Consider the following 72,089-nt stretch of genomic DNA (forward strand, 5'->3'; position numbering starts at 1 on the left):
ATACTAGGGTGTAAGTATTTGATATTTGTGGATTATGAGGTCGACACACCCAGCTTACATTCTAAGGCTACTCTATACCATTCTCCTGATATATCGGTAAAGCAAGAAATTCCAACATTTTACGACTTGTATCAGCACACAGAGCACAAACTTCCCGAGCTTTATTTACTACCTTCACTTTTTCCATCTCCATAGCGTCCAATCTTCTAGTGATTACAATTAGATGTGCCTGAACATCAATGTCATCCTTCAGTTCATATTGTCGTCCACCAGTATTGCTCTCAATAATTGAGTTGCAATTGATTTTCTATCAATCCTGGTAGTCCACTGCTGAGCATTTTCAGCTAAATAGTCAAGAAAACCAAGTGCCTCATTAGGCTCCTTATTAAGAAATCCTCTATACACATTGTATAGACAAATTGCTTCGATTCAGGGGTCAATGCAGTGTAGAAATAATTCACCAATCACCATGACTCAAACCCATGACGAGGACACATGTTGACCAGTTCTTTAAATCTTTCCCAGCTTGCATGAAAGGTCTCATCAGCTCTCTGCATTAATTGACTTATTTGTTCCTGCAAAGATTAAGTTCTATGTAAGGGAAAAAACTTATCTAGAAATTATTTTTGCATGTCAGACCAGCTAGCAATAGTGTGAGGTATGGTGTATTCTTAAGAGGGGGGTGAATTGGGTATTTAAAATTTCCTAGGTTAATTATATCCTATTTTAATTCCACAATCATTATATCGTAACCTAGGGTCTTTCTAAGCAATCTTAGTTCCCACTTATATTAATGTATACTGATATTAATTTATGCAGAAACATAAAACAAATAAAACATTCACAACAATTTAAGCATAAGCATACAAGTGCAGAAATTAAAGAGTATGGGAAAGAGAATAACATAGTATTTTTATCAATGTTTGGCCAATCTTGCCTACATCCCTGCCTTGGGCCAATAACCCAAGGATTCCAATATGTGTTCACTTAACCGGGCAGAGTGATGCCATTTACACTTCTCCTTTTGGAGCAGAGTTTTCCCAGCTCAATTATGGGGTTAAGTCGAATATATTCTCCTTACGAGGTGGAGTCTCCTCAGTTCACTTACCGGGCTGAACCAAACCAGTTTTCCTTATAGGGCAGAGTCTCCCCAACTCAATTTAGTAGGCTGAGTCAAACTAGTTTGAAAGTTGAGGTGTAGTCCCAAGACCGAGGGGTGAATTAGATTATTAAAATTCCTTTTAAATTCCTTTTATGAATTCTCAACCTTTTGTTTATTTATCAAATACACAGCAAGTACTTAATTAATTATTCAAACCACAAACAAAAACTTAACAAAAGTAATCAACTCAAGTAAACCAAAATTTAAACAATCATGCAACCAATCATCAACTTAAAGTAATCATCCACTCAATAAAATCCGCAGCTCTTTAGCAATTTTAGCTTTTGCGGGAATATAAAATATTTGTTTGTTTAGCCCTATGAATATATGTAAGCCCTGCGGTTAATTGATTTAGTTTCTCAATTTGATGCACAATCAACACTCTTTCCAAAAGCTTAGACTTTAAATAAACTTTTAGTTAAAGAGTCTTTGGGTGTTAACCAATCAACGTACTCCCTTATGGTTTCCGCAAATTATTAATCAACCAATGTACTCCCTTTTGGTTTCCGCAAGCCCAAAAACAAATTAATCTTTGTCTTATTTAATTCCCAAACTACGTAGTATATATGATCAAGAATTTAAATCATCCATGTAGTTTATAGGTATGCTAAAGAGTAAAGAGAATGGGGAAAGAGAAGGAGACCAAGGTTTTTACGAGGTTCGGCTTATCCCTAGCCTACGTCCTCACATTAGGAAAACCACCTAATGATTCCACTTCAGAGCAGAACAAAACCTTACACACTCCTTTAATAGGCTAGAGTAATCACCTCTCCACGAGATACCCCACGCTTGGGCAACGATTGAACAACCTGGAAATATCCAAGAACACTGCAAAAAAAATACAAGATAATCGCTGTGTACAAGAACACTCTCTCAAAGAGCAAATTAGTACAAATTCAGTACTATGTACTTCAGATTGAAGATGATCAGTACCTCAGTTTCTCAGCAAAAGAGTATTGCAATGACTGAGCAAGAGAGAGCTTTTCAAGAGCAAGTTGCTTTCAGTAGATTTTTCAATTCTTTCTTTCTTGGTATTATTTTGATTTGGAAAACCATATATTTATAGGTTTAGAAAAGTGTTTTCTTGATGCCCAAGTTTACTTGGAATATCTTCCAAGTTTTTAGAAAATTTGGGGCATAAGCAACCTTAATTTGAAATTTAAAAAATTTAAAATTTCTGACTGTTAACAGTGTTCAGATGACTAAAATTTTGGGTTAAGTCTTCTGAAATTCCTTAAAAGCTTTGAAAAATTGACTGAGCATAGGGTTAGATGTCTGAAGCGTAGGGTCACACTTCTAAAGTTCCTGTTCAGATGACTGAACTGACCGATCAGACGTCAGAAGGTGTTTTTCATGTTCTTTATTTCGAAAATAAAATCTTCAGTCTTCTGAATCAAATCTTCAAACTTCTAAAGAAATTCTTCAGACGTATGAGGATTCTCCTTAGTCATCCGGATAGACCACTTCAGAAATTTCATTTTACTTTTCTAAAATCATTTTCACTCTCATGATTTGATTTGTTATAAAACATTTTCCAAGTTTTTGGAATAAGGTGTCTAAGTCAATATTTAACCCTAGAAAAGCTTTAAACATATTTCCATAAGATATTTAAAATATGAAGTACTTACATAAAGACTTCTTAAGACTTTGACATTCTAAGTGCTTGAGTCTTCATGCTTGTCTTTCTTTGGCTCTCTTGTCTTCAAGTTTTAAGCTTTTAGAAAGTTTCTCTTTAACATCCACACTCTCATGATCTTCAAGTTTTAATAGATATCATCTTTGAATTCATGCTTTGATATTCTTTAAGCTTAGCTTGATCATCATTCTTTGGCATATAAGCTGTCAATAATTCCTGTGACCAATCATCCTTATATTCATATTCTTGAATCCTGAAATATCATTACTTAACCAAATATGTTAAGTTTCTTTGTTTGTTATCATCGAAATAAGATTTTAAGCCTTGTAAGGTCAATAATCTCTTCCTTTTTGATGATGACAAATAAGGATTAAAAATTGAGTAAGCCTTGAAAACGTTCCCCTTTACAATAAGCTTCATCTTAACAATATTTGTAATATCAAGATCAATATCAACACCAATTTCAATATTATACAATATAATGCTCATATCACTTCATTCAAGATCTCATGCTCAATTTTTGTCCAAAATTTCTCCCCCTTTTGACATCAAGAAAAAAGAGTAAGATATCAAGAAAAATATATAAATACAAAGGTTATGAGTGATTACGCGCTTGAATTGCTTAATTAGGTATTTTAATTCATGAATTAAGAATTATATTTTTAATTAAATGCCTAATTATTCTCAATATTTTAACATTGTGTTCTATTTATAATATTTTGGTTTTATTGAGTAATTTATGAATTTTTGGTATTTTTTATTGCAGGACAACTGTTGGAAGCAAAAATCGACACTACTTCATATTTTTGGTGTAACTTTCTCGTTTGAGCTCCAATTAAGATGATTCAAAATGTTGTGGGAAGCCAAGAAAGAGCTCTACAACGTTTGTGTTTTAAGGTTTGAGAGATATGGGCTTTAGTATGGTCATAATTGAGCTTGTTCTCTAGGAAACAAAAAAAAAAAGGAAAAGAAGAAGCAAATGAGAAAAGAAAAAAAAAAAAATATATATATATATATATATATATATATATTTTCCTCTCTTCAAAACATGGCAGCACCCTCCCCTCTCTAACTCTCTCCTCTCTTCTCCCACTCTTAGTCTCCCTTCCTCTTCCTTTCTTCTTCTCTTCCCTACAATTCTCTCCCCTCTCTTTGCTGCTGCAAGCCCACAAAGTCGAAGCCCTTATTGCTGCTCCTTTGCTACTAGCAAAGAGCTCCCACTATTGTTGCTATCCTAAGCTTACCGAGAGCCTCTCCCTGCTGCAACTGTTGCTGCTGTTGCTCTCTCTCTCTCTCTCTCTCTCTCTCTCTCTCTCTCTCTCTCTCTCTCTCTCTCTCTATATATATATATATATATATTATTCTTTCTTTTAAAATAGTTGATTGAATAAATATTGAATGTTAGTTAAAGTTTTAAAATTTTAATTCTTGTTTGTGTATTGTTAATAAAGTATATTTATTTTCTTTCTCTTCATATTTAGTATTACTATTAGAGTTAGTTTTTGGTTGAGTTATTTTTTTTTTTTTTATTGTTAAAGTTTGATTTGGTCTCTTAAAAAAAAAAGAAAAAAAATCATCTTAAGAATTAAAATTTGTTGGGTTCTATTTAATTTAAGTTCAGTTTAATTAAAATATGAATTTTTTATCATGTTTCTGTTTATTATTTAGTTGTTAAAGTCTTAATTTTGATTCAAGTTCTTGATTGCATTAAAATTTTGGTTTTTCTTGTTTGAGTTTGTGTTCGATTGAGTTTTTTTTTATTGCATGCTTAAGTTTGTGCTTAAAGTTATCGTTTTAAATCTTTTTCCGAAGTTCAACGCGCGTTTCAATTATTGCCTAGCTATTAAACGTAGGATTTCTGTTTCTTATTGTTAAAATTAGTTCGTGTTAGAATTTAGAATTTAAATTTCACGTTGTTTTAATTCGTCAAAAAAAGAATCTCAACATCCCAGAAAACCTAAATCTGAATTGTGTTTAGTAAATTTTTATTTTCTTAATTTCTTTTGGAATTACACAAGTTTGGAATTAAAATGCATTTCCTGAGGAGACAATCTAACATTTAGGTTAAGTATTACACGACCGAACTCCTATACTTGGAATAGCTTCCGAGATGCTCATTTTTTCGAGTGAGTCAAGTTTTTGGCACCGTTGTCAAGGAACGTCAGTGTTAGTTTCAAATTAGTGCTTTTCCTGTTATTTTAATTTTTCTCATGAAAAAGAAGATTAAAAAAAAGAGTTTTGAAGAAAATATGGCTGCACTTGCATCACGCACGCTTATAAATTTTTTGTAGCCCACATAAACCACACAACCATCTTGCTTCATATTGCCTGAGAATGCACAGAACTTTAACATTAAGTTTGGAATGATATCTGTGATACCTCAATTTTATGGGATGGAGTGAAAATCCATATAAGCATTTAATTGATTTTGGGCTTGCATGTGTTACATTCATAGATGGGACTGCTACTAATCAGGCAATTAGATTGCGTCTATTTCCTTTTTCATTGAAATACAAGGCTAAGACATGGTTTAATTCTCTTAAGCCTAATTCTATCTCTAGTTAGGCTGATATGCAAAATGAATTTCTGCATTGTTGGCCTAATTGGGCTTTTCAATTTTGTTTTGATGATAACAAAATGAAGGATGTTTTAACATGTGTTGTTGAGTGGTTTTATTTCAGGACCAAGTCAAAGGACACTCATGATTAATCAAGGAAGCAAGCTGCAAATCAAAGACAATCAAATGAAACCTTCTCAGAATATTGAAGAAATAAAAGACACATAAAGAGCTTAAAGGCTTGGCAGGACTTGAAGTAAAGACTAAACCTTAAGAGGCTGCAAGACTTAGTGATTAAGGAGATCATGCTTAGAAGAATGTTTGTAAGTACTTCAAATTCATTACTATTTATATATGTGAAGCTCTTTAGGATAAGAAGACTTAGAAATCATTTCTTCTAAAACTCTTGAAAATGATTTTGAAAGAGTGGTACTTGAGCTTTCCAAAATGAACTAGAGTTTAAAAATCAAAAATGAAAAAAAAAGGACTGGTTAGCCGACATACCATTTTTGAATTAGGACCAGTCAGCCGACTGACTCCCTAGTCTGTCCAGTCGACTAACTATTTTGAACATAGTTGAGTCAGCCGATTGACAATTTATTAGAATGAAATTTTTGAGAGATAGAATGTTGTCAGTTGTCTGTCTAGCCGACTGACTAGTACAAAAATGACCTAATTGAGTGAGTCAACCGACTGATACTGCGGAGATTTTGAATTTCGAACTATACAGGAAGTTTTTCAAAATTAATTTTATGATTTAATATCTTTTGAAAAGTTACCTAAATACTTCATGTCAACTTGTTAAATGAGGAAACTTTTCTTTAAGAAGTCTATAAATACCTCTCTTTCTCAATGAAAACATACGCTCAAGCAATACACGATTTCTACTCTAAAACTCTCTTGAAGTACGATTAGTGATTTAACTTGTATAACTTGCTCTGTGTTTGAGAGTGTTTTTGTGCGCAGATATCCATTCCTTTCTATTAGATCTTTGATGGTTCAAGGTATAGTTAGATCGTTGCACCAAGCATAGATTGTTGCTTGGAGAGATTTCTCTTCCTAAAAAATAGGTCGATTATTGTAAAGGTTTTTGTTCCACCCGGAAGGAACAAGGTATAGTGGAATCCTTAAGTGGTTAACTTAAGGCAAGGATATTATAGGCTGGAGTAAGCCAAACCTTGTAAAAACACCATGTCACTTTCTTCTCTTATTCTCTTTAAATTCCAGCAACAATATAAACTGTGTGGCTGTGTTAATCTTACAAACAACCTTGGATATTAAATAAACCTAAGAGAATAGTCAGCCAACTAACCCTAAGGTCAATTGACTGACTAAAGAAAAAACCTTAGGCTTGTTTATAAAAACCTGAGCCATTTGAGTAGTCAGTCAACTGACCTAGGGTTTGTCTCTTCGTGTGTTCTCACTCTCTCCTTTTTCTCGGCTTCCTTTCATCCATAAACACTTTGTTTGGTAGCTTTGCCTGTATGATTTATCTCTTCCCCCTTGTTTCTGAGTGATGTCCAAAGGGGGAGAAATCTGAGAAGAGCGAAGATGTAACAGTCATGTTAAGTTTGTATGCTATAATAGCCATGTTAAGTATGTATGCCATATTGAATAGTCACATGCTCAGTATGAATACTCTTTCTGTATATCTGTATATCCTTAATTTTATGTTGAGTATATTACTTGTATATTGAATATCCTTGATTTTGACTTAGAGCACATTGACATTTTTCACATAATATATGACTCTAATGCCACATGCTTAAAATGTTGAAAAATTAAAATTGATGTCACATGTTTAAAATATTGAAAGAATGCTAACAGTAAGGGGGAACCTTTTCTTTGGAACCTTCATCTTTGCTCCTCGTTTGTCATCATAAAAAAGGGGGAGATTATTGGCCTAACTAGGCTTTTCAATCTTGTTTTGATCATAAAAAAGGGGGATGTTTTAACATGTGTTGTTGAGTGGTTTTATTTCAGGACCAAACCAAAGGACACTCATGGTTAATCAGGGAAGCAAATTGTAAATCAAAGACAATCAAATGAAAGCTTCTCATAATATTGAAGAAATAAAAGACACATAAAGAGCTTAAAGGCTTGGCAGGACTTGAAGTAAAGACTGAACCTCAAGAGGTTGCAAGACTTAGTAATTAAGGAGATCATGCTTAGAAGAATGTTTGTAAGTACTTCAAATTTATTACTATTTAGATATATGAAGTTCTTTAGGATAAGAAGACTTAGAAACCATTTCTTATAAAACTCTTGAAAATGATTTTGAAAGAGTGGTACGTGAGCTTTTCAAAATGAACTAGAGTTTAAAAATCAAAAATGAAAAAGAAAGGACTGGTCAGCCGACTAACAATTGTTGAACTGGGATTAGTTAGCCGACTGAATCCTTGGTCTGTCCAGCCGACTGACTATTTTGAACATAGTTGAGTTAGCCGATAGACAATTTATCAGAATTAATTTTTTGAGAGACAGAATATTGTCAGCCGATTGACTAGTACAAAAATGACTCAATTAAGTGAGTCAGCTGACTGACTCTATGGAGATTTTGAATTTTGAACTATACAGGAAGTTTTTCAAAATTAATTCTATGATTTAATATCTTTTGAAAAGTTACCTAAATACTTCATGTCAACTTGTTAAATGAGGAAACTTTTCTTTAAGAAGTCTGTAAATACCTCTCTTCTCTTATTCTCTTTAAATTCCAACAACAATATAAACTGTGTGGATGTGTTAATCTTACAAACAACCTTGGATATTAAATAAACCTAAGATTAAAATTGATTGGATTGATCATCATTGATTGCATAAATCGAAAGGGAGTACGTTGGTTGATCAAATACTAAATTCTTCTAACTAAGGGTTTATTTAAAATCTGAGTTATTGAAAAGAGTGATTGGATGTTATTTTAATTTTTAGTTCAAAGGCCAACTACAGTACTTGCATATTCATATACAGGGCTGCTAATAATTAAGCTGAATACAGCAAAGCATGCATTAATTGATTACTTGTATTGTGTTTGATTGGTTTGAATAGTTGATTATTTAGTTGTTTATGTTGTGGATGTGGATTGAATAGAATACGTAAGTTTTTCGTGTGGATTGCCTAATTAACAAGAAAATAAGGAGTCTTTAAAAAGAATTATGAAAGGTTAAGATTTTGTTGACCTTATAGGTCATATCCCTGTTTTGATTATGACAAACACTCAGGTATTTAATGTCTACCGAGTTGATGTGCAGGTTTATCTTGGCGGTATCATATGAAGGCACTCGAAGACACCCTTGGAGGAAAATGAAGACCTTAAAGACCCTACTTATAATTTAATTGTTGTATTTCTTTGATGTAAAGGGTCTGTAATAGTAATTAGGACTTATGACTTGTAATAATTGCATGCATCACCTGCTTAATTTATTATGTAAGCTCAAACAAACCGTAAACCAAAATGACCTTTGAATGACCTTAGGGTTTACCCTTTGGTCAATCGACACCGGACTTTTTTAGTGTCTCTATTTTAGACAAAAATGACCCTAGGACACTGACCATTGCACTTATGTATGTTAGGCACTTGAATAGGGTGAATGTGCATTGAAACGAGGTTGAAATGCACACTTGGTGCACTTTCGGTCTACCGGTCCACATAGTTCATTTTGGACTGGTCCACCGAACCGAACCTAGGTCAACTATTGACCAAGGTCCTGGTCGACCGAACCATTTCAGTTCAAAATGCCCTGGTCGACCGAAACCCTCTTTGGTCAACATTTTGACCACCTAGTCGACTGACCCTTTTTGTACTCCAACTACCTGATCGACCGAGGGTCCTCGGGAGAAATCCCAACTGTCTGATCGACCGAACTAACCAGTTCAAAATGGCCCGATCGACCGAACCTCAAAAATTTGAGAAATCGCCCTCTTCTAGTCGACCGAGCCCTCAGTTCAAAAGTCCCCTGGTCGACCAAATCATATGAGACTTGGTCGAACGAACCTATTCTGGTCGACCGGACCTCTCGAGTTGCCCTGATTTTTACTGCAGTTAAATATTTTTTAAACAGGGTTAAAATGTTTTAAATATCCTTAAAGTTTCTTAATAATACCCAATAGGTCCCCAACAGTCATATTTTCTCCTATGCCTATATATATGAGATCACTTGTGAAAATGAGGTAGGGATTAACCACTTTGATTAGGAGAAATTCTCTGAAATTTCCAGATCTTATAATACTAATATTTGAGCCTCCTACACTCATACTTACTTTCTCACACTGATTAAACCCTTTGCAAGTTGATTGAGTGTTAGTCTAAATAGGTTTGCTCTCCCACTCTTGATTGATTGATTCGATTTTTACGAGAGCTAAACCTAAGTGTTCTTATGGAGCTTTTGCTAATAAGCCTATCCTAAGAAGACTTCCTTAAAGCTTCTGAGTTTTGCATTTGTGTTGCAATATCTTAGGAAGCTTGTATTTGTCTTTGGGTTGCAAAATCATTTTCAAAACATACTCAAATATCTTGTGTGATTTATATTGATATATTTGTGAAAAGATATTTGTGTTTGTGATAGTGATCTTTGTTGCAATATTCACTCACTCGTACATTATTTGCTGAATACAAAGATTACACATCTTTTGTAAACTAAGCATATACATCATTTGATACTTACATGCTTGAGATATCCTGCTAATTGAAATACTTGAGACTTGACATCTTTGTGTGAACTTATTTGCTAAAAATCTTGTGATACAAAGATTGCTTATCTGTCACTCTCACATACACATTACACATATAGAAAATACTTTTGACAGTTGAGTCATTTAGACCACATTGAGCTTACATATTGAATCATATTGTGGTGTATGTTATTGCGCGCATTTGGGTACATATCTGTTTTACACGAAAGCACAATCATTGTACCATTTGATTATATACACATTTGTTGTATATCCAGGCACGGGCCTGAAGAGGGAGACTAGCCTTGGAATAGTCCCGGATTGGCTTAGACCCGGTTAGGAAAGCTAGGTGCGTCGTCCTGTTAAGGCCTGTAGGTTGAGGTCAGCCCCACTAATTGACCTGGTTAAGGTTGAGGTCAGCCCTATGTTAATTTGACCTGGTTGTAAACGGTGCCGCTCCACCCTTAAGTGAGCTATTAGTGGAATCCTCGGACTTGCGAGCTAGAGGCGAGAACATAGGCATAGTTGGCCAAACCCCGATAACATATCTTGTGTTTGTGCATATTGTCGCACTTTATATTTACCGCACGTGTATGTTATTATGTGAATGATGCCCTTGATTTAAATTTCCGCATATTAGATTTATCGGCGTATTTGGAACTGGATAGAAAAACTTTAGGTTGTAATACTCAGCTGACATCTAGTTCAACTTAGGAGAAAAGTTTAAAATTCCAATTCACCCCCCCTCCCTCTTGGGAATACACCAATTCTAACAGATTTCAAGAAGGAACTTAAAAGAAAAATTTTTAATAATCCAATTCTCCCCCCCCCTCCCTCTTGGGACGACACCTTAGGTTTCATACATAATTTTTTTCCCTTACAGAGAACTTAATTTTTGTAGGAACATATCAATCGATTCATGCAAGGAGTTGATGAGACATTTCATGAAAGCTGGGAGAGATTTAGAGATCTGGTAAATATGCGTCTCCACTATGGATTTGAATCATGACACTTTGTCAACTATTTCTATACTGCGTTGACTCCTGAATCGAAGCAGTTCGTTCATACTATATGTTTAGGATATTTCTTCGACCAGGAGCATGATAAGGCATTAGATTTTCTAGATCATTTAGTTGACTATGCTCAGCAGTGGAACACTAGGATTGACAAAAGACCGATTGCAGCTCAACCATTGAGAGCAATACATGGTGGAGAGTGGAATGAACTAAAAGATGATTTTTGTGTTGAAGTAGGTCTAGCTGAACTCACCAAAAAAGGGGAGGCTATAGAGGTGGAAAAGGAAAATAGTATAGCGCAACTTTGGAATCAACTTTCCTAGTCCTATGCACCCCCTTATCAGCCGCCATATCGTCAGGCTACCCTTTAGCATTAGTATCAGCCACAACAAATCTCTCACAGCTATGCACCTTCAGGATATTAATCTAATGCAGCACCTGCTCCGCTGGAGAAGTCTTTTAAAGATGCTCTTCAGCAGTTCATGCAGTTTCAAGTCACAACTAACAATCAATACACTCATGTCATACATGAATTGCGGGACACCATTAATGAGATGAGCACACAGTTGAATATCTTAGAAAAAGGTGAATTTCTGGTAGAACCTTAGCCTAATCCTCAAGAATACTAGCACCAACAGAAAAAATATATATAATGTTTCTCTTGAGATAGTAGAGGCCGTTATTACTTCGAGAAGTGGAAAAGAAGTTCCCCAACCTGAGATACTCACTGACAAACCAATTGTTGTCTCGACACCTAAAGTTACAACTAAGATAAATGAAGTCAAAGAAAAATCAAAGAAAGCAAGCCTAGAATTGAAAGAAGTTAGTTAACGTGGAGACCGAGACCAGTAAGGAGTACCAACCTGTGGTACCTTACTCTCATAGATTGACAGCTGTGGAACCATCACTCCCTACTAGAGTAAGTGTTAGGAGTGCAATGTTGAAGCAAATCCTCGTAATGGTAAAGTGATGGGTACACCCGATAAAGAGGGTGAGCAGACCGGTGAGAGTTTAATTTTTAAAGAACCATGTAAAAATTTTAATGTTGATGCTTCTAAAGAACCAAAGGTAACTACTCCGACAACTCTGGCTCAAAAACCAGTTCTTAAAGAAGTGAATTTCCTAGAAAATATGCTGAATCAAGATCCTTTCTTATTAAAACAAGTCTGCACATGTTTTTTCTAGTACCTTAGAAAGTATTAATTTATTTGAGGCTAACTTTTGTGTAGGTAACAAGACTATTCATTATGGTGACTCAAATTTGGAGACTCGTCGGTTTAATTTATAGACTTGCACCCACCAGATGAAATTCCTCTAGTGTCTCCGCCAGACAGACTGTGATGTTTTTCTTTCCCTTCTTTTCATTTTTTTTTTACCTTACTTTATTTTTAGTTTATTTTTAGGTACATTTTTCTATAGTTTCAGTTTTTCTTTTCCCTTACTTCTCTACCCAAGTATGCTCTACTTTCCCCATGCACATCTTTTTTATTTCCCCTATGCTTTCACATTGAGGACCGTGTTTCACTTTAGTTGAGAGAGGGGGGGGGGGGGGATGAGAAAACACATGAAAAAAAAATTTGAATGAATAGGTCATGATTAACACTGACTTATACCCTTTACATACTTGCATATAACCTAGGAGTTACACACTTAAGCTGTATAATGGGTTATTTATGTATAATTTCTCTTTATATGATTAATCTAGGAATTGTAACTCTATGAAGGTTGACTGGTAATCCATTCATGTTAATATGACTATATAAATTCTTGCATTTACATGGTATCTAATGAGGCTAAATAGACACATTCACGTGATTCATTGTACTTAGGGTTCCTTATATGATCGACCTCAACATTTCATACCCTTCACATATATATGCAAAATAACAACAAACAATTTTTGTGTTATCTCTTTTGGTTTAATTAAATTAGTCTTTTTTTTTTTTTTAAGAAAGCTCGTTCCATTAAACTTGAAAGTTGTGGAGAAGTAGTATTTATTTTTAGTGACAAATAAAAATTATCACCCTTTTGTTTGATTAAAAATTATTGATTTGGCGCATTTTTCTTAACTTATAAATATAATATCCATTTTTTTTTCTAACTTAAAAATTATTATCTTAGCACATAATAGAGTTTTTATAAACTTAACAGTGTAAGTTCTCACCTCTCTCTCTCTCTCTCTCTCTCTCTCTCTCTCTTAACTTTCATATAATAATAATAATAATAATAATAATAATAATAATAATAATAAGGTTCCATTTTTCGTAATTATTTAAAAAATTAAAAATTATTTGCACAAGCAAATAGTATTCAAAGTATTTATTATTATTTTTCTATTTCCTATAAATATTTTTAAAATAAAATATTAAATCGTCTTTTGTAATTTCCTTTTAGTCCTTTTTACAAGATTTTACTTTTTTTTTAATTACTTAATAAATCAAAAAAAGATAAAGATATAGGAATTACATTAAAATAAAAAATTTAAGAAAAATTAAAAATATCAAAAAATAAATTAAAATACAATGCACACGCGCATAACCAACTTTTGAAAAGTTAGTTTGAAACTAATATAAATTATTTTTAATCAGATCTTCCATCATCAACTTTCACCTTAATGGCTTCCTAAATTCAATCTAATATTTTATATTTTTTTTAACAAATTAGAATTGACTTTTTAAAAGATGATTATTTGTTGACATGACATTCTAGTCCTCTAAATTTAATGTATTATTTTTACATTTTTTTTATGTAACAATTGACTTTGAAAAGTTGATTATTTATCAACAGGATATTCTGACAAATTAAAATAAAATCAATTTTCAAATAGTTAATTTTGGCTGAAACCTACTATTAAAAAGTTCATTAAATTTATTTATTTAATTATTCGGCCGAAAACCTTACAATCATGTTTATTTTATTTTAATTTAAATATTTCCATTAAAAAAAAAAAAACTCAAAATCGTTATGTCACACAAGCGCGTCATGTTTGCGATGGTGATGATGCTGACTCTTCCTCCCTCCTGCAGCCGTTGGTTCATGCGAATCTCGCACCTGGGTTTTGAACTTGCACCCTAACTTCTCCGTGAAGGAGGAGCCTCTACGGGACCCACTTCCACCTGGGCCCACCTTATCGATCTTCTCGATGGCCTTCTTCAAATTGGAGCACTCACGCTCCAGCTCCTGCACGCGCGTCCTCATGCTGTCCATGTCCAGCCGCAGCACATGATTCTCTCTCACCGCCGCCCGCCAACCTCTGTCATCCCCAACTGGTGCCTCTCCCGCCGCATCGTCGCTGTCATCCTCTTCGTTTCCCCGCCTCGTGACGGAAGTCCTGGCCGAGTACCGCAGCGGTTCCAGGTCCGCGGCGAGTAGAGATCCCCCGATCGCGTGGCGGAGCTGAAGCTGCTCGAAGAAGAGCACCTGAACCACCGCTCGTAACGGAAGGCGCGCGTTCTGTGCGGCGTGAGTGCAGGCCTCCAGTGTGAGCTTCTGGCAATCCATCACTCCATAGATCTTCTCGCGCTCTGCTTCTGATATCCATGGATGCGCCTGTGATAAAAACGGATAGGTGAGAACAAAAATTAATATACGCACGAGTACGAGACTTCGATCGAGTACGCACGTCAGATTTAACGTCGTACCTTTATATACACATCAATGGCTCTGTAGAGGCCGTCGTCGAAGAGCCGAGCGTGTTCGGGAAGAATGACGGCTAGTTCGTAGAACTTTTCCGGCTTCAGATTGGCGTCCGAAGCGATCTCTGACAGGTATCCGTCGATCAATTTTCCGACAAACATCAGCGCGCTCGATCTGGCGCCTTCATCGCCTTCGATTCCAGCAGCAGATCTCTCTTCCAAAACCTCCAGGAAGTAGCTTAAAATCCTTTCCACGCAATTGACGTCGTAAAGCGTTTCGTTCAGATATGAATAACTTGGAATCAAAAGATCGTCCAAGGTTGCATGCTCCAGTTGCGACCCGATCTTCTTCTCCAAAGCAGCTCGACAAGCTTCCGATGCGGTCAAAATGTTTGCCGTTCTTAGTAATCCGAACAGAAACCTCGTCGCCGTTGCAGATCTCGAGCTCTTCTCTGGCCGAAGACTCTTAATAATCGTCTCCAACAGTTCTCTCTGCTCAGTCTCTGAAGCTACGGATGCCGACGATGACGACTTCCTACCGGAACGAGTAATGCCTGGAATGTACCTCCCCGCGTAACAAATCACACAACTCTCTATAATGTCCGCACTCAGGTCTCGAGATCTCATGGCCGAAATCAAATGCCTGAACAGAGGAAGGCTCAGATGCGCGAGATCCTCAATCCACGAGTCCGGACCACTAGCCTTACCGGCGTCCTTTCGACGCATGCCAGTATCTATGCCATTCCATAAGATCTGTTTCGAATAAGCTCTGAACGGATCTCCATCTCCGTCGTTCACCGGCCACCCAAATAGCGACGGGTCGGCGGCAGACGCTCTCACAGCTATAGAATCAACGCATCTCTGCGGGATGTTCAACCTCTCTGCAATGGGCATCAGCGGCTCGCACGATTTTAAGGTATTGATGGATTCTTTAAGACTCTCGAGGATAGAATGGGAGAGAAATCTCTCTGTTCTTGAGATGAGATTGTCTTCGGAGTAGTCGTCGGCCATTTCGAGAAACTCCGCGGCGCATCGGAGAGGGGCGACATTGGAAGAAGAGAGTTCAATCTTAACGCCGTAGCAAAACTTCGCAGCAGTCTCGAAGGCGTCGGAACCACCCGGGAATTCTGGTAGAGAGATGTGGCAGAGCTCCTGCTGAAGCTCCTCATCGTCTGCTTCGCAAACTTCGTCTTCAGAGGTCGTTTGGAGCGTAGTAAAATTTGTCTCTTCTTGCTCCGTTATAAGAAGGTGAAGCTTTCTACTTTTGGACATCAGAGGAAACTGAGCGAACAAATCATAACCATCGCATGCACAAAAAGCATCAAACTGTTTTTAAGATTGTGAGAGAGAATTGACTTGTGAGAATACAGGTAGCCAGGTGTTACCAGAATCTGACCTTGTGGAGATGGAAGGTCGTGTCACCAACTTCTATCACAATGTCGCTCGGTAACCCCGTCGTGCAAAACCTTCAAACATTTTTTTTTGTTTGGAAAAAAAAAAAAAAAAAAAAATCAAACACAGTTCTCAATTCAAATATTTCTTGATCAGAAGGGCGACGAAGTTGATGCATTTCCACACAAATACAAATCTTACCATGCTTGGGCTTTGGAGCTCGCTTTGTCAGCGGAAGCCATTTCTAACTTCGGATCGAGAAGCCAAACCCAGCTCCCCGATAATTCCTTTATCTATGCTTACTGATTTGGATTCAATAACGTAAAGCCTTCTATGTCTAGTTAGTAGAAATTAAAGTTGCTGAAGTGAAGTTCAAGCAATTCTCATGCGAAATCATTATTGCCCCCAATAAAAGAATTTGATGAAAGAATTGAAGTGTGACCTACAGCTCTTCCGAGTCGGCACTAATCATGTTTTTTGCTTTGGAATCTGATTTGATCAGAAACGAGAAATGTGCATTCAATCTATCACTCCGCCTGCGTGAATATTCTTGAGAGAGAAAACCGGCAAACATGAAAAGCTAAAAGAGATTGGGAATCCAAAATGCCCCATACGGGACAAACAGAACGAAATTCAACAATTTCCGACAGAGAAGACTGATGGATCGTGCATGCCCGCTTACCTTTTTCTTTACTTCGCAATCCAAGCAGATCAGACTCTCTCTCTCTCTCTCTCTCTCTTCACTAAAAATGTTCGAAACACAGAGAAAGGAGGAAGAAAGGATGTTTCCCTGAAAGAATTTCATCCCTTGCCGAGTCTTCAAAAAAGCCATTTCGTCCTTTTGCTGTTGCATATAACTTTCGAAAAATTAAAAATAAAAAACAAAATGGTCTTATGAAAACCATTGGGGGGTTAATGGCCCCTTCGTTTTTCTACCACATAAATTTTTCCCATTTTTATTACCCAATAAAAGGGCACATTCTCCCTCTCATTTATATACATGTACGTTTATACATACATATTACAACATATTACATGATTGAAGTGAGAAGCGTATAAAAAGGATTAGAAAAGAGGAGAGATAGAGAGAACATCGATACTTTATACAAGGCCGGCTCTAAATTATTTTATAATTCCGTAGTAAAACTTTTGATCTCATCCGCCCGTACAATAGACATAGTCAAACGACATAAATTTCTGTCTCGTTTTTATTTATTTTATTATTAATTTTTATATTATTTTATAACACGTTATCAGTACAAGACTCTAATCAACCCATATATTCTTTTAATTCTTATTTAATTTATGAGATAAGAAGAAATGGTAAAATAATCCTCCTATATTTAATCTCCATAAGAGACGCTATATATTTAAAATTTTCATCTCCATATTTAAATCTTTCGAATAGATAGTTCTCCTGAAGAGGTTATATATATTTAAATCTTTCATATATATATATATATTAATCTCCCGAAAAGATAGACCTCCGAAAAAGACAATATATTTAAATATCTCGTCTACATATTTAATTTTTCCGAAGAGATAAGTCTCATGAATAGGTCATATCTTCTTAAAGAGGTCAAACATTTATCCTCAAAATGAGGTAATATATTTAATCTCCGTAAGAGGTGGTAAATTATTACACAATTTAATATTATAAATTGGAATCATACTCGTCAAAAGTACAAATTGAGAAAAATAAAATAATGTTCCTGAAGAAACAAATTTAAGTACCCCGAAATAGTGGAATTAATATTATATTATTATTTTAGTTTTATTTCAGCTTTTACATTCTATTTTTATAAATTACCTTATTGTTAATTTATTTACATGTCAAATGTACGTAAAGTTTAATTTGTTCTACTCGACATCAAAGGTAATAATTATATATCATATATTTTTTTATGTCAAAATCCATCTAAATACAATGAAATTGAGAAATATTATTTTAAATGTAAATAATGCATCCCTGCAGAATCGCGCAAAAGCCATGATCTTCCTTACGCATGTATATATGATGATGCGTGGAAGGTGCATGGAGTGGGCAGCTTATTAATAAAATATTTTATATATATAATCATGCATGGGCTCAAACGTATTTGTCTCTTTTATTTTATATTCAACCCCCCATCCAATTAATAATTCTTCCCTCTCATAATTGTTATCTCTCTCTAATTATTTTCTCTCTCATATATTTTTATTATATATCATTGTTATTATCATTATATTTATAAAGGAAGAATTAAAGACTGAATACCTCACTATTAAAGACCTACTTATCTTACGGAAAAATTTAAAGGATATATTTGACCATCAGATTTTACCAAAAGCTCGATATGAATGGTTGCATCTGAAATTGTAAGATTTTAAAACAATCAGTAATTACAATTCAATTCTACATAAAATTAGTTTGAAGCTAAATTTATGTGGTGAAAATATTACTAACAAAAAAATGCTTGAAAAGACTTTTACTACTTTCCATCTCATTAATATGCTATTACAACAGCAATATAGGAATAGGAAGTTTAGTAAATTTTTTATCATATCTTCTTGTTACTGAGTAAAATAACGAGTTTTTGATAAAATATTACTAAACTCGTCCAACTGGTTTGATCCTATTCCCCAAAGTGAATATAAATATATTTCGTGGTCGAGGACGAGGTCGCATGTATGGTCATGGGTATAGTTGTTGCTGTGATTGAAATTATCACTGGCATTAAAATGTGAGGATACGATCCCCTAGAAGAGGGATAACCCCCAAAAGAGGGATGTCCACCAGAAGTGGGATAATCAATGATACGCATAATGAAAATAAATGCTATAGATGCAGAGTAAAATATCATTGGTCGCGTACCTGTCATATGCACAGACACTTGGTAGATCTATACCAAGCATCTATAAATGAAAAAAAAAATAGAAAATGTTGACTTTTTAAATCTGATCCATGTTTTGATGTTGACAAAACACTCGTAAGTTCATATCTCAGCACACACATAAGGTAAAGGAGAGATGGAAGCCTGAAGATCTTAAAAGCTTACATCATTTGGTGTATTCCATGAAAGATAGAAAAGCAAAGAAGAAGACATATTCTATTCATTTGTAATGCATTTTGTTTTAAATTTGGTATGTAATAATGCATGTTCATGCATGATATGGATGCCAAGCTCAAACCGACCTTAGATTGACCGTAGGGGACCAACACCTGCCATAGAAAACCTTTTCTAAAAATGATAAAATCATACAAGGTTTTTAAAATGAATTTAGGGTCAAAAAGAAGGCCAAAGTTAAGTTTTTAACTAGGCCCGATCGACCGACCACTACATGTTCTAAACGCCTCGGTTGACCGACCTCAGGCAACCAAGATCTTCATGTAGTGAGCATCTCAGCCGATCAGCCACTTTGTTTGGCAAGTTCTAAAAGCTCAGCTGACCGGCCCTTTTTGTTCAAAACTACGACAGCCAACCGACCTTCATGAATCGGCAAACCGACCATAAGGCTAGCCAACCGAACCTACGAAGGTTCAAAATCACCCTTGGCTCGGCCGACTGGCACCTTCCACAACCAACCAATCCCTCTTTGAAATTTAAATTTGTTGTGTGAGGTCAACCAATCGGCGCTAGCACCAGTTGACCGAACCTCTCTGATCCAGTATTTTTTAGCGCTAAAAAACATATTTATTTTTAATTAAACAAAATTGAAATGACTTCTGTGTCTCCAAAATGGTCATATTTTTTGAAAAACTATAAATATTCCCTCATAACTCAATTTTTAACTAATGCTTAGATTAGAATTACTCCCAAATATTTTATGCTTTAAATTTTTACTCTCTTATACTCATTCATTTGCAAATTCATTTTAAGAGAGTATTTGATTTCTACTCTTCTCCTTCACTAGCACACTTATTGCTTTTGAAGTTTGGTTGAATTCTATTGTTTTTGACACTTGATACACATTTTTTTAAGCATTCACTCTCACTCTTTTTTTTTTTGAAGATCATATTTGAGAGCTAGTTTAGATTTTTCTCCACTCATTTGTCTTGATAAATCTTTGTTAGAGAAATTTTATACTACTTGTGAATCTTGCACATTCATTGCAAGATTCAATAGCTCACATTGTTTTATTGCAAAAGTCTTGTTGAGCTAAAACTCTTGCTTCTCTTTGAACCATTTTCTTGTATATCATTGTTGAGAATATTTCTTAAGGGTTTGCAATTTGGATGTTCTTGTTGCATACTCCATTCATTTATTTTGTTATACAAAAATCATTTGAAGGTAAAACCCTTGATTCTTCTATTATTCTTTGAAAAATATTTTTGGGAAAAAAGTTTCATTAGAGTTATATCTTTGAAGTGCTTATCATAAATTTTTTACTCAAAGATTGAAAAATTATTTTTGAGAAAAACCACACATACTCACTTGAGCTTTGTATCATATCATATGTGAGTGCATATTTCATTATTGTACATCATTTGCTTAGTGTAGGAGAATTCTAGTTATACACAAAATATTTGATTATTATTGTATTCCCAGCGTGTGTTCGGAAGAGGATTGTACTGTCCTGTAAAGTACAGCGGATTGACTTAGACCAAGTTAAAAAAGTTAGGATTTGCACCATTCTGTAAAGTGTGCACTGGATTGGTTCAAACCCGGTTAGGAGAACTAGGTACACCATTCTGTAAGGTGTAGTTATAGGTTAGGCTCAGCCTTGTAAATGTGAGTTGGGGTATTCCTCGCCCAGTGAAGAGAGGAGGTTGTAATAGGTGTCGCTCCACCCGTTAAGTGAGCAGCTAGTGGAATCCTCTTGCTTGTTAGCTTGAGGCGGGGACATAGGCAAGTTTGGCTGAACCTCGATAACATATTTTGTCACTCTCTTCGTTATGCTCTTTAATTTCTGCACTTGAATGCTTTATTTAATCTATTGTATATGATTTATATATTTGCATATTTCAGTTATTGTGAATGATTGGGAAAATACTGAGATTGTTTTAATTGCCATAATATCTACTCTGTTATTTTGTAGTGATATTTATAATTACAGAGAAAAACCCTAGGTTGTAAAATATTGATTGTGATTTGAATTGGACCTAGGAATAATTTTTTAAATACCCAATTCACCCCCTCTTGAGATTACACTAATTACATCAGTAAAGAAGTAAAAATAAATGATGCTAATTTTATTGCAAATCAAACAATGATGCAAAAGAAGCAATATTATGTTTTGATTTATCATTGCTCCGATTGATTCTAAAATGTCTATGGAAAAGTTTGTTTAGCTAATAGTGCTATAACACACAATTATTCAAGATAGAAAATATTTCCATTACTTGAATATATTTTCAATAAATGTTAATACAATATATGTTTCTATAAATTTGATTAAAGGCTCCGAAAGAGCTAATATAAAGTTACTCAATGGTACTTTATAACAAATCAATGAAGCTTTATGATCCAACAGATTCAAAAGGAATCTGTTAAGTTTTAAGATTTAAAACTCAATGGATATCAAATTGAAACTATAAATAAAGGTAGTAAATAATTTTTTTCTATTACTTCTATTGTTTATTGGAGAAACAAATTTTAGAAAATTGACAACCTTATATTTTGGACTGTATTATCCAAAGATTAAAAACAGTAGTAAAATCATATCCAAAGTTATTTACACTTTGGCCTAATCACCTTGGACATCCTGGAGATGTAACGATGTGAAGAATCATTAAAAATTCACATGGTTATCCCTAAAGAACTAGAAGATTTTTTTATCAACTGATTTCATGTACACTACCTGTTCTCAAGGGAATTAATTGTCATTTTAATGAAACTATATTCCCTACATTAGGGGGAGAAAAATTAGTGCCTAAAGCACAGCATGAAATAATGTGGAATACCATTAATTTATCTTATTTAGATCCTCGCATGAATCAAAGTGAACTTGAAGTTCAAAAGATTATGCATTTGTAAGGGATTGCAAATTAGTTACCAAATTCTTTTGCAGATACCAAGGCCATATTAAAATCTCATATACCTGTTGCAAATATTTCAACATGTATTGATGTCCTCGAAGGACAATAGTCAGCTAATGAAGTTAAACCGCAAGTTAAGTGTGGAAGGCCTGTTGGTGCAAAAGATAAGACTCCTATAAGGAAAAAATTGAAATCTATAAACACTGCAAAAGAGATTATAGAGGTGGATAATCCATTCAACATTCCCAAACCCATTTTTCTTGAAAATGAAATTCCTATTATAGAACCTCCTGAAGAAGAATCTCTTGAAGAGAAAACTCCTGAAGAGTCGTCCCTTGAAAAGGGACAAGTACCTAAAAATAATAATGAGATCTCAATTCATTATATAGGAGAAATGTAGGATAAAAATAAAGTTGTTATCAACAATACATTTGCATATGTAGTAGTTACTGACATTACCAGTAGTAATGATGACATTACTATAAGTAATGACATTACCAGAAGTAATGAGGGTCTTGACTAAAAACCTGTTAATGAATGGCGGAATTCTTGTTCATTAATCTAAATAAATCGAAAAGTTATTGAGGCAATTTTATATAAATAAAATTCATCCTTTGGGATCTCCAATGATGGTGTGATTACGTTAAGAAAGATCAATTTCAGCCTCATGATGAGGAGGAAGAATTACTTGGTCTTGAAGTACCATTTTAAGTGTTATCGGCTTTCTAATGTATCTGGCCAACTGTACAAGACCTAACATTACATGTACTGTAAATCTACTAGTAAGATATAGCTCTGCTCCTACTTGGTGGCTTTGAAATGAAATTAAGCATATCTTTCCAAAATTCTTCTATACACATGAATTCCAGAAGAATGATGATATAGATGTTCAACAGATCCAATCAAACGATAATCTAGCATATTTGTTCACCAAAGTTTTCTCTACTACAACATTCAAGAAATTGATTCATCTTATCGGTATGAGACATCTTAAAGATTTTACAAGAATGATTTAATTAATATATAGATGACATCCAAAGGGGAGTGTTATGAAAACCATAAGGAGTTAATGGCTGTCACCCCTTCTTTTTCCCACCACCATAAATTCCTTCCCAACCTTATTGCCCTATGAAAATTGAAAGGGCACCCCCTCCCTCTCATTTGTATATACATACATATAGCATGCTTATATATACATATTGTATGTTTGAAGTGAGGAGCATATAGAAAGAATTAAAGAAGATGAGAGATAGAGAGAAGATACATACTTTGTACAAGGTCGGCTCCAAATCATCTTGTAATTCCATCTGTGATAGTGAAATTTTTTATCCCATTTGCCCGTGAAGTAGGCATAACTGAATCACGTAAATTTCTGTTTCGTTTCTATTTATTTTCTATATAATTTATAACAAATGGGACAATTTATTGTCTTTATTATAACTCCACCACATATAGGCGTCGACATGAAGGGCTGACCGCAATTCAACGCCATGTCCTATTGTCCTCTTCTAATATGTATTGCAAAGCTTTTTTTTTTTTTTTAAATAAAAATAAGAATACAAATCATAAAAGTAAAGTAGTTAGTCAACGCTCTCTTTTATAAGGGAAGAATTAAATAAAACATTATTATGATAAATAAAATTGTTCTGTGGATTTAAAGATAAAAGCCATGCAAGAGAGAAGACAATTGTAGTGTAAATTAATTAATTAATGAGTCCATACTAAAAATTCATTTTGGAGGCCAATTTTCTTCAATGTCTAAATTGAGAGTGGCTTTCTATGAAAAATGTTTCTTTCAATAAACATTTGAGCTATTCTAGTTTGTGTGAATTATACATTTCCTTATTGTATCTTAGGGGTAACGGTAGATCCAAGACCTATAGCCGGTGGGGGCTGAAATTTATGCCTAACCTCCTTTTAACTTTTTTCTAAATTTTGTAAGATTAATTTATTTACTATTATTCATGTTCAATAATAAATTGTTATAAAAATAAATTTAGACATAAAATTAAAGCTAAAATCGAAACAAAAAACTCAAACTTTCTCCGTATTGAATTTCCTGGATTTCTTTCTCTATTTTCCTTTTATTGTAATTTTGAAATAACCCCTTAAATTTTACTTATTTAGACTTAGATCTTATTCAGTAACAAATCAAGTGGATGCAATCTCAAAGAAACTTATTTCTCTACTTTACTTCTCTTACATATAATATATATATATATATATATAGGGAGTTCTTGGGACAAAACAAATCAAGAGGTGATCTTCTATAGCAATTCATGAGCTACTCCTAAACTGTAAAGAACTTGGATCTCGTTAAAGAAAATGAGAACATACCTCAAACTAGTTAACACGTGTTTCCACACAGATTATTATTTATTATATTCTATATTCATACTATTGACAATGGAGTTTTAGGAAATGTAGCCACACTATGTGCAATGGTCTCTCTAAAGTGATAGTTATCTGCATAGGTAAACTCATTTGCAAGTTAAAGGGATTTCTAGTTGCTGAAAATGCCAAATAAAAATTAACAATGCTATTGATACAACTAAACTACATCCTAATAGTAGCCTATTTAGCTTAGATTTTGTAACTAAGAAGTAAAAGAATGATATCTGCTTCAAAATTATTTCTCTATACTATGGATAGCATAACTCTCCTCTGAACTCCTCCCTCAGGACACTATTACATTACCCATAAAAATGAGGAAGCCCCGACTTCCATAGGTCCTTGAGAATTGAGACCCTTGCCTTACCATGCCTTACCCTGTATGTCCCTCGAATCCTCACAATGGGAACTTGAACCAGAACCTCCCCATAAGTCAACACATAAATAATCAGCATGCCAAAGTCTTAAATGCTATTTTTGATGATTGCATGTAACCACTAACAAAAGTGCCTAATTTTTTTTTAAAATTTTTTTCTTGTCATTAAGGATTTCAATGAGACCATCTCATCTTGATTATGAAGTTCTTTTTTGACAATTCAGTCACAAAAGCTTTAGAAAATAATACGTTTGGGTCATGAAGTAGCATATTGAATTTGAATCGTGAAGTCTTCCCTGCCCCGAATTGAATTTCTCCTCTCCTCCTCTGACCTTTATTGAAATTAAGTATTCAACTCTACTGCTCAATAAACCCACGCTAGATATGAGTACATCATTGAAAAGTATAAAGTAACTTGATGTAGAACTATACAAAGTTTTTATTAATTCCTAATATGTCTTAGAAGCACCTATGTATTTCATTTTATCTACTTATATCTTTAAAATAATAAAATATTTTAGAAATTTAATTATAAATCAGATTAAACCAAATTACATGACAAATCTTTAAGATTTCACTAACTACACTCAACTCCCAACAATTTGAATTTGGAACAGTTAAATCTTAACAAACAAATTGGAATTCGGAAATTATTGAGGAAAGGATATATATATAAGTTCGCTCTTTGAAATGAGAAAGAAAATAAAAAATACAGCAAATAAAAAAATATTTTAATTTACACATCAACATTTAATTTTTTAAAAATTTCTCATCATATTATAATTGCTTTTCATTCTTAACGGTACTTTATATAGCAAAAAATAAAAAATAAATTTCCTTCTTATTTTCCTACACAAAATACTTATCCAAACGGATTTTAAGATTTCAATTTCAACTACCTTAAATATAAAACTTTAAATTATCACAATTTAAACAAAAGCAAACTACAATTCAGTGGAACTTCCAGAACTTATTTTGTCATTTACTTTATCTAATTTTTATTCCATTCTCACCCTATAGCATGAGGCGAACTAAAATGAATCCAAACTTTGGTTTTTCAAGGAATTACCATTGGAACTACCTAAAGGCTTCATTTGGCACAAAACCATCTACAATTTGTGCTCCATCGAATTAAAAAAATAAAACTTAATTGACCAAAAAAAAAAAAAAATAATCCTTCCCCCTCCCCCTCCCCCCCCCCCCCCCCCCCCCCCCTCCCCCATCCTTTTTTTTGGTTGAAAAATGAAGGTACAAGGTACAGGCAAATGACAGAACGTGGAGTTTCAGAGCCCCCTGCTATTGCTGGGCACGGGACTGGTATTTTGCTAGCCTCGTGCAAGGAGCTACTGGCTGACTGAACTGCGTGTATAAAACCACTGAAGGCTCTCCCCTCCGACTAGTTCTCCGGTGCTCTATAACTACAATTTAGCATGCCACCTGCATGCCAGAAAGATATCAGGAGCATAGTGTTCACAGATAACTTATTCAAGGCGGCCTCGACAGTTTGATGCTCCACAATGGCATTGGCATCCTTGCCCAGGCAATAGCTTGAATCGATAACCATATGTCAGTTCTTCGCCCACAGCTATCTGTTCACAAAAACAATTAACAGATTAATTAATTAAGATGAGTAAAGGCATATTTAAGCGCAATAGCAGTGGAAGAGTACACAATTTTTGCATTCACTAGCACGGTTTCAGAAATCAAGAGCAAGAAACCAAATTTGTGCATGCACCTCTTACATCTAAAACCATCATGCAACACATTCATGCAAACTTCCATTATCCAAGGGGTCAAACATTGTGAGAAATTTCATTAACAGGGAATAGAGAGAAATTTCTTACATCTCGACTTGCATAGAGGCCAACATGTGCAAGCTGATATTCCATGCTTTCCACAAGAACTTGATGATTCACAAGGTTCGGGGAACAACTACGAAAACAAATGTTAAAGAGAGTAAATCAACAGGCATTCATTGTTTCTCAAGCATTGGGAAAGGCATATTAAAGACAATTCCAGTCATTAAGTTGAGCAATCTTTGTTCTCACTGTCAAGTTGGCCAAACAAATCCTTCAACATACTGTCATCTCATCCACTAAATCACAGGGCATCATTCTTTTTTTCGGCTGCCTGAAGGCAATCTGATGAATTATTGAACACCGAAGTTAAGATGAAACACGAGGTCCATGCATGCATATGTAGCTGAAAACAACATGAGGTCCACCATTGCTCCCAACACTTCGCCAATGTGATTTTCAAAGAAGGTTTTGATGCTTACATGTTTTTATTTTGATTTTTTATACTTTACCGACAAGCAAGGCTTACATGTTTTTATTTTGATTTTTTATACTTTACCGACAAGCAAGGACATATCTTCTTTTCAATAAAAATTATTATGGTGCAAACTGAAATGCTAACGAATTTAAAAGCACTGTAGTACCTACTTTTTGTGAGAAAGATTGGTGGAGTAATATCCATGCAAATTGCAAGGGGGCATCATTTCATGATTTCAGGCAAATTGCATGCTGAGGTCTAGTGACTAAGCCACTCTTCCATAATTCTACCTCCTAACAAGGCCTAAATGCATATATCACAAAGAATGATTGAAGACATTTGCAATATTGTTTACATACACATGGGTGTAGATACACAAGCAGAAGCACCAAGATAAGCAACATTAACTAGACACACCCATGTTCCAACAGTGAATCCATGTGGGAACAAAATGTTTGTTACAAGACACAGCTTCCCAATAACTCTAATCATAAAACAAGGTATTATTTTGACAAACCAGATAGTTTTGGGAAACAGATAACAACCACCACACTAATCAAGAAGCTTAACTGCACCATTTCATTAATGTTCAATTGATTTTACAAACAGATGCTGCTTTGTTAACATAACAACAGAGACAGCAGATGAGGTGACGCAATGTAAAGGCGTGAGATATGGTGGCAGGCCACTCATGGAACCATCAGATGGTGGTTGAGCACACATGCACACCCCTCCTTTACTCCTGTTCATAAATTTTTGTTATCAGTGAATGGTTAAATATACTTTCCCTTTTCCTATCATACTTGACTGGCACCCACTCTGTCCCTACCCCAATGGCCCCTGGGTCCCCACTCTATCCTACATTAATTTCCCTAAAGAAGCCTTCCTTCTCTTTTGGTATTTAGCCAAATCGTATCATATCGGTATGGTCCTACACAAGCCATGGACATATGCTATGAAGGACATCTTTGCCTCATTAATGAACAGCTGAGAATATATTTTTAATTCTCTCAATAAAAGAAAATATGTGATGTAGATATACACATTCATTATAATGTAGTAAAGAAACTTTGAAAATATACAAATATACAAAGGACATTGTTAGCAATATTGTGCTATATATGTGTTACATCATGTACTACATATAGTATGATACTATGATTGCATAATGCGTGTGAAGCATTATACTTGCCTAAACTATCCTTGCTTTTTAAAGTTCATTCGCATACAAATACCTTTATACAGGCCAATATTACGGACAACATAAAATTCAACAAAGACATCCTTACTTTTAAAACTTGTTTAAACAATGAGAGATCTATACAGCCTTATCCTAGGCTTGATGCCATTATCATTATATTATGATATCTCATAATAAGCAAAATTATTAGTAGAATATGTTTTGTTTTTTGCCAATCAAAAGAAAACAAATGATACAAATAATTAGCTCATTATGAGACATCATAATAATGACAAAGGGGCTCGAAATGCTATTAGCATTATATTTTATGCTGCCTCGTAATAAATTAAATTTACATCATCTTCTTTTCCCTCTCTGATAAGCAAAAGGAAAACAAACATTAAGGACACTAAGAAGGTGCTACGTCATTGTAAAATCATGATTTACAAAGAAATAGCATCAACAAGATCAATGGGTTCCGGGGCATGATAAAGTGCTGCAACGGAGCCCAAGAAAACAAACAAACAAAAAAACAAATGCAAAAAAAAAAAAAAAAACAAACAAAAAATGAAAAACAAGGTGCTATCCATTTAACCAGGGAAAAAAAACAAGGTTTTTAAGTCATTTGTCCTTCACAATGATATGAGAGGTTTCTATCCCTTTAAAAGCTCTACAATTCCTCTACTTCCAAACAATCCAAAAGAAAAAAGAGGGACAAATTCTAATCAACTCTAAAATTCCTCTCCCAAACCAAAACCTGTTGTCGCCCAATAAGCACCCATAGTTGACAAGGCCATTTCCTAAAATTTCTAGATCAATTCCATCTGACAAGCAAAATGATTTGGTGCAATGAAGTATATGTTCGTTTAAAATTACACAAAAAAGAAAATCATATATTTTGTGAAAGGATATTATTCTAAAGCTACAGAACTGTTAATAAAAAATGTACCAATTTCACCTGTGAAATTTTGATCAGATGATGCGAGAGCAGAATACTCTAAAGGTGCCATTTCATCCACATCCACCAAATAAAATAATAATAATTTAATTCTTAAAAAAATTATTATCTTGTAGCAAATCTTTTTTAATTTTTTTTCAATTTTGGTTTTTCTTGCACAAGACCTTTGCTTTACATGATATCAATATTGTTATGTGTCTACCAAAAACTTTTTAAAATATGAAATAATAGAATAACTAGTTCCATTAATGATTTTTAATCTAGCAAGAAGAAGAGCTCACACATACTATCTGTATAATAAGCTGAATCTAATTAAAATGCTATTAATTTGTTTCAAAAATATTGAGTAACTAGACAGTTATATTACCAATTAAACTAAAATGTAATGAAATTTAAAAGTTCTCTTCTATAATAAAGTGGACATATTGGAACTCATCCTAATTTTAAGCATTAAGAAAAATAAAACCAATTAGAATAATATTAAGATTAGATTAAATTCCTGGAGTGGAATAGGACAGGAATGGAATGCCTATTGTATAGGAATAGAACTATTACAAAGGAAAAGGGGTTGTTATCATGCATAAGTAGTTTATATCCAACTAATATTGAATTACATCTGAATATACATTTCCATGTGAAATTTGAGAAAGGTTATTCCTCATCTATTCCGTATTTGTTGGAAATATTTTTCTCTGGAATGGCACCCCCTCCCCATACAAGTACTATTCTACCTCCTTAATTCATTCCATGAACAATATGCAGCTACCATAAACAAAAAATAATAATATGTTATCAATTCCTATATTAAACAAGCAAGAATTAATAAATAATACAATAATCAACCCTATTCAAAATTTTCAAGGTAAATAATGCATCAAGGGTGCCTGTCCAGTATGTTCTCTATAAAATTAAGAATTAAGTTTTTAAATAAACAAAAAATTTATTTTAATGTGAACTGAATTTATTTTAAGAAGTATTATTCAGGTTACAAGACAATTACTTATCATTTTTTTCAATTACTTTTTGTATTTTATTAAATATGACCTTTAGTCCTACTTTTTAATAAGTATATCTGAAATAAATAAATAATATAGCAACATCCAATTAATTTTAGTCACTTACAAAATCTCACATGCAAAGCACATGATGCGTCATGGATACATTTTTTAATTTCCTAAGAAACCATCTTGCTTTTTCATGATTCTTGTAAAATTATTAATAACACATTGGATAGATAATACTTCTTAATATATTCCCCAAATGGTCTTATATAAAGGCACGAACGCCTATGTGTGCACGCGTGTGTGTAAACAAAGAAATTTCGCTAAGAGAAAAAATGTACAAAGTAGAGGATAAGAAATCCACCAAAAAAACAAAAAATTGTAAATAGAAAGAGAAAATATAATCAGATCAATTTATACTGCCAGTCATGTGGGAAGTTAGAAAACCAAATCCCCTTAAAGCAACTAGCACAAAAAGCTTAAAGAGTTCCCAAAAACTGGGATCTATCCCACAACAAAGATAAGGACAAACCCATTCCATAAAAAATCTGCACCTTCTTTTCCAACAAAATTCCCCACAAAACACCAAAGACCACACATCTCAACTAGCATCATGACTCCTTCCAAATACCCTGAAATAAGGAGAAAACCTTTTAGCTATTCTAGAAAAATCCTACTCTCTCCAAACAAACCGACATCCAGAACAATGCAAATGTTCTCGCAACAAAGAGCACGCATGTAGAGTTAAAACCTTGCAGGGTCTCCCACTCAGCTGTAGATTGTTGGTGCTAACTCCACTAAGAACTACCAAGTAAAATAAATGCCTTTAGTTTCGAGGAAACTTTTGCATTCCAAATACAACAATGAAAGGAAAAGGACTGAGAAGAGCAAATCAAATATATCAAAAATAGATTTGCAATGATAACTTCCTGATAGCATCCAAAATCCACACCATAACATCCCTCCCTTCAGAAGGGCAAGAAGCATCAAAGATTGCAAAGAAAATTCCTTGGCATCCCAATCATTTAGATTCTACAAAAATGGAGATTCCAAGAAACAAAATCACGAACAACTAACATAGAAGGAGAAACATCAGTGCTGTAAACCATCAGAAGATGAATAGACGATGAAACAAATAGGAAAAAGAAACTTCCCCTGCACAAACATCGTCCCAAAAGCAAATATGGTTATATGAGGACCATACACACGATGACAGGAAAGACAAGGAATAAATCTGTGAAGTAAACCTCCAAAGGCTCACACCAGTACATCTGGTCCTCATATTAGAACCCTACCCTCTAAATTTACTCTTAATCGCTTTTTGTCAAAATGAGTTCACCTCCAAGGGAGATGATCGTAACCATTTACCATCAAATTAGAGCACTCGTAGAACACCAACTTATGCCCAACCCAGAGTCATCCTTTGATCAACAAACAACCTCCCTACATGGTCTTCAATTTCCACGAAATAGTCGAAATTTTCGTCAAAATTTCCACTTTCCATCATCGTCAAAATTGAAATGGCAATTGATTGAAATCTTACAAAAATTCTGAAGAAATTTCAACAAATCAACTGAAATTCATTGAGATCTCAAAATTTAGGCGAACAAAATTTTAACTATAGAATGAAATTTCTTCGAATTCAAATGTGAAATTTAAAAGCAAAGTGAGATTGCCTTCTTAATTTATCATAATTTTTAATTGAAACAAAAGATTATTACAAAGGATTTTGAAATTATATGAAAAATTAAACTTACATATTAGCAGCAGCAATTTATTTAATCATCTATGTTTAAATTATTTTTATTAGTATAATATATAATATTTAAGTTATTTATGAATTCCATTTATGTTAACTGAATATACTTAATAAGAACATTATATTAAAACATTGGCACCTCATACACAACATACCTATCATTTATGAATTTAATTTATAGTATATTAGTCCTAAAAGTTTCATTGTTATGTTCGCTAACCATTTCTAAAGTTCATAAAAGACTTCCATGCTTTACTACAAATCTCCATCATTTCATAAGACCAAAATTGAAATTGACACTGAAATCGTTTTAAAATTTTCAAACTTCAAAATTTTACTCGACATTGAAATTTAAGACCGTTAACCAATTGATCGCTGTTCTCACATACATTATACAAAAGGAAATCCTGCATATGTTGGTGATCTACGCTACATAGATGTGGCTTACAAGGCTAGGGGTCATAAACCGTTTCTTTACTCAGGTCAATGGCATTTTGGTAATCTTATTGAAATTTCAGGCAAGATGCCGCCCATGTTGAACTGAAAACAAACATTGATATCATATGCGCATCCCCAGGAATCCTATATGATGAACCAAGCAAAAATATTCCCATGAGATAGAGATCCCATTTCCTGGAATAGGATTCCCAAGAATGTCATTCCACACGACATTTTAAATCTAATTGAAATTTCAAACAAGATGCTGGCCACGTTGAACCAAAAACAGACATTGCTATCTTATGACATCCCCAGGAATCCTATAAAACGAACCAAACAAAATTATTCCCATGAGATGGGCATTCCATTTCTAGGAATAGGATTCCCAAGTATGTCATTTCCAAGGTGACATTTAAATCCAGAGAACCAAATAGCACCTTACCCATGTTAACTACTAATGATGCTAAAGACCTACTTTTACCATAGGGACACCTAAATAACTCAAAGCCAATCTAAAATGGCACAACCCACTAACAAGGAAAGCTTAAAAGAACTTTCTAAACTCAAATCAATTGAAAAAAAAAAAAAATCATATTTTCCCATATTTTTTTCAAATCAGATACCCTTCAAGAAAACTGAAAAATAGTACAGACATTCAAAAATGATTCAATATGGTTGCACAAGAAAAAAGATAGTATCATTTGTCATGTATCATTTGTAAATGAGACACCCTCTTACTCCCCATGACAATCTCCTCCATTAGATCTCTATCCACGGACCTATCAATCAAACTACTCAAAACATCCACTACAAGCACATACAGAATAATGGCAAGAATACCCTACCTAATTCCCCTCCAAGCCCTTAACAAAAGTTAAGTCCCCCGTTAATAACGACATAAATAATCCCTCATCCAAGGTCTCGATTTATCCTAAAAAACCTTCTTAACTAAAACCATATATGAAAAACTCTAGCTAGCCCAGTCATAGACTTTCTCAAAATCCAACTTGAAAACAACACCCTTATTCTTCCTCCTTCAAACATCTTCTGCCATTAGCTATCAAGATAACATCCCAAATTTGCATATACACACAAAAGCACTTTGAGCATGAGAAATGGCTTCACTTAAACTACATGCAACCTATTAGCAAGAACCTTTGCTATAATCCTATAAATATTAGTGATTGAAGTTGAGCTTCAAGGACACAAATTCACCATGGGATTTTAAAGATTTTTGGCCATCTTGCAATTTACTATTTTCTAGAGATTTTTTTCCTAGTTCCATGATATTTGTTGTAGTACATTGCCAGAATTTATTATTAGGAAAGAGATACTCTAGTACTATTTAGGTTTTCTAATCCCTAGCATATTATGCCTATAATTATATGATCATAAGAGATTTCACCTAGAGTTGAATATTATGAATTGACATTAGGGTTTATTCCTCACATTGAGGACATACATAAACTAGCCACTAGACGGATCTAAAATCTAAAATTTAAGAAAAAGAGATCACTTGAAACTACCTATGAAGAAGTTTTTTTCAGGATAAGTGCTGAATTTAACAAGTTGAAAAAGTGCTGAAAGTTATAACTTATAAATGGTGTTTGGTTGTGTTAAAAATAAGTGGTATTTTGATTCTTACAATTATTATAGGGCTATATCATTATTTTTAAATATATTTTAGATTAAAAATATTAATATTTTCAATTAAAATTTTAATTAATTTTTATTAAAATTTAAATATTTTTTATTAAATAAAGTAATATAAGTTATTTTTTTAATTAATAATAATATTGTTACTAATGTATATTGCTATCATATTAATTTATGATAAAAACAACATCATTAATTAAATTAAAATTTTTAAAATAATTTAATACTAATTTATATTAATAAATAGTTCTTGTTCAATCTAAAATTGAATTATAATATCTAATTTGTCACAATACAAAGTAAAATAACATATAATTATTTTTAAATATATTTCAACAAAATAATAACATTTTATAATTAAAAATTTAAATGATAATTATATTAATTTTCTAATTAAAATTTAGGTTCAAGAGTTTTTGAAATCAACTCATATTATGACATTCCTTTTATATAAACATATATAAACATGTAGTTAAAATTTTCTAACCAATTCTAACATGAGAAACACACCCAAAATGCATAAGCCTCAAGTAAAAAGGCGCAAAAGGTGTGCCTTTCGTAAAAATGCATAAGTCTCAACAAGTAATGCATTAGCCTTTTTGGAATTTGGTATTTTAGATTGAGCCTCAAGGCGTTTAGGCATGCCTTGCCTTGTGAGGCTTGCCTCGATTGAGCCTTTTCAAACATTGGTTGTGACACACCACTCCTATATATAGAGCTACAGACCCAACATGCATATATAATAAATAACCACCCAATAAATAATCATGCTACAATATCTATATTATTGTCCCGATTCCAAGATATGACTTTAAAAATACACTCTTGAACACTTGGGTAGAGTAGCCATGCATATTATCCTATAAGGAGCCTTCAATGAAAAAAAAAAACCACCATGCTACAAAGAGTTAATCATGCATGCTTGAAAACACAAGGCCCCTGCTAATGCAAAACAAACCCAAGACAACTTGGTTCGTCTTGAAAACAACCACAGCATAGGAAAATGTGCCCACGCCTACCAAAAGTCTTTATGCATCCTTCATGCAACATTCAACTTCCATGTAACAAACTCCCTTTACCTATTTTATATATATATGTATGTATGTATGTACGTATATATATATATCATGGCATTGCTATAGCTACTTGAATATAAAAAATATATATATAAAAAAGCTCTAACCAAAATGAATTATGATAATATGATGTGACATTATGGCTTAAATTTTATTTCACTGCATCATCATTCAAATGAAGATGAATGGCCATGATATTCCAAATTTTCCATAGCAGATTATTAGCTTACCTAACGGCCTTATGGTGCCAATAGAACAGCTATTATAATTTACAGAGAACTATTTTCATTTTATAGTGAAAATATGGTTTTATAAAAATTACAATAGGACAGTTAAGTAAAATCAAATAGTTCATTACCCCGATAATCATTCTCCAATTTTCTAGTTAAACACAGGATAAGAAGTTCAACCACATGCTCTAGAGGTGCTTAAACATTGATTATCACTATCACCTTTCAAACAATAATCAAAACTTATAGGGAATGAAAGAGCTTAGGCAGCCAACTTATAAAGAATTTGTTAGCCCTAGTGGCTATGGTTCTTCATTCCAGCTTTTTTTTATGATAACAACCCATTAGTGGTTCTTAGGTTAGCTAATATTTTTCCTCAAGTTCAGTTCAGATAAACAGGACAATATCAAAGCAAGCATAAGGGTCAGACATATATCAAAGAAGCAATGAGCAAAGGGTCATAACCAAAGCACATACATGGAACACCCAAAGCACAACCAACCAGAGCATATATGAAAGCTTGTATTCTTACATGTTTGTTAGGTTGTGTGTGAGGTAGGAATTATGCTGCAACTCTTGTGCGTATGATGTGCATGAGAATATCTTGCAAGAGCCGAGCAATTGCATTGCATATGCATTTAGTTCATACTAGGCTAAAACATTAAAACCGAGTTTACACATGCATACCAAGTCACCTAATTGCATAAGATGTCAAAACAAGTTTTCAAACAAGACATCTTATACTTGGTCAAAATTACTTTTGGACAAGGTTGGATTTTTATTAGAACAATCACACTTTATTTGAACATGTCCAAGTACATTTAGAGACCTCTTTGAGAAGTAAAACAAAGTGACTCGTCAACGAAAACAGGGGACTCATGAACTAGTATATGCAGGGGACTCGTCGAGTAGTGCAAGGCACTCATTGACTAGGAAATCCCGAGACCACCTGAGATTGCAGAGGTGACTCGTCAACGAGAACAGGGTACTCGTTGACTAGTGTATAAAGGTGACTTGTCGACTAGAATAGGGGACTCGTCGACGAAGAGATACCAAGGCCTGTCTAAGACCTGCAGAGAAGACTCGTCGACGATAGCAGGGCACTCGTCTACTAGTGCATGTGTGTGACTCGTTGACTAGTCCATGGACTCATTGACGAGTGGCCTCAAGCAAACTATAATAAATGCGCGATAACAGCTAGTTTTTGCCTTGTCTCTTCTCCATTAATGCCCAACGGCTAGCCAGCGACATGCTCGACTTCTTGGCAATAAATATACCTCATTAGCATTCATTTTTGATTGATTAAGCATTGGTGGTTGACCATATTCATTGTGCATTTATTCTAGGTCTCATATTTGCTCTCAAGCTCTCTTGCTCCATATTCTTGTTTACACATCATTTGCAACAAAGAGTAGAGTGAGGTTTGTACTTGTAATATCAGCTCAAGAAGGAGCATTTTGTATTGTACCTACTTGCTATTGATTCATTGAACTTGAAGGTTCTTTGAGAGCCACTGTGAAGGAGGTTCTTGGGGAACTCCTTGTTGTAGCTCTTGGTGAGCAGCTGGGATAGGGTCCTGTCTTGTAAAGGCCTCTCCAGCTTGAAAGGAGATTGTTTAGTGATTTGGGAACCCTTGGCTTGGAGCTAAGGCGTGGACGTAGGCTTGGAGCCGAACCACGTTAAATCATTGTGTTGAGCTTCACTCTCTCTCTCTCATCTATTTTTTTGTTTGTCTCTTTGCTTTGAAATAATTGTGATATATTTCACTTGCTTCTTGCCTAGTCATTTTATTTTGTAGAAAAATTTATATATCCACAAAAGACGTCTATTCACCCCCCCTCTAGACGCACACTCGGGCCGACGGAATTAAATAGCTACATGTACAGTTTACAAGTTGGCATCAACCAAACAACAATAAATGCTTTCTTTTTGGGATAGAAAAAGAAATTCATTAAGAAGAAAGTACAAAGAAGATGAGAAAGCCTTAGAAAACAATGAAGAAACAAACAAGAAGCTAAATAATAGAAAGTACAGTATCTCATACTTTTTGCTCACCTGTGATTGATGAACCGTGAAACATTCCCGTATCTAGTTGCATCAATTACATATGGAACCTGCCCTTCAATAAAGCTGCTCATATCACTGATATGGGCATCAATGTCATAGAAATAGCTGCAACTTGCCTTGTCATACCTGAGAATGTGGAGGGAAAAAAAAGAAAGAAAAAAACTCACATATTTAGCATAGAAAATAATGTAAGTGAAAAGAAACCTCTCTTTGAAAGAAGGCAAAACCTATTGTGCCTCTCATTCGCTTCATGTTCACTTAAAACCTCCCCAATGTATTCGCAGACAAATGTGCCACGAAGAATTGCTTCACCTGCCCTTAAAGCCCAGCCCTGTGAATCAATGTACATAAAAGTTATTCTAACACTCTTTTATGACCATGGAAATTTAAAAGGTATTACCTTTTTTCCTGTTTTGAAGACTTCTAATTTTACTCGTACACCATTCTGCAAAACCCTATTCTGGCAGGTTCTACTGCAGCTGCACATGTGACTGCACTCGTAGACAAGATAACCCTCCTGCATAGGTTAGTAGGAGAAATGTTAGAGGCAACTAGAACAAACAGGCCTAGCTGCTTCTGAAATAGTGTGCATGCTTACGAAAAGTGCATTCAGTGCAAAATTTTGATGTACATAGTCCAATAATCTTCTGGCCAATGATTTTCTTAGGTAGTAATATCATTCTGTCAAAATAGTTTGGACACTATAGCAACATAGAAAGAATCCAGACTATCCAGACTATGTAATTATGCCCATTGAAATGGGGCAAAAGAAATGGCTTGAAAATCAAGAAATAAAAACAATGGACAAGTGGATCAACTGTAAAAACTTAGCCGCAACAAATTACCCAACTTAATATGACCTTAAGAGTAGGCAAAAATGCATTACCTCCAAGATAAGCCGACCATTCTCATCATATGGGAATCTGCCATGCATGGGTTTCCCATATATATCTCTTGCATCTTCATAGTCATTATCAAAAAGATAAACATGGTCACATGTTTCAGGATAGCACGCTGAATGCCCACAAGCACACCCCAACTGCAAACTCTGCATGGGGAAAAAATGAAAAAATGAAAAGAAAAGACCCTACATTCATGCTCGCGCGAGGTGGAATGATAAAAGATAATTTTAGATGTTTATGAATCATCCTAATAATAACAGAAATGATACCAACCCATGCATGTGCCAACAAGCACACAAGCACATATAAGCAGAGAGAGGGAGAGAGAGACAGAGAGAAACTTGGCTGCCAGCGATAGAAAAAGAGATTTTTGGCGGAATAAAGGCAGGGAGAGGGGGGGGGGGGAAGAAGAAGAAAAAGGAGGATAAGAAGGGAATGCAGGAGGCTTAGTGCTCAATGCCGTGAACAAGGGTACAAACGCACAAAGAAATGCTGTGAAAATGGTTTTAAAAAGAGTCAAATGGTCCCTGGGTTGGGAATTGCAAGTGCATAGGTCCAAACAAATCTTGTACACCCATAAAGGACCCAACCAGCTGACTGACCAAGTTGTTTTAACATAGATGTCAAAGGTCGATGCGCAGAACAATACATTCAGATTCTCAAACTAAGTTTACAGTGGTCAGGGATCACTCGTGGTTGGCACCAAATCACATTAGTATCCTGATGAAACCAGCATGAGCCATGTGCACTACAGATGGAGTTGCATATTTTATGCAATAACAACAAAAGTGCATGCAATCCAAATTTGACAACTCTTCATATTTTTTGTAACAAGAACCAAATTATTCACACATAGAGATTTGGTGGACTTCATAGCATTTTTTTATGAGTTATTATTATTATTATTATTATTACAGGATATATGTTTAGCACTTTGTATTGGTGATGTTATATGAAAACTTATTGGACTTGTTTTTGGTTTGACATATAATTGGTTTAATGATGAGAGAGAGAGAGAGAGAGAGAGAGAGAGAGAAACAGATATTCAAGGGAGAGAAAAGTAAATAAAAGAGGAGATAAACATGAAAGTGGAAATAAAGGAAATTTTTTCCACTTAAAAAAGTGTAAAACACTCATAATTATCCATATTTCCATATGTAGTATAGATAAACAGCAGAAAAGTTACCTCTGCATCAAGATCAAGGGATTGATCAAGCAAAGGCTTCATAATATATGTGAAACTCTCCCAGGGCATGGAGGATTTGGTAATCTGGCCATCAGTACCATCTAAAAGGATGCCAAGGGAATCCAGAAAATCCTTATCCACTACACATGCAATTGGAACTGATTCCTTTCCAAAGCTTATATCACCACACAAGATGACAGTTTTTTGCCCACAGTTCTGCGCAAAATGACGTGAATCAATAACATAGTGGCACTCATCCATTTCCCAATCCTCGTTCATATAATATGTTGGACTTGTTGATCTGGGCTGCAAAAGTTCATGCGAGGGAGGTGCCAAGGTAGACCGTAAATGTGAATTTGTAACTGGTTTACATCCTCTGGGACAAATAAACCCCTCTTGGTGCCAGTTAACATGAATATTATGTTCACTGCAGAGTTTGGCAGCCTTCAAATACAGGCGTTCTGGCAGGACTCCATATTTCCCCTCCAGTGAAGCTTGAAGGTTTACTCTGCAACAAGCTGAGCGTGCAATAGATAAAATCTCAAGGTTATTAGGCCGGGCTTTTGTTTTCTGAATCTCAGAAAAAAGTATCTTTGCAACGGATGAGCATTGGGATTCTGATAGCCTTCCAAGACCAACTGCCTCAGTTACATTAGACTGTACTCTCATTACTTCAGTACCAGCTGAATGTGATGCCTGGATGCGCTTCTTCAAAGTTGCATTGCTCCTGTTCCTGATTCTATATGATGCTGCTCCTAGACCTTTTTTAAATCTAGGCCGGGTAAGTCTTCCCGATTTTAATCTATGGGCATAAAAATGAATCCCCTTCTTTGGAGGACGAGAGCCAACTAGCTGTGGCCCCATATGCGCAGCTTGATGGTGGCGCCCAAGATCAGGTAGAAGATCAAACTTTAACCCACAGAACCTGCAAACGAACTTTCGGAAATTACCTTGAGATTGTGTGTTGTTTTCCACGGATGCTGAGTTATCCAGCTCAAGTTTCTGTGGGGAATCTTCATCTACAGATAGTGTCTGGTGCTCAGCAATTTTTGATGGCCTGAAATTGGCAGGATGAGCTGATAACACATGCAACCATAACTGATCCGTGTTCCCAAAATGGCTGCCACAAGGAATACACAGGACAAGCATGCAATTTTCAACAAATTGAACATGGTGTCTCTCCTGCACATGTGTTTCCAGGACCTTTTTGTTTGTAAAAGAATCCAGGCAGATGGCACAAGCATAACCTCTAAAAAACCATTGTGCTTCCTTTTTATGATTGTCCATCCAGTGGGTGCCAAGTGCTTGATCATCAATAAATTCCTCAGAGCAAATTTTGCATCTAATTGTGTCATCAATGTCATGGCCACTCTCAATGGCTAATGGCATTGGAACAGGATCTTCTGCAACAGAGGAGGAGATTTGTGTATCCTGGGTAGCATTGAAGCCCCAAAGCCTCACAAGTCTCTCTTTTTCACTGCAAACCAACTTCATTAAAAATTCCCCGACACTAGGATATTTAGAAGCTTCTGATACAGCCCATTGAAGCTGAATTTCCTTGGGGACTGGGTTTCTCAATGATAGGATACTTTTAAAGAGCCTGTAAAACAGCTCACATGCTCGATGTAATTGCATCTTTTGTTCCTGTGAGCAGCAATCCTTCAAAAGATCTATAAACACCTCTTTTGAAATTATCCTGCTCTTACCATTCCTTGCACGTTTAAGCCAGCTTGGAAGGTGTTTCTCACAGTATAATGAATGCCTTTTTGGACTTTCCCAGCAAGGATCAGTGCCATCATTGGGACACGAACCTATGCAGCATGGCATCTCTGAGTTGTTATACTCTTTACTGGAATATTCATGATTCTCAGTTAAGCAGCTTCTTCCATTGAAAGCATCTCCCTCCATAACTGAGACAGGATCCACCCGTATTGGAGGATCAAGCTGTCCCAACAATACTATATCCTTGCAGGATGAGGATTTAGACCTAGAAATAATCTCCTCGTGCTTTCTCTTTAGTTTATTCTCAGGTGGAGGCAAGGTCTTTTTCATATCATCATGGGGCCTGTGTTTCTTACAAAACAAAGAGCCACATAAAGAACGATGTTTACATCGAGTACCAAGAGTGGTGGTACCTTCACATAATGGTGAATCAACAGGCAGATTCCCTTCGGCTTTTGCATGGTTTCCCGCAAAACGAGAGGCCAGATGCACACAACAATAAACATCACCTTCATTTGCCCACCTCACACACTGCCTTCCCTTAGCTTCAATAAAAGCAATGCACTGGCGATTCTTACTCCCAAGATTTAAGTGTTTTCTAGCAACTAATCCATTTGTAGGTGTTGATTCCACATCTTTGCTCTGCATGAACTCAGGATTTCCAGCTTCAACTACAATGTTATCCCATCTATTAGATGCACTACCAGGGTTTTCAGTTGGTGCAACTCCCTCTCCAAGAATTTCCCCTTTACAATGATCAGACGCTAATGTAGCATGATTTACAGTGTCATGGCCATCAAATATTCCAGAGTCAATGCCAACAGTTATAGCTGGATGTGAACCCTTTTCCATGTTTGTAGCATGTGCTTCTGCACGACGAACTTCAAGCTTGGGCCTCTTCCTGCTAATTTGAAGAGCTGCAGTCACTGGACTATCCCTGCTTTGCTGCCTGGTGTCTCCACCACTGGAAAGGGGATTAGACATTGAAAACCACTTCATGACTTCATTTTTCCATGTCTTCCACTCGGAGCTCAATTCCAGTTGCACTGGTGCATCTGGGAGTGAATGAACTTCATTCCATAGAATAGAATCATTCAATTCCTGAATTAGAAGGGGGAAAAACATCAGCAAAAGGTGGTAGGAAAGAATTCAATTATAACTTATATGATATCTTACAAGAAGTATGACGAATTTGTTGGCAGTAATAAATTCATTCCATCTCTTGGCTGGGAAAGATAACAAGGCTTCCCCCAATGTTCAAAGCATTATGGGCCAAACTTCCATTAGCTAGTTACAGTATTCACCACCAGCCTTCTACAACAGGTTACATTATAGTAACATATGAAGATAACCAAAGGACAGTATCTTCTGATTCCAAATTCTTTTAAAAATAAAATAAAATAAAATAAAATGCTTCAAAATGTTACAAGAATCTACCTATTATATTCCCTGATGAGTTACTCATCAAATGATTAGTCCTAAAGGGTATCATTTGATTCATCTCCTAAAGGCTATCATTTGATTCATCTCCTGGTCTAGTGTCATTCATTGCTTAACCAGAATGATCGGTCCAAATTACACGACATAGATAACATCAAAGAGATAAGAGCCAGTGATATCAACCATGCTTCCAACGCACCTTGGCAATCGCCAATATCATGACATTTATTCTGTGTTTGTGCGTGCTTGTGTTTTTTTCAGAGATTAGGTTATGTATATATATATTTAGTGACATATATTTCAAAGGTCCTTCAAGGAGAAGTTTGTCTAGGAAAGAGTGGAATTATATATATATATATATAGCATAGTTTCTGCACAGAAGAGGAAAGAAAATGGAAAAGAAATGTTCAAGAAACTAGAGGGCAATATGATATTCTACAAAGGAAATAAAAGCATGTTTCCATGTCAGCAGTAGTTGAGCCTTTGGATGCCATGCCAGAGTAGTGGTTAGGGCTGTGAGTTAAGCAGGTTAGGTTGGGCCAAAGACAGATAATTTCAAGCCAATAGGCTAAGCTATGGGTTGACCAAGCTGCACATAATCCAAACTCACTCTTGGGCTTGAGATGCAACAGCTCATGTTGGGTCAAAGTGAAGTTAGCAAGCAGCACACCAAATTCACTTTTGCCTGCTTTAGTCTCCTAATCAGAATATCCACTGATGAACATGCATTTTATAATGTTCTGCAGCAATGAAAGGAGACTCAAAACTAAATTAATAACCACAATGACACAGATTGAGAAACATTTGAAATCAATAAAAATATAAGCATATTATCTTTTTTTTTATCACATACAATCATCTTATCATGTTAAAAACTAGTTTAGCTAACTGATTGGGAGTCAAAATCACTCAGCATAACATACAACCATCTTATCATGTTAAAAACTAGTTTAGCTAAATGATCGGGAGCCAAAATAAATCAGCATAACATCTTAAATGCATCATTAAGGTGAATCCTGAAAATGGAAAATTAATTTAAAATGTGCATGTGACTGACTAAACTGTCACATGCAAAAACTATGTCATATATAATAAATAAAAGAGACTAGTGATACAGGGGCAGCATGAAGGATCTGCATCCATGAGAGAATGCAGGAGAGAAAAAAGGGAGAAGAAGGAGAAGGAAGAGAGAAGATAGGAGGGAGGAGCTAGGAGAGGGGATCTCACGTCTACATTAATTCAAATTCATCTACTACTACCTACATCATGGCTTTCACACACTATTTGTAAGAAAGCCTCTGACACATGAAATCACAAATTTACACATAAACACCTAAAACTACATTAAAATACAAACATACCCCTAAAATACACAAATATTACAAACATGCTCCCAAATACACATAATCATAACACAATTAACTACTAACAAAACTCAACAATCCCTTGACCCAATTCTTCTCAATTATTCTCCAACAAAGATCTTGCCGACGTCTTGCTTCTTGTCCTACATCAAGCAGATGTATGCTCTAAACATTGGCACAGGCCAGAGGTGGATCCAGGGAGCCAGGTTGTAGCAACACACATAAAGAAAACACATAAACAAAAAGCTCTTGAATGTCAAATTATTGCTCCACCTCTCTTTTTCTTCTGGATCAATTCGCAGGCTTTCTGGATATGGCCACATAACCAGAGTAGTCCATCCTCTCCTCTTAACCCCTCTCTACCCCATCCCAAGTTTTGAAGCTCAGAGCTAACCATGATCAACCTGTTGGAGTGTCCCCTAATCATAGGGTAAGAATTTTTTTGATAAATAAAATTTCAAACAGAAAATTTTAAATAAACAAACTTTTATCCTCAACTCCAAATAACAATTTAATTAACTCACAAGATCACAGAAAGTGGGAACAATGTCTCCAACTGTGGAAGTAAAACTACGTATATCATGCCCTCCCCAACCCCCAATGGCATGGGAGCTTTTCGCACTGGTGTTATTATTTATTATTTATTTATCAAACTGTAATAAGAATGCAAGGAATGAAAGAATGGATCTTATGATTTTCTTTTATTGAATTTGGTCCTCCACCCTCCACCTCCAACAAATCCCGGCTTCACCACTAGTCCTAGCTGATGATGATTTGACCAAAGTCCTACCTAAACATAAATCAGGTCAACAGTTTTTATGAAGACCCAAACCGTAGTCTGAAAATTTGAAACCTTAAGCATATGTTAGCCCTGTGCAGTTGCAGTTAAACATGGTGGCACATGGTACAAGTAAAAAGTGGAGGTGCTTGTGGTGCACAATTAAAAACATATGTTGTGGTATTTAATTTAGTATATACTAAATTAATAGTGGTTGTGGCAGTGCTGGACAGAGAATAAATGGTAAACATGACATATATGGCCGTGGAATAGTGTCTGGTGAGAACAGTGACTACAGTAGAGGAGCAAGAAATTGTTCTTATTTAAGAAATAATTTCCTTCTCCAACTAAAACTTGTTGGCATACTTCTGTTTTTGGGGTGAAAAAGTATTTTGAAGGTGTAATACTAGGCACAAAGATTTCCAAAAGCAAGAAATATACTTTTGTGAACAATCGTGAAGGTTAATTGCTGAGTATTAAATGATTTTCAAAAGCAAGAAATATACTTTTGAAATGCATTCCAAAGTGTCCTTCCCCAACATATTTAATCATTTATTTACATTAAAATGTTGTTGATCAATCCTCATCTGTCTCTATCTTGGCTTTATTCAGACTGTAGCAAATCTTTGTGATTATAAAAACGGTGACTAGAAATTTTAAAATTTTATATTTTACAAAAAATTTACACACTAGAAACAGCATTGTGCAAAATAATGTTGAAGCACAACTATATGTCTTTCTATCAATCTATCCCTTTAAAAATTTACAGCTACTGGATTAATGACAACATAAAGTATCATAGCACAACCAATAATTGCAAAGCATGAAGGAAGTACATACCTCCTTCAACATTTCAACAGACTCTGCACGATGTGCATTCTGACAATGGTGAGCCCAAGAGTGAAGCGAATGTTCAAGCCACTCAGAATTTAAGTAGCGCTGCAATATCATCTGTGAGGAGACAAAACAGTGTTACTTCAATGCTAATCCAAAAAGGAGAGGGAATTGAAAAATTAAAATTAATTGTGAAAGTCTCAAACAAAGTCTTGGAATCGCACAGCCCCCAGAAATAATATAGTTTTTTCAGGTATACATGCAAAACATGACACAACATTTAATGGCAATTGGATAAAATAATGCCAGCAACAAACCAAATTGGATCATGACAAACATCATCAATATAACCTTTCCATGTTTGGGCTTTGGGCTTATTTTGGCTACTGTTCGTAGTTGAAGTTCAAATGATGGACCATAATCACACAAAGCAAGACCAACAAGGTGTAAAAGAGTCGCAGGTTATCTGGTAACCATCTATATAACTTACATGTACACAACAACAAGCATACTCACACATATGCAACACCAAGCAGAGAAGGCTCCTGCATATATTGTGGGTCTGGAGAGGCAAGATGCACGCTGCCTTACCCCCACATTCGACTGGCTGTTTTCATGAATTGAACTTAAGACTTTCTAGCTTGCATGTAACACCTTTACCATAAGTTCAAGGATCACCCCCATGCATACATATACATATACATGTATAAAATTTATACAAGTACATAAAGATAGTGTTTTCACATCACAATAGATAAGTAACAAAATTATATTGTCATTCCATCTCTAGTTAACCCAAAATAGGAAACTTGTAGATCTGTCAGAAGTATTTTTTGGCTTATATGATGGAAGCAACATTCTAATGTGACAATAGTGAGATTTTGATATGATTGGAAGCAAGGTTATTTTTCAAGGTTCTATACTGGAAGAACTAAATCAAGGTCACATAGGAGTTTCACCTGGTATCGGGGGTGGGGGTTGGGTTCCTAAGTGATGAACCTTCCATAGACTGAACCATAAGGACCACAACTATGCTTCAATTGTCATAAAATTGTTGTAGAACATCTGGGTGGAAGGAAAATATACCCAACCATCTTCTTAAAGGATGTATCAACTACTAACAAATTAATATAAAAACAGCCAAACTATACCTTACTGCATGGGGGGGGGGGGGAGACGTTAAAGGATCTTCATATAGGTCTTCAATAAGTATTATTTTAATCTCATACAAATTACAATATATGGTCAATATTAAATCTTAAACTATAAACTTACATCCTTCAGCAATAACAACATACCAAACAAAAATAATGGCGCCACCAAAATAGCCTATCAAGGACACATAAAATTTAGTATTCTACTTCAACCAAAAAATTGCAGGAGTTTACATTCTGAAGCTTCAGAAGCATCCTTCCAAGGTCAAAATATGTTTTACAGCGAGAAGCCTCCACAGCGAATTCCTTCCAGACTGTCACACTGCGAGCAGTCTCTAACAGAGCCTATACAAGTTTGAACAGATCTAAATTAAAAACAAACATACCAGAAAGATTAACAATCAAGACTATAATAGAAACAGAGAGCCTCAATCATGTACCTCAGTGTGTAATTGGTCAATGATATTCAGCATGCTGATACCCAGCTTTTGCATAATGAATCGGCGTGCAATAGTCAGATCCTTAACCATTTTTAATCCAACATTATGTGATCTATATGCAATAGGCTGTGGGAACTCACTAATGGGGCGTACAAGCAGCACATCTGCCCAAGAATAATTCCTTGTTCTCGGAAAAAATATAACAAAATATTTCTTCCTGTCATGAGTTGGCTTCGCTTTCACAGTCGATAAGGGCCAATCAGCCCTCGCACATCTGATACCTGCCTGCCACTTCCCTCTCCACTATACTTGGAAGAATAGAATAGTGAACAATGTAAATAAAACCAGAACATGTTTCTTCATTTTTTATAGCATATACAGGCACTAGAAATGTCAATTATTGATCATTACCAGAAAACTAGATGTAAAGCTCCAAGCAACGACATTTCCACGTCGTCCCAGGAAACATGCATGTGCAATCACATGAATGAATAAACATATAATCAGGATTGTGATTCAAGATCACATTTAGGGAAAGAATTGATCTAATTAAACAGTTTTCTAGTGATGAGGCTCACTTTTTAGGTTGTCTTAAAATAAAACTGTGTCAAACTATCATTAAATCAGCATGACAGTAGCTATGGAACCAAACTAGTTGAGGTGGTTTTGTATTTTCTTTTTAAAACCTTTCTCAGACATTTCCCTTTATTTATTTATTTATTTATTTTTATTATTATTATTATTTGGTGTGTGTGTGTGGGGGGGGGGGGGAGGAGGGGCACTCTGTGTTAGCAGTGCATATTATATCTTTGTATAGATATTAATAAATAATAACCACAACTCACACCATGCAAGACAAGCATACCCAGTCCGCACCCTTACGGCATGCAGTATAGACTAGATGTGCTGGCCATATTTGTATCAAATAACTTACAACATTAAATTCGGGAATGACTCATAAAAACATTTAACATAGATACCTTGACCCATACAGCAACAGATTCATCTTCTTCTGGCCACCTGGTTTCCGAAAGAAATGACTCCCCATCCCCATTGTTGCTTGGCAGCTCACCTTCAATAGTTTCCAAAATTAGATGAGAGTTCTCAGAAGCTACACAAGCTCCCATACAGTGATTCTGGACATCTAAGTTCTCATCTTCAAAGTCATGGGAATCACAAGACAAATTTTGGCCCTCAACCTCACATTCAAAGTAAGAAGCTCCACTACAGTGGCCTTCTGAAGTAGGCACTTCATTAAACATTGCTTGGTCTTCACCTATCATTTCTTCTACAGGTCTTTCTGCATTTAGTAATATGCCATCAAATTCACCATCTGCCACTAGAGCTGGTTTCTGAGGTTCAAGGCAATTAGGCTCTCCATCATATATAAAAGCAGCTGCTGGACCCTGTTGAGGGCAATCAGAATCTCCAACATACTTAATGCCAGAACAAGGAAGTACTTCCATTATTCCAACCAAAAATATGTAATGCCATATAGTGTCTTTGTTTCCACTAATTAAACCAACTCACTTCTCCTGTTCAAACAAGCACAAACCAATGGAAGTCAGATGAATGTGAATGCAGAATGCTAATAATAGTTAAGTGATGGATGATATAATCACATATAATTAGACATCAGAGAAATATAAGTTTTATACTGATTCACTGATGAAATGTATGCATGTGCATTAAAGTACACCTATATACCGATGTCTACACTATATAGTACCCTACAAGTACCAGCCAAGCCGAAGAGAAAAGTTCTTAAATTACCTATATAGGATAACCATGCATAGAAATAGTATGTGCGCTCCTAGAGGATAGGTTTTATAAAAATACAAAGTTCAAATTATCTGATAAAAATGGCCAGAGACAAGATGCAGTTATCCTCACCAAATAAGACCAGTTATGGCAGATGAAGTACTCCCAGAAAGAACAATCTTATGGCAGTATCAACTAGATTTATGCACAGTTCCAGACCTTCGGGGCATGGCCAATTACAGAAGAGAAAATCCTCCTTTGCAGTCTCAAGCATTTAAGCATGCTTCAGTATAGTTTTGGAAGACTGATCTAAATCACATAATTGTTTGACTTTGCACAACAAGTTCTAACAGTAAATGTTATATGTGAACCAAAGAGCACATAAAGAAGTAAACAATAATCCCATTCTGTTTCCACTTTGAAACCTCAACCATCATAAGTTACCCAGAGAACAATGCCCCTCAGACTCCCACCTAAAAATTTGAAAGAGCGCAATAGTTTTCTCCAAAATGCAAGTGCTCTATGCCGAATAATATCACCTTTGAACACGAATAATAAAACAGTTGACACAAAGCAACCCAATAATTTAATAGCAGAAAAGAATTTAAAAAAAACACCGATGTCACCAAAAATACCAAGCGCTCCCCCCCTTTGTCTCAACTTCTCCTTTTCAAAAGTAAAAGTTGGATAGCATGTGTATGGTAAATAGCTTTTCCAGGATTTAAAAGCCAACTTTTAGCCTTTTTGGCGAGTTTTAGAAGTTACAAATTTGAAATTTTTAAAACTTAAAACTAGTTTTTTTTCCAACAAATTATTCAATTTCACTGCTGTCCTTAATTTTTTCAAATATTACAAAACTATTAATGCAATAATTATATTTCCTAAAATACATATCTATTTTAGTCATTTTAAATATTTTTAGGCACCTTACAACTATTTTACCAAACATTCAAAGCCAACTTTTCTTTCTAACAAGTCCTTTTTTCACAGGAGGGTCAAACATGCATTCAGTATGCAAGTTCACAGAATTCTCCACAACACGCACACAGAGCTTATTCAATATGCAATCATATTTTCCTAAATAGAATGAAATTACAGCCACAAATTAATCACAGAAATTTTCAAGTTATCACTGAAACCCCCAAATTATTCTGAACAACTCCTCTCACCAATTTAGTTTCTTTTGCCCAATACGCAGAGCTTTGTCCCACTAATTTTTCTTTTTTACTCTCTCTCCAAAATTCTTGCCAAAATTCATAATGGAGCTGCTCTTTTCTGAAACCTTTATTTAATAATGTGATTCGTAATTATTCATGGCACCGAATAATTCTTACTGTCATTTATTTCAATGAGAGTGCATCAGCAGTCAAAATTGTCTGGTTTGACAAAAAATCAAGATTAATGTGGAATAGTGGCATAGTGGAATTACATCTCCATCTGATTGGGGAGATCATGGGTTCAACACTGGTTAATGTTGGAGGCTGACCTTTGGGGTGAATTCAAGGCAGATGCCAATTCAAGAAACAAGTCCTGAAGCAACCTGACCCCAGACAAAGAGTACATACAGATTATAATCCAAAATTTTCCTAAAGACCTCGTACCACATGCAAAACTGACCAGTAGCTCTTACTCTCGTTCCCAAACCCTTAACCACACTACCAAATAGCAGAATGAAGAAAGTGAAAATTGTCATAAACCCTAACATTACTCTCGTTTACAAGGAAAACCCTGCAAGGATCGGCAATATCAAAAACGCGCGCAAGGCACGGATCAAACCACATATCCAAAGGAAGAAGAAAGAAAAAGGTGGGTCAAAACCCAACAACTAAAATAAAAATAAAAATTCCCATAATCGCAGAACCCATGTACCATAAAAGCAATCTGCAATCAGAATTGCCCAAATTAGGCTCTAATTAAAGGTAAATGATAATTCCCATAATCACAGACCCCATGTACCAAAAACGCAATCACCAACCAGAAATACCCAAATTAGACCCTAATTAAAGGTAAAGGATTGAATCAGGGTTTCCCCTGAATATTTCCGTTTGTCCATTTATGCGTATAGAAATAATTTCAATAACAGGGGCAGAGGGTCAGAAGAGTTGAGCTAGGTCACGACTGGAAAATGTTACATTGCATATGCCACCATCACCACCATGCCCTAAACAAAGAACCAAAACGCAAGAGGAAACCAAAGTAGACGGAAATTAAAACAAATGGAGTTGCAACGTAATGTACCTTTGGAGATCACCTTTTTCCAGAGGCTGGGGTGAATTTGTGGGTTTTAATTTTAAGACTATCTTTCTCGCACCAAATATATGCATATACATTCATATACAGCTAGTGAAAACAGAGAAGACCAGTTTTTTTCCCCCTTCCATTGGTTCCAGGGAAGCCCCTGTGGTCAAGGGTAGGTTCATCTCGTGCCCAAAAATTAAAACCCTAAAATATTTTTTTTTTAAATAAAATAATAAAAAAGGAACTGAAAAGTGGACAAAGCACTTCGCAATTGGCACTGAATTGGGGGCCCTTTTCAATTTTTACAAAACCTAAACTATAGGTGTTCATGATTTTTTTTTTTTTTTAAGTTTTTATAAATTAAAAAGTTTTATATGATTCATTCCATCCAATTACAATTTTTATGTGAAGGGACTAACTTCATCCACATTTTTTATAAGTGAGATTTTTTGGCATATGAGCAATACTTGTATTAGAGAAAAAAAAAAAACGCAAGGGACCATAAGAATGTAAATGGACGTAAGTTGACAAATATGCCGAACCGACCCATCCCTGTAAAGGTATATTTAGCAACTTTTAAATAGGTTCGGAGATAGTAGTTCGATACGGAATTGGGGCAATTAATTTTCCCTCGCCCCACTTGCTTGCTTAAGTGAAATTTGTTTTAAATATAAATGAATTAACAAACTAATATTTTTTTATTTTTTATTTTTTTTTATACACTTCTACTAGAAAGGTGATGTTTGTATAATTGTATTAAAAATATGATAAGTTATGTTAGTTTCATTATATAAATAAGTATAAATTATTATTTTTTTTCAAACTTTTAATTGTTGGCAAAGTGAATTTGAATCCTTGCAAGAGGCAGATCCCTAATAAAGCAAGGACGGGATTACAAATAACACCCGAGACGGATTCAGAGCACGTAATTCTTAGCAGGGTGATTTTGGAGTCTGCCCTGTTGATCCAAATCTGTACTTACATCCTTATCCTTTTATGATATATATGTTGAAGTTAAACAAGGAACAATAAAATTATATATATATATATATATATATATTTTTATTTCTTTCTCACTTTCCTTGATATTCAAATATCAAAACATATATTTCTTTAATCATCCCATTTAGATAAAAAATGTTGATAGGAAAAAGAAAAATTAAGAATAAAAAATAAAATTAATTTTTTATTATGCTTTCCCTCAATATTAATATTTTTTAAAAATAATTTATTTAATAAGATTAAAATTAAAAAAAAAAAAAAAGTTCATTATTGGGACCAACCCTAAATTATACATTTTGCTTGTTATATCATCCAACAATTTGATAGGTGCAAAACTCCACATGACCGAGCTCATATAGAGCCACATTTCCACCCAACAAACAGTGCTCAGCCCAATTGCACGCGTCAAAAATTGCACATGTTCTCTTATCACGTTTAACGTTCGTGGCAGCCGTAGGCGCTTAGATTTAATATATATTGTTTAGTTAATAGTGTTTATAAATAGCATCAATGGCTTAAGGCCTCTTTGATATTGTTATTATTTTCAGTTTTTAGTTTTTATTTCTTTATGATGAAAAAATAGATTATAGTTTATTTTTATTGTTAATTTTCTATTTTTAATGACGATTTTTAGTTGTTTGCTAAAGAACTGAACTTTAGATTTAATGATTTTTAGCTATTTTGACACCTATTGTCGGAAATTTTAATATTCAAAAATAATTTTTTTCATTATACACTTTTAAATTAAAATTAAAATTAATGATCATATAAGTTTAAAAAAATATTCATAAATTTAAAAAAAAAATTGATGTTGACGCAAATTACAAAATACTTTCATTATATTTCAATTGTGATGTCAATAAAATTTTTATTATAAAGTGAAAATTAAAAGTAGAAAACAAGTAAAACAATTATAATAAATTTTATTTTTATAACAAAAATTTTTAAATATGCATTATTTGTAATTTTATTATTTTAATCATATTTTTATAATATTATGATTTAAAGATGAAAATGAGCATTTTTAATTAAGTTTTTAATTTATATTAGTTTTGTAAATATTAACCAAACAGATCGCTGGTTTCTAAATTCTAGTTTTTGATTTTTGTTTCTAATTTTCGTTTTTCTAATTTTTGACAATGATATCAAACGACCTCTTATTTATTTTGGTCATGATAATTAATGGCATGATTTTTAGTTTTTTCCCTAGCTAGACCAAGTAAAAAACTAAAATTCAAATTAAAACTTGAAAAATGTGTAAACGCATCTTAGAGGACCAACCTAGATGGCGACCGACCGAGAAATTTAAGAAAAAGATAATGAGATGTTTTCAAATGGTTTTAATGAAATCGCTATGAACTTATTGTTGACTTTTTGAGTTCTATCTCGTTTTTTATAATGACAAATACGAGGTATTTAATGTTTGACGAGTTTGTGTGTAGATTCATATTAGTAAGATTATTTGATGGCATGTGAAGACTTAAAGAATAAAGACTCAAAAGATTCATTTGTTGTAATTTAGATTATCATTATTTTGGGTATGTAATAGTAATACAAATCACTTGGTATTTGATCTGTGCAATTGAGATTGTGAATAGGAACTATATTAAGTATACATGGAAGGATAACAAGTAATGGAAGCCATGAAGATTTGAGCAAACATATCTTGACAAATCCATGGAACTCAAAGAGTGCAAGAATGAATATGCAAGTGACAAGTTCAAGAACGTCATGGGAATGGGTACTTAGAACTCATGTATTTACATTTTCATATGATTTAATTTGAGGCTCAATATATATCCTATAATGACCTTAGGACTCATACATTTCATGAACATCATTAGGGGACATTCATGGACTTAGAAATATTTTTAAAACCCTAGAAAATATTTTTATAAAAGAACCAAGAAATAGAGCAAAGCAGAATTTCAAATTATAAAAGAAAAAATTCAAGAAATAGGAACTTCATATGACCGAACTCAACGGTCAGTCGCCTAAAGTTGCCACTTCAGAAGACCGAAGTTAACTTCAGTCGTCTAAAAAATTTCTTCAGAAGACCGAATATTAAGTTCAGTTGCCTGAAGAATTTATGGTAAAACACAAAACCTGACAAAAGCAACTCAAAAGACTGAACTCAGACTTCAATCGTCTGAACCTGACACTTCAGTCGTCCGATCCCCAACCTCAGTCATCTGACCCTGTGTCCAGGTTATTTTTCCGAAGCTCAAAAGGAACTTCAGTCGTCTGAACTTGCAAGAAAAATTAAAAATATAATTTTGATTAAGAGAACTCGCGAGATATTTTTTGATCCAACGGTTGAGATCTATTCTAAGGGCAAGATCACTATATATACTGAATATCTAAACCCTAATGTAAGCTAAGACCAAAGAGAAGAGAAAAGAACATTGCTTTTGAAAAGTGAATTGAGAAACTTGAGCATATAGTTACATGATTGCCTACACTCTAACTCATACTCATCAAGCTTAGGCAAATCAACTTAGAAAATCAAAAGGGATTCATTTACACATCTTGATTTCAACTTGGTATTGAGGTTTGGTTAATCCATTTAATGTTTTTCAAGAGTTTCTCATATCATCATCTATTATTGAATATCATTAGAGAGTTTGATCTTGAGTGTTCCTAACCATATAGAGATTGTTTTTGACAAGTTCATTACTTGAGAAAGTTTTCTTTTGCCATTGATATATTTATTCAAAGAACTTCTCATTTCAAAATCTATTGTTGAAATAGGTTGAGTGATAGATAGTGAGTATACTTTCATATAAATTATTTAGATAATCTCTCTACTTGATAAAGGGTTTCATCATTGGTTAAATAGATTTGATTCAAGTGTGTGTTCAGTTAAAGGATCTATATTTTAGATATATTAAAATACTTGATTAAATATCCTTGGTGTTCATAAATATACATTTCATGGAGGGATATTTTCTAAAAGATTTGGGTTTTTGATCTTTGGAATACATATCGTGTGTATATATATATATATATATGCATATTACAAAGATCGTGGTGTAATTGAATATTTGAAAGAAAGATTTTTGATTTAGATCTTTACAATATTCAAGAATTTTTTTTTAACAAAAAAATATTTGATATTTGTGCATCTTGTCTTCGAGGCTATTACTCATACAAATATTTTGGAAGATTTCATAAAAACAAAATTTGTATGTTGAAGCATATCATTCATAAACGATTGTATCGTTTCATACATTCGGAGCTTCAAGTTTCGTCATATCTTGATGTATTGGTAATTTGAATTGTACTCACTAGCTTTGCTAGAAGTAACATTGAGTGTTTTGCAGATTAAATTGTATTCACGGTTTGGTTTGTGAACCGGGTTTGAGGAGAGAGTTGTATCTCTGGTAAGCAGCGAATTAGGAGGGAGCTGTACCTTTTGTAAGCAGCGGATTGTAAGGGAACCTCCGTCCCGATTTGAGGAGTAGGGTTTATAGTGGAATCCTTGAGTGGATTGCTTAAGGTGAGGACGTAGGCCGTGTTAGCTGAACCTCGTAAAAACTGTGTTTGCATTCTCTCTTCCCTTATCTTTTTAATTTTCGCAACGCATTTCATTATGTACATTGCATGCATGTTTATTGAATAATTTCACACGAATTTGATAAGTAATTAGTTACATTTAGACATAGGGACTAAGAGATGAATAAGTTTTCAAAGGATTTTTAAAACACTTAATTCACCCCCCTCTTGAGATTACACCTAAATCAACATTTGGTATCAGAGCGGGTTTACATAGACTTAATAGTTTATTTATAAAAAGATCACATAGCACACATTGGTGTAACTCCATTCGGTGAGGGACACTCATCCACTAGACCACCTATTTTTTGTGATGTAAATTACACCTATTGGAAACGTAGGATGAGCGTCTACTTGTTAAATGTAGATTGGAAGGTATGGAAAATAGTGACAAAGGGTAATCATGTTCCCATGAAAGTAATTGATAAGGTACATATACCTAAAACTAAAGATGAGTATACTGAAGAGGACTGGAAATCAGTGCAAATAAATGCAACTGTAATGAACTTACTTTTCTGTGCATTAGATGTAAATGAATTTAATAGGGCAATGGCATATAACTTAACTAAAGAAATTTGGGAAAAAATATAAGTTACATATGAAGGTACTAAGGAAGTAATAGACAGTAGGACAGACATGTTCACTAGTGAATATGAAGCATTTAAAATGACTACTGATGAATTTGTTCAATCCATGTACACTAGATTCACACACATCACAAATTCGTTAAATGCTTTTGGAAAAACTTACCCTACTTATGAGTTATTCAGGAAAATACTCAGAGGACTACCTCCAATATGAGAAGCAAAAGCTACGGCAATAGCAGAAGGGAGAAATCTCAAGGAGATGTCTGTTGACGAACTCATTGGATCGCTTATCACCTATGAGCTGGCAATAAGTGAGAGAAAAAATTAGCAAAGCAAAGAAAACCACAGCACTTAAGGCATCAATAAGCTACTCAAGTGAAGGAAGTGATTCTGACACAGATGATGACATGACCTTGCTAACAAAGAAGTTCGGGAAGTTCTTGAAGAAGAACAAGAAATTCAACGGAAAATTTTGGAACTCAAAATCAGAAAGAGGAGAGTCAAGCATGAAGAAAAAGAAGGAAGATCCTCCGACATGCTACAACTGCAGAGAGGTTGGACACATCAAGGCCGAATGTCCCAAATTATCGAAATCCTCCAAGAAAAAGAAGAAGGCACTAAAAGTCGGCTGGGATACGCACAGCCCAAGCTGTTCAGAATCTAAATCCAGTGACAACGAGATTGCCAATCTGTGTCTATTGGCACATGATGACCTTGAGGTACAATCATCATTCTCATCATCTTCTTATTATTCTAGTGGTTTTGAAAATGAGAATGACATGCTTTAATATGATGAACTGAAACAAGAGTATTTGTACTCTCTTAAAATGCTTGAGAAGAAAACTAAGAAAATCTCTAATTTGAAAAATAAAGTCAAAGAACTTTCATGTTTAGTTGAACGTCAAAATGAATCTCATGCATTCTTCATGAAAGACAAGGATTTGAAAGTTAAGGAGTTAGAAAAGAATTTGAAAGATAAATAAGAAATTATTTGTAAATTTACTGAAGGACAAAATAACTTTGAAAAGCTCCTAGGAACTCAAAGAAACTCTCTAGAAAAAGAAGGTGTTGGTTTTAATGGGAAAAAAAAAAATCTAAAACAAAGACATCTTTACATGGGATATTTTGTAAGAGAGTAAAAATCATATGTTCCAACTAAGGATTATCATTGAAATATTACATGCTTTAAATGTAAAAGGTTGGGTCATATAAAATTTGACTGTCCTTTCTATTGACCTTATAGGTCACACCCGGTTTTGATAATGATAAATACTTGTTGTATTTGATGTCTATCTAGTTTGTGTGCAAGTTTATATTAGCAAATCAATTGATGGCACATGAAGACTTGAAGACTAAAGACCCTGAAGACTTATTGTAATTTATATTTTGTGTAATTTGGGTCTGTAATAGTAACTTGGTATATCGGTCTGTAATAATATCTACATGTCATGCATGTAGGTTTTGTAAGCTCAAAATGACCGTAGAATGATCATAGGGGCTGAATGACCTTAGGGTTCGGTCGACCGACGCTGAATTTTTAGGACTATCTCAAAACAGTCTCAGTAAGACCCTAGTATAACTATAGGTCTTAACACTCATGCACATATATCATATAAAATACAAGAGTGTTATATTTATGTTTAATTGAACATTATTAGGAAAGATGAGAGAGCTCGAATGACCGAACCCTTGGAGTTCAAAACTCCTCGGGTGCCCGAATTGTTGAAAAGTCAATAGTTGACTTGGGCTCTCGGACGACCAAACCATTTTGTGCGTACTGTCCATGAGTGCCTGAACCCCTCGAAAGGGACATTCCACCAACTCGGGCTACTGAGCGGTTTAGTTTAAAAAAAGCCCTGAGTGACAGAACACATGAGTTCGGACCACCGAATATAGTATCGGGCACCTGAAGTTACGTACAAAGGCTACTGACTTTGATTCGGATTGCCGAAGCGTGACACGGGCGACCGAACCTATTTAAATACCTTTTATTCCTGTTTCTGTTCGGGCGACCGAACCCTGGTTCAACCACCCAAACCTCGGTGGGTTAAAAATGTTCTAATAATTCCCAACAAGTCCCAAACGGTTATATATTTACCCTTGCCTATAAATATGACTTCATTTGTGAGGATTAGAGTGAGATTAGCTAAAATAATTAGCAAAAATCCTCTCTATCTCAAAATCCCATTTTGCTCAAAATATTCTCAAATATTTATTCCTTTGATACATCTTGATATTGTGAGAGTTTATTGAGTGGTATTGGATTTATTAGATAGTGCTAATACTCCCATTTGATTGATTGATTGCTATATTTTTATTAGGGAGTTTTAGCTTAAGTTTATCCCCTAGATTTTCATATTATAAATCTTGTGTGGGGATAAACTAAGTAAGCTTAGGATATTTGCATTATTATTACAAGTGTCCAATAGTTTGGATTTTTGTTGTGCAAATATTTTTCAAACAAGCAAAACATTTGCAAGCTAGTATTGTGTGTATTTCATTGAAGAAAATCTATTTGAACTAGTTTGATTATCATATTCATATCTTTGGAATATTGATTTGCTACTAAACTGTGTTTTGTTTAGATTCCAAGATACTGCTTGTTTTGAACACTCTTGAGCATATCACTGATTACACCATATTAAGTGTTAATAGCACAACTATTTGCATCACTGAACTTACATGACCTACATCGTTGATGTGTATGTGATTGCGTGTGTTTGGGTACATATCTGCTTTACGTGAAAGCATATTCATTGTGCCATCCATTTGAGTGAATACTGTTGTATATCCAGGCACGGGCCTGAAGAGGGAGACTAGTCTTATAAAATAGTCCCGGACTGGCTTAGACCCGGTTAGGAAAGTTAGGTGCGTCATCCTGTTAAGACGTGTTAGTTGAGGTCAGCCCCGCTAATTGACCTAGTTGTAAAGGTTGAGGTCAACCCTATGCTAATTAGGTTAGCCTTGTGCAAATTGACCTGGTTGTATTAGGTGTTGCTCCACCCGTTAAGTGAGTCATTAGTGGAATCCTCGGGCTTGCGAGCTAGAGGCGGGGATGTAGGCACAGTTGGTCGAACCTCGTGTAGACACCCCATTTTTACCATGGCCCAATATATTTATTACTATTACTATTATTATTATTATTATTATTATTATTATTATTATTTTATTATTATTATTTCATTTATCCATATTATTATTATTATTATTATTATTAATTAGTCTTATTATTATTATTATTATTATTATTATTATTATTATTATTATTATTATTTTCATTATTATTAATATTATTTTTAATTATTATTATTATTATTATTATTATTATTATTAGTACTTTTATCTTTAGGAATAATATTATTACTATTATTATTATTATTATTTATTATTTATTTATTATTATTATTAGTATTTTTACCTTTATTATCATTATTATTATTACTATTATTTATTTATCCCGTTATTATTATTATTATTATTATTATTATTATCATTATTTATTTTTGTTATTATTATTTTTAACACTTTTAGTATTTATTATTATTATTTTACTATCATTATTATTATTTTTATATTATTATTTATTTATTTATTTGTTATTACTATTATTATTATTTTGCTATCATTATTATTTTTTATACTATTATTATTTATTTATGTATTTTTGTTATTACTATTTTGCTATTATTATTATTTTTTTGCTATTATTATTATTATTATTATTATTATTATTATTATTATTATTATTATTATTTCCTTATAACCATAATAGTAGTATATATTATTTCTAAAAAAAGAAAAATACCAAAAACTGAAAAAGGAATTTTTTTTTTAGGGTTTGTTTTTCAAATTTTTCTTTTTTATAAGAAAGGGGGAGGCAGCGCACAGAGGCAGCGCACAACAGCCGGGCGCGCAGACACAGAAAATCCAAAGAAAAAAAAACGAGTTTGCCTTATTTTTTCTTCTTCTTCTTCTTCCGGCCACCTACACAGCCCCCCTTCTCCATCTTCTTCTTCCCTCCTCCTCTACTCCTCTGCAACTCCCTTTGCTCCAGCCAAACCCCACACCATACAAGCCCATAGCCGCCACTCCGGAAGATCCTCACGGAGACATTCCAAGCTTGCCGACCACTGTCCCCGTCTCTCTGCCACAGACGCACCGCCGGAAAGTACCGCTTCAGCCACCTCACTGTGAACCCGAGAAGATGCTGCACGTAGACATGCAACCCCACGGCTCCGACCATACCAGAACCCACCGCTCATCTCCAACAGCAGCACCCGAGAAGCCCTCTGCAACTCCACCATCTGCCAACAACCACCGCACCACGCCTGCTTGAGGAACCCACAGCCCCTGCAGCCATCTTCACGGTCACCCGCAAACACCGACTGCCACACCATCTCCGACGAACCTGCAAGCAACACCATCTTCTCCGGCAGCCAGAAGCCCCGACCTCACAGCAACAGGCCGGCAACCCAGTTGAACGCCGGCCGCCTGTTCCAGACGCAGCTCTCCGGCGAGCCCCTGCCAGCACAGCAGGCCTCTCGGCCAACACCAGCTGCACCACTTCGGAAGAAGCCACGCCAGACCAGCGACTCACGGGCTCTTCTCCACCATTGTCGTCGTCCACCCTCCACGCCGTCGCCATCAGAGATCATACGGAGACAAGCCACGAGCAGCTCTAGCCGTGCCAAGCTCCAGCCTGCTCCCCCCACGGCCACGATCACCGGCTCAACACCAGTTTGCTCCTCCAGTTCTGGCTGTACTCACAGCCAAGGAAGCATTTTTTTTTAGGTATGGTGATTACCGTTGCTGGTGAAATTGTGATTTATGCATAAAAGAGACTGATTTTTGCAATCTAGGCAAGAGAGTTTTGTGGTGTGTGGTGGTGAGTTTTGGTGGAGAAGGTTGCAGTTATATTATTATTTTGTTTAGGTTGTGTATTTTGGTATATAAAGTTTTTGCGTTATTATTGTTGTATTATTATCGCCATGATTATTGTTGTATATTATTGTTAAAACATTTGTTATCGTCATATTTGTGTGTATGTGAATTTTTTATGTTTTCATTGTCGTTATTAATTTCAATGTATACATGTTTATATTTAGGGTTTATATTGTTACAAATAATTGTTGATTATGTTAAGCAGTTTATATATATATTTAGCTACACGTGTTTCATGATTTGACATTATTATTACAGGTTACATATCCTTGTCGTGGTAATCGTTTAATTTCTTTTGTGGTACACTAATTGGTTTGTCTCCATTGTTGTAGGACCTTTTTTATTGCCAAGGTAGGATTTCAATTGTAATATTTATTTTTTAGTTTGAATCGTAATATTTTTATGGTGTTAATATGATATATTTTGGATTATTAATATTGTTGCATTAATGCCGTATATCTTGGATTTTTCCCTATTTGCTATGTTAATTACGTATATATATTAGGGTTTTGATTCATTCATATCGTTCATGGTATTTTTAGAATTGTTAAGATCTTTGTATATTAATTTTAGCGTTGAGTGTTTCCATAATTTCATTGTCTTGTTGCCATATTCATAATCGTGTAAGTACATATTAATTTTAGAATTGATTTATCTCCATATTGTATAGTTTACATATTAATTGTAAGATCGTATTGTTTCCTTAATTATTTTCATATTGTACATTTCATCATTAACCATATGTTAAGATTAAAGTATGTATTGTATTATTTAGGAATGCTTATGAGCACTAATATTATTATTGTTATAATTATTATATACATATACATACGTGTGTCAATATTGCATATCCTAGTACGTATTATTATTATTATTATTATTATTATTATTATTATTATTATTACTATTATTATTATTATTATTGTGCAAATATATATATATATATATATATATATATATATATATGTTAAGGTGGATGGTATTATCACTATTGGTGTATATATACATTTGAGTTACGTGTTATTATTACCATATATTAGAGTACATGTTATTTATTATCATACGTATATATATACATATGCTGAGGTCTTATTATTATTATTATTATTATTATTATTATTATTATTATTATTATTATTATTATTATTATTATTATTATTATTATTGTTACTACTATCATTGCTATTATTTTTACCGTTATTTATTATTATTATTATTATGATGTTTATTATTATCATTATTGTTATTATTATTTTATTTATTGTTATTATTATCATTATTATTTTTGTTATAAAATATATATATTTTTTTATTTTCATCCCTATGATTTTATTGCGGGGGTATGAGCCTTCGGGCTTCGCGTACCTTAAGCTCTGAGGGAATATATGTATATATTTATTTATTTATTCATTTTTCATGTGTGTTTATTAATTCATAAAAGGAGTAGTTTAAAGAATCATTAGATTAACTTAGGGATAATTTCAAATTAATTAGGTACCGTTCGTAAGAACGGGCGCGTAGGGGGTGCTCGTACCTTCCCCTCGCGTAACCGAACTCCCGACCCCAACTCTGGTAATGTAGACCGATTCCACCCCTAATGGGGTGGTAATCATGTGTTCTAACCGCACTAAAGGTTAGTGGCGACTCCTACACCATATTTTTCCTGAAAATATTAAATTGATTGTTAATTTCGCCGCCCAGGGGCACACGCGCTCCCGGGACGTCGCGACAGTTTGGCGACTCCGCTGGGGACGTAAAGAGTCGAGCCATTAATTAATTGAAAATTATCCCAAGTTTAAATTTAATAAATCTTTTAATTACTCCTTATTTCGTAAATATAGTAATTTGTAAATAGCTTTACTTAATTGTAAATATTTTACTTCCATAACTTGTAAATAGCCTCAATTAATTAAAAATATTTTGTTTCCTAATTTGTTGAGCATTAATTGTAGATATTTTTCCAAATATTCTGAAGAAGCATATTAATTGTAGATATTGTGAATAAGCATATTAATTATAGATATTTTGTATATTAAATCGTAAATATTTTGTTTCCTTATTCTTTTGTTTCCAAATTTTTTGTGAATAAACATATTAATTGCATATATTGTGTTTCCTTATCTCTTGAATATATATATATTAATGGTAGATATCTTGTTTCTATATTGTTTATAGCATGTGAATAAATGTGGGGATAGTGGGATTAAATTAAAATTTAAATTCACACACTCTCACGCTCTATACCCGAGCTTTACCTGCTAAGATTAGATAGGGGTGTAATAGCGTTTGTCCCTTCGTAGCTTAAGCTTGATGGGACCCGCGAACCACCCCGCTCAATGTGAGTTTTGTCCGGACCCCTATGGGGGAGGATGAAATTTCAAATTGGGGACCTTTTTGTCAATAGGGATTAAAGCCTACCCACACATACTTGTCTATAGTCTTCCCTAACTAGGATAGAGCCATGAAGAACCCTGTATATACATACCTACCCTGGGTTGGGACATCCTTATCCCCATACCGTCTATTGTATATATGTTGTGAGATACCTTGTATTATACCATGCATGCGGCATCCATTTTAGACTTACATACTACTTAGCCAGTATTCTAAAAAAGCCCAATAATGAGACCATGGCCCATCATTTCAAAAAAAAAAAAACAAAGCACTTGGCCCAGACATTTTAAAATATGGGTCGGCCCAACCCTTTTCAAAAAACTTGGGTCCAATTCTGTAAAAACAAACTGGGGCCCAATTCTTGGGCCTGACCTTTTCCTAAGCAAAAACTCGGCCCATGCCTTATTTTCAAAAAGGGTCAAACCCAGATTTCAAAAGAGGGCTTCAACCCCATTGCCTAAAACTTCGGGCCAATATTTTTTCAAGTAATCCAAACCCAATTCCTTTTTAACTAGGGCCTCAGCCCATCATGAAATATGGGTCGACCCAACCCTTTTCAAATGACTCGGGCCCAATTTTTTAAAAACAAACCTAGGCCCGACATTTTCCTAAGTAAAAACTTGGCCTAGACATGATTTCCAAAGAGGGTCAAACCCAGATTTCCAAAAATGGGCTTCAGCCCTATCACCTAAAAATTCGGGCTAACATTTTTTCAAGTAATCCAAGCCCAATTCCTTTTCAACTAGGGCCTTAACCCATCATGAAACAACTCGAAGCCCATATTTTAAAATACTTGAGACCCAAGTGCACACTAAAGTCCACAAGTCCACATTGAATGAATCCAATGGGTTGACTAGCCTGGGTCAACCCCAACCTCAGAACATAATTTGACCTTTTATAGAATCTGAGGTACATGGACCATCATCAAGGAAATGAATGGGTAAGGGTTGAATTGAAATCGTGGCCCATCAATGGTCATGTTAATCTTGACCCGTTTCATTAGTGGGATTTTTCTAGAATTCTAGTTAAGTAGTAATTTAGGACATCATATTCAGGCATTTCATTTCATACATAGTCATGCACGATAGGCGGCATGCATGTTTATATCTTTGTTTGTATATGTAAGTGCACTATTTGCATCCATGCATAAACACCTATTGCATACCCCAATCATGCATCAAAACGCTTTCACTCATGCAGTACATAATTGTGCATTCATGGTTCTAAAAAAGGGAAATTTTTTGGTTTTCAGTTTCTAATCAAAGAGGTGGTTTGAGTAACATAAAGCAATAATTGAGACTACCACGCATCAGTACAATACGAGGCGAAGAGCGAGAGAAATGAGTGAACAATTGGAAAATAGAGTCCTGGGTCTAGAACAAGGACAAGAAGAAATAAATGACAAGATAAGTAAGGTTCTGGAGTTACTGATGAACAAGGGAAAGGCAGTGCATGTTGATCCCGAAGTAGATGTGGACCCCGCTCATCCCCCTGGGTTCACCCCAGATCATGGACAAACATCAATTCCGCCACCTGGCATCATGGGGGGTCCACCACCAAATATGCCTCCTTTCATCCCTACTATGCCAGCACAGGGGTTCCCAGTGGTAGGAACTCCTCCATTAGTACCATCTGATATAGGAATAAGCAAATCTGAGGCTGAGCGTCGCTGTGACGTATTAGAAGAGCGCTTAAAAGCAATGGAAGGTTCTAATACTTTTGATTCAGTTAATCCAAATGACCTTTGCTTGGTGCCTAAAGTCATCTTGCCGCCAAAGTTCAAAATGCCAGACTTTGAAAAGTTTGACGGGACCCGGTGCCCTCGAACACATTTAGTGATGTACTGCCAAGCAATGGCCGCGTACTCAGACGATGAAAAACTAATGATGCATTATTTTCAAAGCAGTTTGACCGGGTCCGCCATCCGTTGGTACATTCAACAAGATAAGACTCGGGTCCGCACTTGGAAGGACTTGGCCAGTGCCTTTATCACTCACTATCGCCACGTGACGGAAATGGCACCTGATCGAATGACTTTTCAAGAAATGGAGAAGAAATCCACCGAAACATTCAGAGAATACGCTTATAGATGGAGGGATATGTCGATCCAAGTGGACCCCCCGGTGACTGACCGAGAGGCTATCTCCTTGTTCGTGAGCACATTAAAGGACCCCTACCGTACGCACCTTCGGGGAGCAACTCCCCATGATTTTATGGATATTGTGGCTGCGGGAGGAAGAATTGAAGGCGATATCAAGGCAGGCCTAATCAAGGATAGCGGCACAGAAACTGGCTTAGGCAAAAGATGGACTAATAGGAAGAAAGAGGAAGAGGCGCAAATGATACAGGGGCAGTTTAATTGGAATAATCAGTACACCAGAGGTGGGAACCAATGGCCCAAGAGAAACTTTGGTTTTGAGCCCATGGTAAATCAAACGGCGCATACAGGCACCAGGCCTCAGATTGTTCACTCTGGTCCACCGAATCAACAAGCACAAGATAGGAATGTGACTAGAAACTTCCGAAGGGTGGACCCCATCCCCATGACATATGCCGAATTATTTCCTTGGCTGCGGGAAAAGGGGATGGTATCTGCAATCCCTGGGACGCCCGTCGCGAACCTTCCTCCACAGTGGTATGATCCTGGGGTTCGTTGTGAGTACCATGCTAACTCTCCCGGCCATACTATTGACAGATGTTGGGCTTTCAAGCATAAGGTGCAATCGTTAAGAGACGCAGGATGGTTAGCTTTTGATGACAAGCAACCAGGAGTCCAGGGGAATCCTTTGCCCAAACACGAGGAAGGAAGTAGTTGACATATTAGGGAGCTTCCCAAAATCAATGGTTTCAGTCATTATCCGCCAAGGCTAAAGTGATGGAGTACCGAACTTTTGACTATCTAATCCTTTTCAATTGATGATCTTTTGTTTTCCATTGTTATTTACTTTTTGTAGTCCGTGGACGCCTGTGTCTCGGAATATTTTCTATATTCAATAAAATGAATTATGCATTTAGTTATCTTACTTGCATCAAGAGTCCGGTTGCCAAATTTTGTTTACTTATGTTTCGTGCCGGAATAGGGAAAGTAATATTGCCAGTGTTCATGAGCTAGAAAGAGATGTTAAAGGATCAAACAATCATTGAATTCAGACGTTATGAAGAAGTTTTTTGTTACTTTCAGAAGTGGCTACGCTGTTCTGATAATTTCCTATAAATTAATCTCACATGCTTTGATCAAATGATGGATGACCCTCTTTGGCCGACCAGTTATCCCTAAAAAGAACCCAAACAATGATTTACCATTTGTTAACCAAATTGAGCCTGAATGTTAAACCATCTTTTTCTTAAAAGTCAGATCACCAAAAATCCAACTTGGGTTTGGGTCCCTTAATGTTTGGCAAATCGTTTGAGACAATAGTCATTACCAAAATGATGGCAGGCCATTTTTCTGCTATCCAAAAGAAAGTAAAAGAAGAAATCTCTTGACAACCCTTTTGAGCCTGAAAAATTCATTCCCTGATTAACCCGTCGAAGGATCACACCCCACATTGGGGCAGTTCTTAAAAGATTGGTCCCAATTGAAGTTCAAATGAAAATGAAGACAAGATTCCTTTATAAAAGGAAAAGTGAAAGTTGCGGTAAAAGAAGGAAAAGAAGATTAACAAGAAAAAAAGAAAAAAGAAAAGCAGAAGGAAGAAGAAAGAAAATAAGGGACTTACTACATATGTGATCTTTGACCAAATTACCCTTGATGAAATTGATGATTTTGAGCCTTATGTATTTCCTTTCTTCTTTAACCCATATCCTTAGCCTACATTACGGTCCAAATGAAAGTCCTAACCAAATTGGTATACATTGTTGTCTCTAATGATTTGTCAGACTCAATACTGAGTCTGAACTACGTAATGACCTGATCCTTAAAAGGTACGTAGGCAGCTTGTTTAAATAACAAGTTCGGTCAATATCTTGCAAAAGCGCCTCAACTCGAACTGGGGGCATAAAACATTATTTGGGGTGGTATTTTTGAGCCTTAGTTTCCCTTTTATTCTGAAATCCTACATCCCTAAGCCTACGTTTCGTCCCAAGTCTTAAAGACCATCTTGAGATCAAAGCATGAGTTGATGAAACAGGGGCAGTTGAAGAGAAGGACAATCATCTAGGCTGGGAAATTAATGTTATACGACTTTTGATTACTGGTATGAATTTTTCCTATGATAGCATTGAAACATAGTAAAACATTTATTTTGTGCAGATGGCCTTTTGATTTAACAAGTTGATGTCATAGTTGCATAATCATTTCTCGTTCCTTTAAAAAAAAAAAAAAAAAAAAAAAAGAAGAAGAAGAAAAAAGAAAAGAAAAAGGAGGAACCCTTTTTACTCTTTAGAGCATTAAAAGAGGATGGATAGTCAAAGAGTTTCAGAATCACTAGAAATTTCTATAAAGAAGATCCTTGTGGAGAAAGAGCAGTCAAACTAGGGCAAGTATTATGTCAAGTTCAAAAGGAATCCAATAATAGAGTCGAGATCGGTGGCAGATGAATTTAACTGGGGCAAATTCCGAGTTGAGTCTCAGTAGGTCCCATTCAAGCACTTTCTTATCAGATTGGAATAGGAAATCAGAGTCAAGATCAGTTGTAGGTCCATTCAACTGGGGCAGATTTTGCGATTTTTGAGCTAAGTCGATCACTTTCATGACTGGATGAATAAAGAAGAGATCAGTTACAGATCCATTCAAATATGGCGAGTTTCATGTGGAGACCAAAGATGAGGTCATTGACCACAAGTGCATTGGGAGAAAAGATTCATGCATTATCATGCATTGTCATTCATTACATGCATTACCTACATTTCATGTATTACAGTACATCTTATGCATCGCCCTGCATTACATATATTACCATGCATCTCATGCATTATCATGCATTTCACGCTTTACCATACATCTCATGCATCACCATTGTGTGTTTCGTACATTACACAAAAAAATAAAAAATAAAAAATGCATACATATAATCACAAGTTAGTAACATGCATATCAATAGCAACATATCATTGCATTATAAGTTAGCAATATGCATACATATAGCAGCATATCATTGCATTCTAGCATCACAAGCAGCAATAGAGCACTCTTCACACTTGTCTTAAGCTTTCGAACGATTATTTGACATCCTTGATGGAGAGATTTCAGTTGTGTTGGGGTAACTGACCCCAAGCACACATTGGTTTACTTGGAAAACTAGGGCAAGTTGACCCTAGACACACGTTGGTTTATTTTGAATGGGGGCAACAGATCCCAAAGTTAGGGGATTCACTCATTGACATTCGGATCTTACCCCAAGTGCATTTTCCAAATAGAGTAACAACTTTCCCGACTTTGCTTTCACACCTTGTTACTGGTTGAGGTGGCTGGATCATCGTATCCCTACGGCTCGGATTCTTACATTCGAAGCAAGCCATCATTGTACTTAGGCGCTCGGGTTCTTAAACCCAGTGCAAGTCATTCTCATGTGCTTTGGTGCTCGGGTTCTCAAACCTAGTGCAAGTCATTCTCATGTGCTTTGGCGCTCGGGTTCTCAAACCCAGTGCAAGTCATTCTCATGTGCTTTGGCGCTCGGGTTCTCAAACCCAGTGCAAGTCATTCTCGTGTGCTTTGGCGTTCGGGTTCTTAAACCTAGTGCAAGTCATTCTCATGTGCTTTGGCGCTCGGGTTCTCAAACCCAGTGCAAGTCATTCTCATGTGCTTTGGCGCTCGGGTTCTCAAACCCAGTGCAAGTCATTCTCATGTGCTTTGGCGCTCGGGTTCTCAAACCCAGTGCAAGTCATTCTCATGTGCTTTGGTGCTCGGGTTCTTAAACCTAGTGCAAGTCATTCTTATGTGCTTTGGCGCTCGGGTTCTCAAACCCAGCGCAAGTCATTCTCATGTGCTTTGGCGCTCGGGTTCTCAAACCCAGTGCAAGTCATTCTCATGTGCTTTGGCGCTCGGGTTCTCAAACCCAGTGCAAGTCATTCTCATGTGCTTTGGCGCTCGGGTTCTCAAACCCAGTGCAAGTCATTCTCATGTGCTTTGGTGCTCGGGTTCTCAAACCCAGTGCAAGTCATTCTATTGTACTTTGGCGCTCGGGTTCTCAAAACCAGTGCAAGTCATTCTCATGTACTTTGGCGCTCGGGTTCTCAAACCCAGTGCAAGTCATTCTCATGTACTTTGGCGCTCGGGTTCTCAAACCCAGTGCAAGTCATTCTCATGTACTTTGGCGCTCGGGTTCTCAAACACAGTGCAAGTCATTCTCATGTGCTTTGGCGCTCGGGTTCTCAAACCCAGTGCAAGTCATTCTCATGTGCTTTGGCGCTCGGGTTCTCAAACCCAGTGCAAGTCATTCTCATGTGCTTTGGCGCTCGGGTTCTCAAACCCAGTGCAAGTCATTCTCATGTACTTTGGCGCTCGGGTTCTCAAACCCAGTGCAAGTCATTCTCATGTACTTTGGCGCTCGGGTTCTCAAACCCAGTGCAAGTCATTCTCATTGTACTTTGGCGCTCGGGTTCTCAAACCCAGTGCAAGTCATTCTCACATACTTTGGCGTTTGGATTCTTACATTCGGTGCAAATTATCCCTGATTGGCAAAAGCAAACAATACCTGATTGAAAAGCCCAGACAGTTACGTGGCCTGGCTAAAATAGGTGTCTTTTATCTTTGCAGGCTTGTTACTACAAAAAACGTAGGAAAGTTCCTACCGTTACATTGAAGCAACTAAGCCTACAAAGAGGGGCAGCTGTAGACACCCCATTTTTACCATGGCCCAATATATTTATTACTATTACTATTATTATTATTATTATTATTATTATTATTATTTCATTTATCCATATTATTATTATTATTATTATTATTAATTAGTCTTATTATTATTATTTTCATTATTATTAATATTATTTTTAATTATTATTATTATTATTATTATTATTATTATTATTATTATTATTATTAGTACTTTTATCTTTAGGAATAATATTATTACTATTATTATTATTATTATTTATTATTTATTTATTATTATTATTAGTATTTTTACCTTTATTATCATTATTATTATTACTATTATTTATTTATCCCGTTATTATTATTATTATTATTATTATCATTATTTATTTTTGTTATTATTATTTTTAACACTTTTAGTATTTATTATTATTATTTTACTATCATTATTATTATTTTTATATTATTATTTATTTATTTATTTGTTATTACTATTATTATTATTTTGCTATCATTATTATTTTTTATACTATTATTATTTATTTATGTATTTTTGTTATTACTATTTTGCTATTATTATTATTTTTTTGCTATTATTATTATTATTATTATTATTATTATTATTATTATTATTTCCTTATAACCATAATAGTAGTATATATTATTTCTAAAAAAAGAAAAATACCAAAAACTGAAAAAGGAATTTTTTTTTAGGGTTTGTTTTTCAAATTTTTCTTTTTTATAAGAAAGGGGGAGGCAGCGCACAGAGGCAGCGCACAACAGCCGGGCGCGCAGACACAGAAAATCCAAAGAAAAAAAAACGAGTTTGCCTTATTTTTTCTTCTTCTTCTTCTTCCGGCCACCTACACAGCCCCCCTTCTCCATCTTCTTCTTCCCTCCTCCTCTACTCCTCTGCAACTCCCTTTGCTCCAGCCAAACCCCACACCATACAAGCCCATAGCCGCCACTCCGGAAGATCCTCACGGAGACATTCCAAGCTTGCCGACCACTGTCCCCGTCTCTCTGCCACAGACGCACCGCCGGAAAGTACCGCTTCAGCCACCTCACTGTGAACCCGAGAAGATGCTGCACGTAGACATGCAACCCCACGGCTCCGACCATACCAGAACCCACCGCTCATCTCCAACAGCAGCACCCGAGAAGCCCTCTGCAACTCCACCATCTGCCAACAACCACCGCACCACGCCTGCTTGAGGAACCCACAGCCCCTGCAGCCATCTTCACGGTCACCCGCAAACACCGACTGCCACACCATCTCCGACGAACCTGCAAGCAACACCATCTTCTCCGGCAGCCAGAAGCCCCGACCTCACAGTAACAGGCCGGCAACCCAGTTGAACGCCGGCCGCCTGTTCCAGACGCAGCTCACCGGCGAGCCCCTGCCAGCACAGCAGGCCTCTCGGCCAACACCAGCTGCACCACTTCGGAAGAAGCCACGCCAGACCAGCGACTCACGGGCTCTTCTCCACCATTGTCGTCGTCCACCCTCCACGCCGTCGCCATCAGAGATCATACGGAGACAAGCCACGAGCAGCTCTAGCCGTGCCAAGCTCCAGCCTGCTCCCCCCACGGCCACGATCAC

General features: G+C 35.2%; 2 protein-coding genes across 6 annotated transcripts; both read right to left on the reverse strand.

Annotated features, from left to right (window-relative positions):
- Window positions 1-13,889: 13,889 nt before the first annotated feature.
- Window positions 13,890-16,887, reverse strand: LOC131157434 (BTB/POZ domain-containing protein At5g66560-like). 2 transcript variants are annotated; one of them, XM_058111612.1, is made up of 4 exons: window positions 16,268-16,887; window positions 16,071-16,140; window positions 14,681-15,955; window positions 13,890-14,588 (listed from the first exon to the last, which is right to left on the reverse strand). In XM_058111612.1, exons 1-4 carry the CDS (start codon window positions 16,306-16,308, stop codon window positions 14,007-14,009), a joined length of 1,968 nt encoding a protein of 655 aa, XP_057967595.1. In that variant the 5' UTR covers window positions 16,309-16,887; the 3' UTR covers window positions 13,890-14,006. The 2 variants fall into 2 exon arrangements, with proteins under 2 accessions (XP_057967595.1, XP_057967588.1); XM_058111605.1 differs by having other exon boundaries at window positions 14,681-16,000.
- Window positions 16,888-26,015: 9,128 nt separating this feature from the next.
- LOC131166281 (histone-lysine N-methyltransferase SUVR5) lies at window positions 26,016-51,492 on the reverse strand. Of its 4 annotated transcripts, none has more exons than XM_058124688.1 (12): window positions 51,251-51,492; window positions 48,232-48,786; window positions 47,252-47,554; window positions 47,046-47,156; window positions 45,664-45,774; window positions 39,520-42,342; window positions 38,318-38,479; window positions 37,832-37,948; window positions 37,659-37,762; window positions 37,420-37,557; window positions 26,637-26,724; window positions 26,016-26,381 (listed from the first exon to the last, which is right to left on the reverse strand). In XM_058124688.1, exons 2-12 carry the CDS (start codon window positions 48,715-48,717, stop codon window positions 26,274-26,276), a joined length of 4,551 nt encoding a protein of 1,516 aa, XP_057980671.1. In that variant the 5' UTR covers window positions 48,718-48,786; window positions 51,251-51,492; the 3' UTR covers window positions 26,016-26,273. The 4 variants fall into 4 exon arrangements, with proteins under 4 accessions (XP_057980671.1, XP_057980696.1, XP_057980680.1 ...); XM_058124713.1 differs by having other exon boundaries at window positions 51,264-51,443; XM_058124697.1 differs by having other exon boundaries at window positions 50,182-51,443.
- Between the last annotated feature and the right edge of the window lie 20,597 nt (window positions 51,493-72,089).

The sequence above is a fragment of the Malania oleifera genome, chromosome 1 (genome assembly GCF_029873635.1).
Source record: "Malania oleifera isolate guangnan ecotype guangnan chromosome 1, ASM2987363v1, whole genome shotgun sequence".
Taxonomy (NCBI): domain Eukaryota; kingdom Viridiplantae; phylum Streptophyta; class Magnoliopsida; order Santalales; family Ximeniaceae; genus Malania; species Malania oleifera.

Coding starts and splice junctions, on each gene's coding strand:
- LOC131157434 (XM_058111605.1), bottom strand. CDS start 16,308: ATGGCTTCCGCTGACAAAGCGAGCTCCAAAGCCCAAGCATG. Junction 16,141..16,267: donor AGCTCCAAAGCCCAAGCATG/GTAAGATTTGTA, acceptor AAATGTTTGAAG/GTTTTGCACGACGGGGTTAC. Junction 14,589..14,680: donor CCATTGATGTGTATATAAAG/GTACGACGTTAA, acceptor TTTTTATCACAG/GCGCATCCATGGATATCAGA.
- LOC131166281 (XM_058124688.1), bottom strand. CDS start 48,717: ATGGAAGTACTTCCTTGTTCTGGCATTAAGTATGTTGGAGATTCTGAT. Junction 42,343..45,663: donor CTGTTGAAATGTTGAAGGAG/GTATGTACTTCC, acceptor CTTCTAATTCAG/GAATTGAATGATTCTATTCT. Junction 37,949..38,317: donor ATGGTCGGCTTATCTTGGAG/GTAATGCATTTT, acceptor TAACCTATGCAG/GAGGGTTATCTTGTCTACGA.